The sequence below is a fragment of the Triticum urartu genome, chromosome 7A (genome assembly GCF_056163025.1).
Source record: "Triticum urartu cultivar PI428250 chromosome 7A, HENAU_Tu73, whole genome shotgun sequence".
Taxonomy (NCBI): domain Eukaryota; kingdom Viridiplantae; phylum Streptophyta; class Magnoliopsida; order Poales; family Poaceae; genus Triticum; species Triticum urartu.
The window spans coordinates 186,245,969-186,317,393 of record NC_141879.1 but is presented as its reverse complement, the minus strand read 5'-3'; the positions used below and the strand labels follow the sequence as shown (position 1 = coordinate 186,317,393).

The following is a 71,425-nucleotide window of genomic DNA, read 5'->3' as shown; positions in this document are numbered from 1 at the left end:
ATTTTTAATCCCGAAATTTCGCGTCACATTCAAACTGATTTTAGAAGTAAATGTATATCAATATAAAATCCAACAAATTGTCCATGCATAAAAATCAATGCAATTTAAAATCTCGAAATGAAAAAAAAAATTGAAACTAATTGCCGGTTTAATGTGTTTTAAAAATGTACAACCCATTTCTCATTACTAATAGGCCATTTTCTCGGCCAGGCGAATGAAGCTCTCCTCGTCTTGAAAGATTTGCAGCCAACAGACCTGACAAAGTGACTTACTTGGCAAATCACAAAAAAACTGGGTTGTGGCCGTGGACCCAGCTGCGGCCGTGGACCCAGCTGTCAGCCTCTCCACGTACCGTACTCTTCCGATGGAAGTCAGTCGTTGACCACATTGACCATGCCGTGCCGAGAGCACCAAGGCGGTGGATGACGGCGAGGCCTAGGAAGGGGACAACGCGGAGCCGGGGAAGACGCGGCAGTGGATGCCCACACGGAGAGGAGTACGAGGGTTCACTGGTTCGGCTGCAGTGTGAGTCTGTCGTCACCGCAGAATAATAGGGGGTGTGGGTGAGTGGAGGGATGGCCTGGCCAATGGTGGGAGTAGTATGGGGGCAGTGAGCCTCCGCGGCAACACAACCAACCACGGGAGGCAGGAGCAGGCGGCACAACCGGCGCTGCTTTGGGCGGCTGGAGCAAGAAGACCAGAGGTTGAAGAAGCACTATGGCCGTTGGATGGACATCGTACGATCACTGGAGCTAGAACCGTTCATATTGACTAAGTTGACAAAGCCCTCCATCCCTATCAACTTAGTAGGCCCACAAGTCAGCCACCCACTATGGTGGGTCCTAGCTAGTAGGGGGTATTCATTTTTTTGTGCGTAATAAGGAAGCACTTCCTTGTGTGCGAAGATATAGCTGGTGGGTCCGACCTGTCAGCGGGGGGAATGTTTTTTTCGCAAAATACAGAAGCCCTTCCCGTGGGTCCTAGCTGTCAGGTGGAGGAATCATTATTTTGCGCGTAATAAGGAGGCATTTCCTTGCGTGCGGCCGTGGACCCAGTTGTCAGCCTCTCCATGTACAGTCCACTCCCGATGGATGTCGTTCATTGACCACATTGACCAGGCCGCGCCGAGAGCACCAGGGCGGTGGACGACGGCGAGGCCTAGGAAGGGAACGACACAGAGCCAGGGAAGACTCGGCAGTTGTTTCCCACGCGGAGGAGTACGAGGGTTTACTGGTTCGTCTGCCGTCCCCGGAGAATAATAGCAGGTGTGGGTGAGTAGAGGGATGGCTAGGCCAGCGATGGGAGTACGGTGGGGCGGTGAGGCCTGGGCGGCAGCATAGCCGGCCGCGGGAGGAGAGAGTAGGTAGTCCCGCCGGTGCTTGTTTGAGCGGCTGGAGCAGGAAGAGCAGAGATTGAAGAAGCACGAGAGCCGTTAGATGGACATCCAGCAGTCACTGCTCTCGTGTGCATTATTTCTAATAATGTACATCCCATTTGCTAATTCTTAAGAATTTTTTTAGAGCCCATCTTCTTTTTGTTAGCATTACACCCCATATTATGGCCACGGTTAAAAATTATATGAAATTTTGCATATTTCGGTGCGGTCAACTGTTTTTAATCCCGAAATATTGATTCACATTCAAACTATTTTGAAAAATAATTTATATAAATATAAAATCCAAATAATTGTCCACGCATAAAAATCAATGGAATTTAAAATCTTGTAATGAAAAAAATTGAAACTAATTCCCGGTTTGATGTGTTCTAAAAATGTATATCCCATTTATGGGCAAATCGAAGGAAACTCTCCTCGTCTTGAAAGATTTGCTGCCCAGCAGGGCTGATAAAGCAAGTAGGCCTCGTTTGGGTATTTCTTAAAAAAAATAGAACTGGGCTAGCCATTTTTAGCAAGAAAGAAACACAACTGGGCTCATGATGTGGTAAACATAAATAAAACCCTGGCTAGACGAGCCACAACCCCCGGACAGCCCCGTTGTTACCCTGATCCGTCACTAAAACTAGTATAAATAACAACTGTTTGTTGCTCAAGAAAAAAATAAACCGCGCGACCTGCTGGGTCCCTGGTGTCAGCCGCTCGTAGTGTAATTCTCTCATTTATTGACTACGTTGACAATGGCGTGAGCCCCAGATGGCCAACCATTAGGAGGAACCATATTTTGGGATTTTAATATAGAGGCACTTGCTTGCGTACTGCCATGACGCTGGTGGGTCCCTATTGTCATCCTCTCCAAGTACAGTCATCTCCTTGTTCCTCTCGGTTGTTGATGACGTTGACAATGCAAGAGGGCGGCGCACACGCACAGCGAGCGAACCAAGGCCGCAAGGCGGAGGACGACGGCGAGGCCTCGGACAGAACGAACAGGAGCCGTGGAAGATGCGCTGGTCCAGTCACAGGTGGAGGGGAGTACGAGGGTTGACTGGTTCGGGTGCGGGTGCGTGTTGGGGCTGACGTCGCCGGAGAATAACAAGACGTGTGGGGAAATAGAGGGAGGGACTGGCCAACGTTGTAGGGTACGTACGGTAGGGCGGCGGAGGCGCAGCCAGCCATGGGAGGCGGGAGCAGGCAGAGCCGATGGTGTGGTTTGGTTTGGGTGGCTGGAGAAAGAAGAAGACAAGAGATAGAGGATACACGACAGATGTTGGATGTCAATCCAACGGCTAGTAGGAAGAATCGTTTGTTGACTGGCTAGTAAGTCGACACCACCTTGGATAGGCTATTTCCTCGCGGGTCCCAAATGTCAGAATCCAAATCTATCACGGTCATGCAACCTTTCCTATGAAAATTTATAGCCCATTTGATGTGCTAGTTCGAAATAAGTTTGTGGGTGCTGGTGGGGGCTAATCACTTGGCTTCTGTAATGCACAGTGAGCTCAAGCAGCCGACGAGAGTGATGTTGTTTACCTTGGTTGGGATTTGTTAGTTGTTACAATATTTCACTCTAAATTAAATGACTGGCAAGCCATTTGCCTTGCTTCAAAGAAAATATGACAGTCACAGCCGAGTTGAAAAGGGCAAGAACATCTAACTCCAGCTTACAAATTGTACAAAAGCACGAGGTTTAATTGTTCATCAGGTTTACAAAAAAACACAGGTTGAAAAGGGCAACAACATCTAACTCCAGCACTGTTTTCGGCAGTCACAATCAAATGGATCGGTCAGGTCCATAGAATGAACATCCTGGGTCGTAAAATTTACTAGATTATGACCACAATATGTTGGAAATAGAAGCCCAACACGTTCAGAAGCTCTTTTGCCCACCTGAAACTCCTTTTTTTTGCTCTTCCACATACCCATCCGTCAAAACCATGTCGCTGATAAACTTAAGCCTGATGGACAATAGTAACCTCGCATTCAGCAGGAAGAATGTGACAAATCTAGTGTTTGCATGGTTGGCTACATATCGTTCTAGCGTTATTGTCTTCAATCGAATCTCATGAGAAGTGAGAAAATCCCGATGCTTACGAATCCACCGATTGGTTATAACTTTCTTACCCCGTCCTGTTGCCTAAATAGACATGAAGATTGAAAACAGTTAAGGTCTAAAAAAAGAGTGTCGAAAGAGCAACAGCTGAACGGTTAATTCTAGTACACTATATGCAGGCTTCCAATGTGCGTGAAATTATCACCTTTATATACAACTTCTCCAGACATGGAAAGCATTGCAGCAAGCCAATAATCTTGTTCAGATCAAAACTATTCATTTGGATATATAAGATCTTGACAGAATCCAACACCATTAATAGGCCATCCATGGAGAAACTCTTCATTGAGCATAGAACATAATATTAGTACAAAATGTGTACTCCAAGATGACATATAACTTATGCGCAGAAATTTAAAATGCAGCTTATGGTTACAAGTCTAGATGATAATATAAAGTACCTGAAGAACTATGGAGCCAAACACCATATTGAAATGAGCACAGAGATCATGTATTACACCCAAGGTCTCCAGTTTAGGCGCAGGGAGGACGGTTATTTGCAACGGTGAATAACTAGAATCAAGGATCAACCTTTGAAGTGAAGGGGCATCTTGGATGATGAGCTGCCTTCCGTCAAAAGAAATTCCAATTCTTACAAGGTTAGGCGACTTTATTTGGAGACAACCGATTTTAACTGTGAAAACAAGCGCCAAGCACTCCAGGGCAGGGCAACTGGAGTGGATGATGCTGTGCAATGAGGCCTCCGATATATGAACCCGCATAAGTGAAAGTTTCTTGAGAAATGGGAGTCGAAGGTTTAGTACCAGATTGTTTGCTAGGTTGCATAGCTCAAAGGTGGTGGTGTGGAGAGAGGAGGAAAACCACGAGATGGACATCGGTGCTGAGGGCACAGGTAGATGGCGTTCGGTATCTGGTAGGTGATTTCCAGGGGAATAGTAGAACTCAAGCAGCTGTAGTTCTATGAATTCAGGGGATTTCAGTCAGGCGTCCACCGTGCAGGGCATGGTATGCTTGCTCAGGTAGCATGACGGGATGCAGAGGCTTTGAACGGAGCCCTGGTGGGAGGAGATGATGGCTCTAGGGATTTCAAAATCACTGAAGAGAGATAGCTGACGACAGTCGAGATTAAGGGGCACAACGCGCCACCGAATTGAGAGGACTTGGGTGCGGCAGCAATCCTTGGTGGGGAGAAGCGAGATGATCTCCCCAAGGACGACGTCCGGGAGATCGCTGATGTGGTCCACCCGAGATTTTACGGGTTCCTGGGATCCAGTAGGGGTGGGGTCGCCGCTTCTCCCCGCGCTGCCAGGCGCGGGATCTACAACAGGCGTCGCCGCTGGCAGGAGCCTCGTCTTCTTGGCACTGGGATCAGCCGACTCCATTTTCCTCGAGGGCGTCGTGTTGCGCTCATGGATTTGAGCAGAGTAACGAATGACGAGCCTAGTTGTAGTGAGAGTGAAGAAGAAGGGGAGCTGGATTTTTTTTGTAGTAGTGAGGAAGAAGGGGAGCTAGGGTTTTCTGTAGGAGTGAGGTGAGGAATTTGGGGGTACGAGTGGAGCGAGCTGACGTGAGGTGGGTGGGAGTGAGGAGGAAGAAGAACACCCAGGTTTTTTGGGGGGCGGTGTGCTGGGTGTGGTTAGCGCCTCTAATTCAGTAAATATATGGACTTTTGAATTGATTTTACTATTTACTAAGGTGGATGGGTTGTTTTGTCTTGGGCCCAGAGAAACAATTACTACTAGTATAGTGGAGACACTCTACAGCTACCCAGAAAAACAATTACTCTAGTATAGTGGATACAATACCGCTTCTGGCTCCTCCTAGGTCATCAAAACGTCTCCATCTACTGAATGCCGTTATACTTTTGTTCACCGACATGCGGGCCATGCAGCACGTGGGCCCAAATGCCATCCACCAAATTAGAAGGCAGTATGCAGGCGGAGAGTCACCCCGGTCGTAGCGCGGCAGTAATGAGCCGTCGTATCACAAAACCCCACCTCCCCGTAGTCTAAGTTTGATGGACGAAGCAACCATCATTTCACTCTTCGCTGAATCCCCTTCTCCGTCACCGTCTTCAAGAAAGGCAACACTCGCATCTGCAACTGTTCTTCTCTCCCAACGAAGGGAAGGTAAGCGGATCCGTGATGTTGGTATATTTTCGTTCAGAGAAAAAAAGAAGAACTTTTGCAAAGCAGTAACCGATCCTCACTCTCTTTTTTGTTTCATTGTCATTGTGATTGTGTTTTCCTTTCAGTGGTCTCCTAGTATTCGTCAATTTCATGATGGATCAAGGAGAACCAGGAAAAGATTTGCCGATATTGGAGCAGACGCGGGAGGCTGATCCCCACGAGACAGAGAGCTCCAAGAAGATGGAGGCAGCCACCGAGCTGACCCCAGATACGCTCACGGCCACTATTGAGATGGTCAACACACAGTTTGAGGTTACAGCCCCATGGCACTGCAGGAGCAGTTTTCCCCCTTCGAGGATGTGTCCCCCCCCCCCCCGGCTGAGCTGCCCAAGGTGATTTTCTTCTTTACTGATCTTGATTGTGGTTTTTCATCTAAGTACGTGGTGATGAATAATGCAAAATTTTATTAGCTTCGATGCCATGCTATACAGAGTGGTTTAAATAACTTGTGTTTTTTATACTGGAAAGTAATTCAGAATTTGTTTCTGTTTCAATTAGAGCCCTGATGCAGACAAGGATTGTGTGGTTGTACATGTCACTCGCTATGAGGCGGATGACCTGAATATACACACCGGGAAAACAAAGTTTTTAGGCTGTTGGATCCTGGAAGCCATTTGCGCTTATACCAATAAAGAGTTGTATTCCAGCCTCATTGTTGTCAGGCGTGTTGTCTAGGGTGTACCGAAGCACAAGAAGTTCAAAGCTACTCCTTCATTTGTGAGGCATACTGTTCTTGTCAAGCTTACACAGGAAGATGACGTGGCATGCCTCCACAAACAAGTTTATGAGTGTCAAGGCCACAAGGTTGTCTTCATGAAGGTTCACAGGATTAAGCTGCTACCGGACGTCCTCGATGATGTTCATGGCAAGGTCCGTCTTGTGTCCAGCCCAAATTAGATCGAGGCATGAAATAGTTGCCCCATCTAGTGTTTAATAGTAGTTTGGATTGTGTCTAATTATCCAAACCTTGCATGTTATCGAGCCCTCTGGGGCTAGTACTCTATTTGAATCCATCTATGGGAACTGCTGCTACTTTTCTATGCCCGTGAATCATGTGAGAACCATCGTAATTGTTGCCGAAACAGATGCGTCCTCACTAGTTTTTTAATGAATATGGCATGGTAAGACATAAGTTGTCACGGTTTATCATACGAATAGTGTGTGTTTTGATGAAATAGAGTACTCGTTCGAGAACTGTGTGTCGACGTATACATAAGTAATTGTAAACACTGTTGGTGCTACCCCACTTGTAAGCAGTTGTGCAAAACACGACACATTGGCTCAACTCACTTCAACACTAGGCTATCGACCAGGTAACAATCAACAATCTGTTGTCTGACATATAAGCAACTATGTATCTTGTTACAGTGGTTCATGCAGTTAACTGAGGCCACAATGTAAATTCGAAACGTTCACACGCTAGTCCAACGTTCATGTGGAACACTCACATTAAACTCGGCTTCATAAAAAACTTGAAAAGCATAAGTTAAGCTATTTTATACATCTCAATGATTCATAGAACATAACAAACATATACTAGTTCACAGCAAAAGACAAAGTTGTGAGAAGGTTTACAAATCAGGAAAAAACAAGCAAGGCTTCTCTGAGCAAAGGGCCTCCCAGCAGGCTTAAATTTCCTGGAGTTCACTCTGGTTTTTTCTTGTTGCCACCATCCAGGGTTAGGTTCTCTCATTCCAGAATAACCAATTATAATTGTGTTCTCAGCTGGAATGCTGAACTGAACCATGTAGTGTACTGACCAGCTAAAAGTCTTGTGCATTCCACTAAATTTAAGAACCGCTATTTGCAGAAATAAGCAGACCACAATGCCTCTTGTCCGCGCACCTGTCCAAAAAATAGCCGTGCAGCCGTGCCAGGTAGTCCTCGGTCCATGGATGAACTGGTAGAAAGTGCATTCCGGACTAGGATGCAGTTGTTTTCGCTCGTCCCTACACTGCAATCAGGAAGTAAAACGTATGAATCAACTTCTTTTATATTACGTTGGTCATTCTACCTAGTAACTACCAATGTAGGAATACCTGGAAGAGGGGTGGTTAGACGACGACAACGAGGGATAGCCATATCATTTTGCGCAGTTCTACTAAAACTGAGGTGTGTGCTGTTGATTGCGCGGATAGAAACGATATGGAGACAGACATCCTGAAATGATATGGAGACAGACATCCCTATTTGCGCAAATACGAAATACGATTATTTAAACAGTGACAGATATTTGCAGTGGCGTATGATTAACAGCAGCATCTATTGTGTTATAATTGGCACTAGATTGACAGTATGAAAGTGTCCTTAAGTAAGTAGCATCACATCACATCAACACTGCCACTTGATTAACATGCAGAACAATAACATTAGTATTACTGTCATGAGAGTAGCACATGGTCAGTAAATGTGCAATCAAATTTGTGCAGTTCCACTGGGATGAAGCAATGTTAGCGGTGTGAGATTTAAGTGTAACTGCAAAAACACAATTCACGGGAAATAAAGCAAGATGGAAGCACTTCATAAAATAGTGGTGGCATTGCTTCAATTTGTCGACGGCACTAGACCATTACTTATAGTGACATTAGGTGGCATTGCTTAATGCTTCATGTGATTTTACATTAACGGTAGCGATATGGGCGTAGGGACGGCAGGGGCATAAAGTGGTGAGGCAGATGTGGTTGCCGAGAGCGGTAAACACTCAGGCAGCATGTCTGCATTTGTCCCATTTTTTAACTCCTCGGTGACATTTTCCTATGTGAGCACAGGAAATCTAGACCTGCTCATTCTCATTTGCGTTGTCCTCCAACACCCGTCACTTTCTTTCCTTTTTCAACCAAGAGATAGGTCCACTTCCCCCACCCTTCGCCATCCACCATGCTTTCTTCGTCTTATCAACGAAGAGTCCGGTTGGTTAGCCAGTATCTACTACTTTACCCCATTTCCTCTTAGAACCAAGTCCTAGATTCATGCTACAGCTTTCCCACTTTCTTCCCTGTTTGAACCAACTCTTAGAGTCGACTATATGAACTAGCTTTACCTCTAATAATAGTAAAAGTCTAGGTGGCTTTGGAACAGCGGACGAAAGTAGAAAAAGATCCACATGAAGCCAAGTGGGGAGCTGAGGCGGTAGAGCAAGGCGGGTTTCGAAGGAATATATACCTGAGGGTCGTCGGCATGTGGCAAAGACGACGTCGGGAGGCCACATCTTGGCCACAATACCGCAAGGAGGCAGAAGGGGTCGAAGGCCCTCCCGAGCCGGCGCTCTCTCGGAGAGAACGTCATGGTCGCCAATCGGGACGCGCGGGCAGCCGTTGGTCTCCTCCCTCGCCGCCGATGACAGCGTGAACGATGCACCTACACCCCAGCCCCGGTCGAGGTTGTCCGGGCGGATTTGTGACTAGCCATGAGCTGAGAGAGAGTGTGGCCACCTATGTCTTGCTTAGACCTGGAGAGCATGAGAGAGTGAACGAGAGGAACCCTAGTAAAGCAAGCGCTAAGGCTCCTGCTTATATATATAGTGGAGTGATTTTGTTGTACCAGCTTCAAAAAATGCGCTCCTACGTGTACCCGCGAGTGGGTGTGAGAGAACTAGTGCGTGCATGCACCGCTTCTCTTTGTGAGAGTACAACATATATGCCCAAAGAATGTTCGCCACAAGAGTAATAGTATAAGTGTGTGACGTGTGAGCTAAAATAAAATGTGTGCGACGTCTTTCGTTTTTTAGAAGTTCTGAGGGTAGGGTGTGAAGAGCACATATGTGTGTGACGTCTACCTGCAGATAGACGATGGGTGCGAGAGGACTCGAGAGAGTCGTGACTCGTGAGGGTGCGTGTGCGTGAGAGAGAGGGGGCACGTATCAGTGCAATGCATGTGTTCGTAAATCATTATCCGACAAACGTTCGCCACAAGCCTTTTCCTGACGAACTCCGTAAGAACCGTTAGATCAGCATCCAACAGTGTCAGTTTTGCCATGTCATTTAACAGAACAGCCACTCCCCCTACACACAAATCTTCCACGTGAGTGTTAGCAACTATCGTATGCTCCCTCCATTCCAAAATGCAGTGCATATAGCTTTATTGAAAATTCGAACCTCACAAACTTTTACCGAGTTTTCGTGTACCAAATTGCACATGTAGAATACCCTGTATATATCATTTCATTCATCTTCGAGAGGTAACTATAAATATGGGGGAGGAGTCTACAAAGAAAGACCATCATATCACCTGCATTAATTTCAACCATCCTTTGGTGTGGAGGAATATCATAGGAACTCTATATGATATGATTTTTATATGATTTTTTACTTTAGAGCCAATTGGATCATAGGAATAGATTCATATACTCCACATTTCAAAGGAAATAAACATGATATCATTTCTATAGATTTAGAGCCACTTGGTTCATATGAATGGATTCCTATACTCCCATAATTTCAAAGGAAAATAAGCATCAGCGTATATTCAATAGAAAAGTTCCTATGATATGAACCAAATTACATCTCTTTTCTAATCCCTCCTCATAGGAATTGAGATACATGTCATCTCTAGATTCAATAGAAAAGTTCCTATGATGTGAACCAAATGATATCTCTTTTCCAATCCCTACTCATAGGAATTGAGATACTCCATGTCATCTCTTTCCCTACAACTTCCATGTATACATCTTCCATTCCTAAATAGCTAGTACAACCCACTAGTAGCTTTTTTCCAAGACATGCAACTATGGCACAAGAACTATATAGTGTGCGAATAATTTTGAAAGATGGTCGCTGGATGAAGCTAATCCGACAGTGCAGAGTTGGAAAATCCGAGCACTACTGGCCGTTGGATATCATCAACAATCCACCAGATCTGCCACATGTACAATTTAGAAGGCTCCATGGTTGAACTTAAGCATAATGCACAAACCTCAAAACACAAGCACTTCTCCTTTGTTCTAGAATATTTCGTATCATAATTGATTTTTTATAAATGAATTGCCATTATTTGTTTTTTTACTTTATGCTTTATAATGCACAACCCCATGAATCTTAACATTTTTATAAAACTAATTGATTTTGAATGAGATGAACTATAAGAACTAAACAAACATCTACATCATGCATATATGACTCAAAGCTTGACATGCTATAGTGTGTATTTATTCATAATTTGGTTTCAAAATCTCATGTGTTCAATGCATGTGTACCTTACTAGTTTTGAGTAGAGTAGCAAATTTCACGCGGTCCCGGGTATATCAAAATGCAGGGCCCATGCATCATTGCCTTTCGGTCGAACCTACGTCCACAATTTTTTGTACGTACTATATCTCCACTAGTCCCCAAACCCAAAATGATGCCTCGTTCCCCTAAAACCAAGCGGCCCACACATATTTAAGGCGTCGACTCAAACTCAATCCCTCTCCCATTTACTACGACGTGGCCCCGCACGCCGTGGTAGTGCTCCTACAAACCCTACTGCCGCACACATCATCAGTTTTCTTAAAAAGGACGAGGGAGAAGCCGATTTGTAGTGGAGGCACTTTCAAAAAAATGATTTGTAGTGGAGACCCCTACCCTAGAGTGCCCTAGGTAGCTGCCGCACGCATCATTGGTTTTCTCTTTTCTTTATGCTCTTGCGCCCTAGAGTGAAATGATGGTTGCTTCATCCGTCCAGCTTAATGCGAGAAAGGTGGGGCTTTGTGATTCGACCCCTCATCGCTCATTTTCTACTACTACGGCGCTACGACCGGGGTGCCTCCAATTCCAACCGCTGCTCCGAACAGTAATTTGGTGCATCGCACGTGGAACAAGATGGTGGATGAGCCACATGTCGGCCAAAGGGGTCCTGTTAAGTGTGTCGCCATTTCGTGTGCGGACTAACCCTGCTTGAGTTGCTATGCCAACACGACAGGTGCAGCCTACCACTTGGTTTTGCTCCTTGGTGAATCCCTACTATATTGATCTAAAAAGATACGTACTGAACTACCCTCTCCGTCTTTTTTTTTAGGCGTCTCGGTTTATAGGGCGTGCACGTAGTTCTAGGTCATCCATTTTACTAACTAAATATGAGTTACTATGTCACAAAAAGTATATCATTGGATTATTAAGCGGATGTAGTTTCTAAGCATATACTGTTCATCACATATATAACCAGTTAAATTCTCAATCTAGAACGACGTGCATGCCATGTAAACCGATACGAAGGAAGTATAGTAGTAAAAATGAGGTGCTTTTACCGAGCGATCGGCGGGGGAGCATGGCCTGTCATGCGGTCCCACGTGTCATGATGTACCAAGGCGATGCGCGTGTCCCTTTGGAGGCAGAAGCAATACGACGTGGTTTGAGATGATGGCGATCCGAAGTGTGAAATAATGGTTGCTTCGTCCATCTGGGAAGGTGCGGCATTGTGATTTGATGTCTCATTGCTCATTACTACTACTACTGGGGCGGTATGACTGGGGTGCGTCCCCCTGCTGTTCTGCACTGTTATTTGGTGCTTGACACGTCGACCTGGTTGCTATATGTCCCACATGTCGGCGACAGGAAGTACATAATTCATGAAAGCGGGCGTCGAAGGAGGAGTACAAGACACGGCTTGGGTTTTTGCTGCTTTGCGCGATCCGTTGATACAAACCCGGACTAAAAAAAGGCGAGGGAGGGTCTTTTCCCGTGTGGCAGGCAGGGGAGTTTGGCATAGTTTGTTCGAGGCAAGGAGGTAGGAAGGGAAACAAGCGAATAAAGGTTAAGTGACTTAGTTTTGGGAAAATCTAATTTTACAGAGTACGTACCCACTAGGGTTTGTAGGTATCATCTAAAAAACATTCGTTTTTCCGTTTTATAAGTCTCAATTCTACTACTTGTAGTAGTACCATCACATGTTGGATTTCGAGGTGCGTTAGATCACCCGATGCAAGCAGTGTCAAGAGAAAACTCACCAATGCATGTAGAAGTTCATGGAAATTTAGTGGTCATTCATGCATTCATTCTAGTTAATGCCTCGGTAAACATAAATTCTTGAGAAAAACGAGCATACTAATTACTTGTGCAAACTAGGAGTACGAAAATAATTCGACCACTCACCATCTATCTTGGTTGGAGAGATTTTGAAATTGAGCCATAAACTGGAAAGGAGGGTGTCGGTGTCAAAACCGGTGGATCTCGGGTAGGGGGTCCCGAACTGTGCGTCTAGGCCGGATGGTAACAGGAGACAAGGGACACGAAGTTTTACCCAGGTTCGGGCCCTCTTGATGGAGGTAAAACCCTACGTCCTGCTTGATTAATATTGATGATATGGGTAGTACAAGAGTAGATCTACCACGAGATCGGAGAGGCCTAACCCTAGAAGCTAGCCTATGGTATGATTGTTGTTCTGTATGTTGTCCTACGGACTAAAACCCTCCGGTTTATATAGACACTGGAGAGGGTTAGGGTTACACAAAGTGGGTTACAATGGTAGGAGATCTATATATCCGTATCGCCAAGCTTGCCTTCCATGCCAAGGAAAGTCCCTTCCGGACACGGGACGAAGTCTTCAATCTTGTACCTTCATAATCCAGGAGTCCGGCTGAAGGTATAGTCCGGCCATCCGGACACCCCCTAATCCAGGACTCCCTCAGTAGGCCCTGAACCAGGCTTCAATGACGATGAGTCCGGCGTGCAGTTTGTCTTCGGCATTGCAAGGCGGGTTCTCCTTCAAATTCCGTGTACCTGTCGAATAAAGTCCGGTTTCTTGTAAATGTTGCGCTCCTCGGCTTCTATGCCCAATAATGGCCATCTCCCACGTGTCAAACGAATATGAAAAGTCTGAGTGTTTTTACATCCACACCCCTAGCCGAGTAAATGAGCCGCCCATTTAGGGGACGAGGACTTAGATCCATACCACACCTTCTCCCCTTCGCGAGTGTTCATCAGAGCGCATCCGACAAAGGTCCATTCCACCATGGCCAGCCGTCGCAACTCCTCCCTTCGCCCTTCCAGCCCTAAGCCTGGATATTGGGAGAGATGCTCCATCCCGCACAGCGAGCTAGTGACGCTCTAGACCAAAAGATTTCTCCCCCGGCCTATATGGTCCCAGTTCGAGCCGGTCTTGCCATCTATAATGGCGGAGAGCAAGCGGAGAGTGCCCCTAACCCCTCCAAAGGAGAGCGAGTATGCCTTGTCCCTTATTTAATAAGAGGGCTCGGATTTCCAATCCATCCGTTTCTCCGGGGGCTCCTGGAGTTCTATGGCCTCCAGCTACACAATCTTACGCTAGCCTCTGTATTGCATATCGCGGGCTTCGTAGCCCTCCATGAGCTGTTTTTGGGTGTTGAGCTCATTTCGGGCTGTGGAAAGAGCTATTCTGTCTCGTGCTCCGTTCTAAGAAGGGGTCAATATATCAAGTGGGCGGAGCCGAAGTGTGGCGCATCGCCGGGACCGGATATCTATCCGGAACCCCAAAGAAGGCGTCCGAGGACTGGCCTTCGGAATGGTTTTACATAGAGGACGTCCCGCTGCCGGATCCTGTCCGGATCGGCCTCCCTGAGTTCGACAGTGCCCCACTAAAGAAGCGCCTAAGTTGGCGTCCACGGAGCCCTCAGAGGGAAAGTGACAAGGACATTATTTACCTGATGGTCCGGATAAGATCGTTAGCTCATTCCGGACTGACCATGATCGGGGTCATGGCCGCATGCATCATGCGAGGGGTGCAGCCGCTACAGTATAGAGGCCACCCCATGTGGGACTTCAACGGGGAGGATGACGCCACCCGCTACGGTCGTAAGGGGCCGGATTCGGCTGCGCCTCTAACAAAGACCTTGTCCGCTTTGTACAAGGGAGAAGAGGAGGATTTTCTCCGCGTCGACCCGAAGGGTGGATTTTCTATGTACAATCCTCCAAGCTGGGTAAGTGGTCACGTCTTGCCCATCTGTTTTATATCCCCATCGTTAAATATTCAGTCTAGCGACTTCAACGCAGGAACTACGCCAGGCTGTTAAAGAAATAAACAGCCCTCCTCCACAACCCGAGGACCCAGGATGGTCCCTCGACCTGGCCTCTCAAGAGGATCTGGACGTATCTGTGGAGCTGATTGATGGAGTGTTTCATCAATTGAGCAAGGACAACGCCTTGGTGGCCATTACGGCCGATTACCCAGGGATAATCCCAGCCTCCCAGGTAACTGAGATCGAAGTCCCAGTACCCCGAATAGGGGTCCGCGCTCTCGTGTTTTCAGTTTCCTGATTACAACCGAGCTTTGCAGGGGAGGTTTTTGAGACGGGAGGCCGAACCTGTGGCGACAAGCCAACGAGGGGCCGTAGGGCCCCGTGGGCAGAAAAGAGGTGCAGTCCGGATCGAGACGTCAGCGCAAAGGTATGGTGCGCCCCCTTATCCCAGGTGTTATACCCTCAAGGCATGTTAACATTCATGCTCTCTTCAGGACAAAGAGACCTCGCCGGACTATATCCGGAGAGGCTGCCAATCGCGCCTCCACCAGCCAGGCTCCAAATCCTGGACCGGAGGCGAACACAAGGCGCGCACCGGACGCTCCTCTGACGGAGGACGTGGACAGGTTGTCTGCCACCAACTCTGAGGTGGAGAGTGCCATGAACCACAGGCGTCGCCGGACAATTCTTCGCGACGCTTGTTTCTCCCGAGAGGCATTAGATGCCTTTAATTCAGGAGATGCGTACCTCCGTGCCGCTCAAAATGGTCTAGCCAGAGCCACAGAGCAATATGTAAAAGACATACGGGTAAGAAAATTTTGGTAATTATATATATATACCAGTAGCCCCCGAGACTTGAAACAGTTAGAATAACTGATTTAAGGATCATATGTTATGCAGGTTCTTACAGAAAAGAATTCCCTACTGTCCCAGGAGCTGGAAGAGTGCAAAGCCCAACTTGAGGCTGCACTAGCCGCGGCAGGGGAGCCCAAGGAGACCCCCTCTGGTAATATACACTTCGAAAGATAAGTATTTTGCGAAGCACGGCATGGGTGCGAATCTGACAAATGAAATTGCAGATGGCGCCGGATTGAATCCGGAAAGGCAACACCTCCTACGCCAGCTGAAGGCTGGTGAGAAGGTGCTGACAAAGGTGAGGCGGGAGAAGAACGATCTCCAAGATGCCAACACCAAGCTGGGCGTCGAGCTGAAAGATGTTCGTGCCCAGCTGTCAGACTCCGTTAAGGAGAATCAGCGGCTTCGGCGCGGCATATTTAGTAAGTGCTTGAATGAACCTTTGGAGAAAAAAAAGTTCGGCGGGGAAGTCGACTAACAGAGTAATGTCTGTAGGTGTGCTAACAGGTCGTCCTGCAGAGGAGATGCCCGGTTCTACGGGTGACCTTCTTCCCGAGCTCTCGTAACTGCTCGAGCGAGTTTGGAAGGCGATGCGAGGCGTCGCCCATGCCCTGTGGCCATCCATCTCCGTGCCCGAAGGTCTTGGAGAGCTTGCGGAGAAGCTAAAGGGAGCACGCCGGCGCTTCCGATTGTGGAAGATATCGGCCTGCCGTCAAGGCGCTAGGGAGGCCTGGGCCATGGTGAAGACGCGGTACACAAAGGCTGACCCCAACCACATGGCCGAGGTCGGTCCTGTGGGGCCCGATGGGAAGGAGATCCCTGTAAGCTTAGTATACGGCCAAGTAGAATTGGCCGCAAAGTATTCCCAGCAGGACTGTAAATTAGACAGCCTGTTAGATGGTATTGAAGAGGAATACAATCAGTCAGAATGACTATGTAATTTAATTGACATTTATAATGCCTTCTAGCCGGATTGTAGATCGTTTGTCATGGCCGACCTTTTCGCTTCAGCCTCGGGACCTGACAGTCCGGAGTGTGTCCGAATTCCCGTGCGGTTATATAAGAACCGGGGAATGCATGGAGACCAGGCGTAGGGGTCATTAGTGCGTGAACAGACAAGTGTCCGACTAGTTATGTTATATTACATGGTTAGTAAGAAACATCTTCCAGGGAGAATAGTTCCGTTAGGGGTTCCTTTCCCTGGGAGGCATGCCCTAAAGTGCATGCCCATTCTGCGAAAAAGACGCAGGAAAAAGCATCTGGGGCGCATAAATAAATAAGTAAAAAGATCATCTTTTAGATCACCGACCGAATATTCCCTTAAGAACGCTAGCTTTCGGCTTCACCCAGTCTGAGGTACACATCCGGCTGATCCGGCAGTAACAATCGCAGAGGTGCTCCCTTTACCGCCTAGCCGAATAATCAGGAACGTAGGGGTAAGCACAGGAGCCAGGCAACCCAGCTTGGCCAAAACTTAAGTCATATCGATGCATATAATGGTGAAATAAAAGGTACATGCGGAAGTGTCACACATGTGTTGGGCATGAAGCCCTTATAAATAAGCTTCTGGTAAAAGAAGCCACCAGGTTTAATGAGTGCGAATAGCACGTCATTTGATGAGCCTTTAAAGGCTATAAGAGAAAGGAAGGGGAGAAGGAGAGAAATGTAAGACATACAGTATATAAAAAATGGACAGAGGAAGGAGACGAACACAGAGTCCGGCGCTAGGCATAGAATCTTCGGAGACGGGCTGCGTTCCATGGGTTCGGCTCGAGTCGGTTATTCGATGCATCTCGCAGGCGGTACGCTCCACCAGTCAGGACTTGGTCAATTATGAAGGGACCTTCCCACTTGGGCTTGAGTTTGTCCTTTTTCTTGTCCGGCAGGTGTAGAACTAATTCGCCAACGTTGTAATTTTTGGCCCGTACTTCTCTGCTTTGGTATCTTTGAGCCTGCTGTTGATAGAATGCGGAACGGGCTTTTGCCACGTCACGCTCCTCCTCCAATGCATCCAAACTGTACTGCCGATTGAGCTCGGCTTCTCTTTCTTCATACATGCGCACTCGAGGTGAGTCATGAATTATGTCGCAAGGCAAAACTGCCTCTGCGCCGTACACCATAAAGAATGGTGTGTATCCGGTGGTGCGATTCGGCGTGGTCCACAGCCCCCAGAGTACGGAGTCGAGCTCCTCTACCCAGTGCGTGTTAGATTCCTTGAGGGACCGCACTAATCTGGGTTTGATGCCGCTCATGATAAGACCATTTGCACGTTCGACCTGGCCGTTAGTTTGTGGGTGATAGACGGAAGCATAATCGAGCTTGATGCCCATGTTTTTGCACCAGAGTTTTACCTCGTTGGTCGTAAAGTTCGTGCCGTTATCAGTGACGATGCTGTGGGGGACGCCGTAACGGTGTACAACCCCGGATATAAAGTCTATCACTGGTCCGGATTCGGCCGTCTTAACAGGCTTGGCTTCTATCCATTTGGTGAACTTATCCACCATGACTAGTAAGTATTTTTGCTTGTGGGTTCCGCCTTTAAGGGGTCCAACCATGTCAAGCCCCCAGACCGCGAAGGGCCAAGTGATGGGGATAGTTTGGAGGGCGGTGGGTGGCATATGGCTTTGGTTTGCAAAGAGCTCGCAGCCGACGCATCGCTGGACTAAGTCCTGGGCGTCTGCCCGGGCCGTCGGCCAATAAAAGCCTGTACGGAAGGCCTTGCTTACAAGGGACCGGGCTACAGCGTGATGACCGTCGAGTCCGGCATGAATTTCAGCTAGGAGGTTCCGCCCTTCCTCTTCGGAGATGCACCTTTGAAGGACTCTGGTAGTGCTTTTCTTATAAAGCTCTCCCTCGTGGACTTTGTAGGCTTTGGATCGCCGCACTATGCAGCGTGCCTCATTTTGGTCCTCGGGGAGTTCCTGCCTAGTAAGGTAGGCGAGGAATGGTTCTGTCCACGGGGCGATGACGGCCATTATTACGTGGGCTGAAGGTGTTATTTCATTGGCAGAGCCTCCGATTGTGTCAAAATGTTCGGTGTCGGGCAGTGCGGTTGGGTCCGGGCTGTTATTGTTCGGCTCCCCTTCCCATACTACGGATGGCTTGAACAGCCTTTCCAAGAAGATGTTGGGGGGGACTACATCGCGTTTTGCGCCGATGCATGCCAGGACATCTGCCGCCTGATTATTTTCCCGGGCTATATGGTGAAATTCAAGCCCTTCGAACCGAGCTGACATTTTTAGGACGGCTTTGCGGTAAGCTGCCATTTTTGGATCCTTGGCATCAAAGTCTCCATTTATTTGGGATATTGCGAGGTTCGAGTCCCCGCGCACCTCTAGGCGTTGAATGCCCATGGATACTGCCATCCGGAGACCATGTAAAAGGGCCTCATATTCGGCTGCATTGTTGGAGTCTGTGTACATAATCTAGAGTACGTATTGAACTGTGTCTCCTGTGGGGGACGTCAAAACGACGCCAGCCCCTAGTCCGGCCAACATCTTGGAGCCGTCGAAATGCATGATCCAATTTGAATATGTGTCGTACTCTTTAGGGAGTTCGGCCTCCGTCCATTCTACGATGAAGTCGGCCAAAACTTGCGACTTGATGGCTCGCCGTGGCTTATAAGTTATGTCGAACGGGAGGAGCTCAATGGCCCATTTTGCAATCTGGCCCATTGCGTCACGGTTGTTTATAATATCGTTAAGTGGTACTTCCGGGGCTACTGTTATTGAACACTCTTGAAAGTAGTGTCGTAGCTTCCGGGATGCCATGAATACCGCGTAAGCGATCTTTTGATAATGCGGGTACCGTGATTTGCACGGAGTGAGGATAGTGGACACATAGTAGACCGGTTTTTGAAGGGGGGATTTGTGTCCGTCCGTTTCTCGTTCGAGGACGAGCACTGCGCTTACAACCTGATGTGTTGCTGCAATGTACAATAGCATTGGTTCGCCAATGTTTGGCGCAGCCAGGACTGGGTTTGTTGCCAATATGGCTTTTATTTCGTCGAGTCCGGTCGTGGCTGCATCCGTCCATTCGAAGTGTTCGGTGCGCCGAAGGAGGCGGTAAAGGGGTAGGGCCTTTTCTCCCAAGTGGGAGATAAAAGCGGCTTAGAGCCGCCACACATCCGGTTAACTTTTGTATTTGTTTGAGGTCCTTTGGGATATCCAATTGTGACAGAGCTTGGATCTTGGCTGGATTTGCTTCAATTCCTCTACTGGATACAATGAAGCCCAAGAGCTTTCCGGCTGGGACGCCGAAAACGCATTTTTCCGGGTTGAGCTTGATGTCGTATGTTCGGAGGTTATCAAATGTGAGCCTCAAGTCGTCTACTAGAGATTCGACATGTCTTATTTTGACGACCACATCATCTACATATGCCTCCACTGTTTTGCCGATCTGGTTTGTCAGACATGTCTGAATCATGCGCTGATATGTTGCGCCGGCGTTTTTTAACCCGAAGGGCATTGTGTTGAAGCAGAATGGGCCGTATGGTGTAATAAATGTCGTTGCGGCTTGGTCTAATTCTGCCATCTTGATTTGATGGTTGCCGGAATATGCGTCGAGGAAACACAACGAATCGTGTCCTGTGGTAGCGTCGATAATTTGATCGATGCGGGGGAGGGGGAAGGGATCCTTTGGGCAAGCCTTGTTAAGGTCTTTAAAATCAACGCACAGGCGCCAGGATTTGTCCTTCTTTGGTATCATCACCAGGTTTGCTAGCCAGTCCGGATGTTTTATATCTCTGATGAATCCGGCCTCAAATAGCTTTGCTAGCTCCTCTCCCATAGCCTGTCTCTTAGGTTCGGAAAAACGCCGAAGAGCTTGTTTGACAGGTTTGAATCCTTTTAGGATATTTAGGCTGTGCTCGGCCAGCCTGCATGGGATTCCTGGCATGTCTAAAGGGTGCCAGGCGAAAATGTCCCAGTTCTCTCGTAGGAACTCTCGCACTGCGGCGTCTACATCAGGGTTTAACTGTCCCCCGATGGAAGCTGTTTTATTGGGGTCCATTGGATGGACCTGGAATTTGACTATTTTGTCCGCCGGTTTAAAGGAGGTGGACTTGGATCTTTTGTCGAGTACCACATCGTCCCTATTCACCATGGAGCGCAGCGCAGTCAGTTCCTCAGCCGTTAGGGCTTCGGATAGTGCCTCAAGGGCCAGTGCGGCTGTCTTGTTTTCGACGCGGAGTGCTATGTCCGGATCACCAGCGAGAGTGATGATCCCTTTAGGCCCGGGCATCTTGAGCTTCATGTACCCGTAATGGGGTATTGCTTGGAAGATTGTAAACGCTTCCCGCCCTAACAGAGCGTGATAACCGCTGCTGAACGGAGCCACATGGAACGTGACCTATTCGGACCTGTAATTATCCGGCGTGCCGAACACCACATCTAGTGTGATTTTTCCTGTACAGCGCGCTTCTCGACTGGGGATTATTCCTCTAAGGTTGTGCTGCTTCGCTCAATGCGGTTCCAGTCTATTTCCATTTTTTGAAGGGTTTCCTCATAAATGAGGTTCAATCCGCTGCCGCCGTCCATGAGTACCTTGGTAAGATGAAAGCCGTCCACTATTGGACTGAGGACCAATGCGGCTGGTGCTCGGGCTGTTCGGAATTTAGGTTCATCACTGGCGTTAAAGGTAATAGCCGTGTCACTCCATGGGTTTATTGTTGCTATTTGGTAGACTTCGGCAAGGCTGCGGAGTGTCCTTTTTCGCATATTATTTGATGCAAAAGTCTCTCGAAGACTGTTAATACCGTATTAGTGTCTCTGGGGTGGCTTTCTGTGGCCTCCGGAATTAGGAGATCTTCGCCAATTTTGGCCACCTGCCGGAGTATCCAACATGCTCTAAGGCTGTGAGTTGGTGTGGCGTCCTATGTATTGTGAATTTTACAGGGTCCATTGAGCCATCCTTCCAGTATGGTTCTATGCCCTGTAAAGGGTTTTTGCTTTTTGGTGTTTGACCCGGGTGTCTGGCAATGATGCACCCTTTTATTTCGGACTGGGTTTGTATTCAGGGCCGGATCGTCCCAAAATTTTATTTCGGTTTTCCAGGCGCTTTCCATCGCACAGTACTTTCGTACGATGGACGCCAAGTCAGCGAAGCGTGTAATATCACGGCGACTTATGGCGTTGAGGATTCCCTTGTCCGTGCAATTATTGCAGAAGATTGAGATTGCGTCTTCCTCGCGGCAGTCCCTTATCCTGTTACTAACCAGGAGGAATCTGGCCCAGTAATGATATACTGTTTCTTCGGGCTCTTGCCTGATTTGGGATAGATCGCTTGTGTTTGGGTGGGTGGGTGGAATTAAATCCGAAGCCTCACCCAATCTGAGGCTCAGAGGCCGAGGAGTTTCCGAACTCGAAAATTTGGATTCCTGGATGTTGTCCAATGAATCCAGCCCGTCGCCTGACTCTAAGTTCAGGTCTTGAGTGATATCCTCCCCTCCGCGGGTATCCGGCTTGAAGGGATCAGGAATCCGGACGTAGCTAGTCCTTAAGATAGATGAAGGGTCGCTGCACTGTCCCTCTACCACGACAATGTGATGGGTGACTTGGGGAGAGTTAATCTCTCTCAGATCGGGTTTAGGCCCAATCTGGTCGTAATCCGTAGCGACTCCCAGGGCGGCGATGCGATCCAAGAGCTCATTTATGGAGGAGAGCTCCATTGGATCTAACTGCTCGGCAAGTTCTGAGCTGACATGAAGATTGTTTTCGATGGCTCGAGAGGTCATCGTCGACGTAGAAGCCGAACAGGCGGTCATAAGAAAACCACCTAGCCGGAGGGTTTGGCTGACAGCCAAAGCTCCCTTAGCAATGGTGCCGTCTTTAAGACGGGGCGAGGCATCCTTCCTGATGGCGACGACACAGAGGAACTCTCAATGAAAGCACCAATGTCGGTGTCAAAACCGGCGGATCTCGGGTAGGGGGTCCCGAACTGTGCGTCTAGGCCGGATGGTAACAGGAGGCAAGGGACACGAAGTTTTACCCAGGTTCGGGCCCTCTTGATGGAGGTAAAACCCTACGTCCTGCTTGATTAATATTGATGATATGGGTAGTACAAGAGTAGATCTACCACGAGATCGGAGAGGCCTAACCCTAGAAGCTAGCCTATGGTATGATTGTTGTTCTGTATGTTGTCCTACAGACTAAAACCCTCCGGTTTATATAGACACCGGAGAGGGTTAGGGTTACACAAAGTCGGTTACAATGGTAGGAGATCTATATATCCGTATCGCCAAGCTTGCCTTCCACGCCAAGGAAAGTCCCTTCCGGACACGGGATGAAGTCTTCAATCTTGTACCTTCATAATCCAGGAGTCCAGCTGAAGGTATAGTCCGGCCATCCGGACACCCCCTAATCCAGGACTCCCTCAGAGAGAGTAGTAACTTTTGTATCGATTACTATTTGTGGCCTTGTATAGATGCAAAATGTATTTTTTTACAGTGGCCTTGTATAAGTACATGGAGGGAGTACTAAAGGACATATATATTCCAAACAATATGATAATCTCTCTAACCAAGGTAGTAGGGACCAGGAGTAAACGGAGGAAGTAGTAAAATTTTCTCCTCATCCTGCGAGCCACCGCGCGCGTGGGTGAGGGAGCGGGCGTAAGGCGTACAGTACTACTACTAGTAAGCAAGCTTCACCTCATCCTGCGAGCCACCGCGCCCGTGGGCGGGGGAGACGGCGTACTAAGCAAGCTTCTCCTCGTTCTGTGAGTCGACGGGACACATCAAAAGTACTCCAGTGTATAGAGCCTTGCCTCTAAGGTAGGCCCCACATGGTTTGCCTCTTTTTTAACATAACGCATCAAGTCGCAATTTGTTTGTTCACCCGTGGTAGACGATCCTCCCTCCACCAAGTGGACAACCAGTACACGGTCAAATTACCACGTGGGCTGCCTTTTCATACAGAAATGAGCTTCAGCGTGTACCCGCACGGGTGTGGTTGGGAAAGAGACGGGAGTATGTGCGCCGTGCGTGCACCTCTTCTCTTCGTGCACGTCCCCCACCTACATGGGTGTGTGAGAGATACAAACCTAGACAAATGACTTGTGCGGAATAACTACTCTTCGTAAGCCATTGTAAGAGTGGACAAAATGGTGAAGGAGGAGATAGGGGAGCGGCGGAGGTGTGCGATTTTTGGCCGGCGTTTGGCCTCGTTTAAATAGGAGATTAAATAGACGGCGGACGGGAGGAGCTCGGCCGGCGTTGCGTTTAATGCCGGCTCGGTCATGAACGGACGTGTGTCCAGAGTGGGTTTCTTGGCTTCCACACGGGCGGGTTTCATGAAGGCGTTTGAATGCGGCAAGGAGGCGTGTTCAGCCGGGCGTGTAGCAAGTGGCACCCTCGACTCTGACATAGGACACCGCGTCGTTCTTCCACCGACGTGTGGGCTCTTTGGGTACATGGCCTGCATGTCAGTGATCCAACGCAGGCAGCGCACAGCGGAGGAACCTTTGGTGGGCCAGGGCGGTCAGAAGCGGACATTTCATAAACCGATCATTGTTCACTGAGTTTGACGTCATCCTTTTCATGTAGATAAGCCTACTATGTTGATAGCCCGTTCGATACATTGTGATTCATAAAGACCGCTGCAAACATCAATGTTCTGCTTATCACAGATAAGATTGATTAATACTCGTAACAATCCATATCCTTAACAAAGGGTGCATGCACGTATAGGTTGAGCATGTGCCTTGCGTCGTGTGCTGTGTGCATGCAGGCGTGCGAGTGTTGCGTGCGTGCAAGGGTACGTTTCAGTGTTGCATGCATGTGTGTGTACGTGCATGTGTTCATGAGTGCATGTGTACATGTCAGTGTTGCACGCCTGCATGCGTGCGTGTGTTCGTTATGTGTATGTGTCGGTGTTGCACGCCTGCATGCGTGTGTGTCTTGCGTGCGTGCATGTGTACGTGCGGGGTGAGGCCACGCGTCAATCGACTGACTTTTTCATCTCTGTTCATTAGATTTTCCAGCCGTTGGATACGAAATCAAGGGCCTGCAGTTTATCATCAAACTCCACCCCCTGAGCCGCCAGCCACCACCAGCCGAACCGCCACCCGTGGCCGGCCCGTGCCGCCCGCCCTGAAACCACTCCCCACCGCCGGTCCGCCGCCGCACCGGCCATCCCTCTAGCCCCCCCTCGTGCCGAGATTTTTCTTCGGCGATCCCCACCCCACCGCCCAATTAACGCGCCCCCACCATCGGCGACTGCCAACCAGAGGTCTCACGACTTCGAGTACCCACCGACCACTAATTTATTACCATTTCTGTCATATACGCGCTGATGGGTGGGCCCTATGGTAATGTGCGCTGCTGAATGTGGACCGTTTGACTGGTCAATTGATCGTGTCATCAACAAATTACAGAGCTGTATGGTGAGCCAGTGACCGTATGATCACCCTAAAATGTATTTTATTAACACAGTACAGACTCAAACTACCATTTTTTTCTTTCATATATGGGCTGACAGGTGGGCCCCACGGTTACGCTTCCCGATGGTGCAACACTAGTTGCGCCACGTGGAACGTTTGACTGGTCAATTGATTGTGTCATCAACAAAATACGGAGTTGTACGGGTGAGCCAGTGACTGTATAATCATAACATGTATTTTTTAAAACGGTACAGACGCAAGGGCTCATATATACGCGCAAGCACTCACCGCTATAAGCGCACACACGCAGACCCTACCCCTATGAGCACCTTCGAGAGAGTGAGCTAGCATATGATCTTGAGATACGAAGTCACCATAGGTGCCTCGTAGTCGAGTCGAACGTCTCCTTCCACTGAACGCACATCGCCGGAAAATACTGAAATTAACCCAGGATAAATGCGAGCACCGGGACTTTAACCCTGGTGGGCTCGAGAAACCATTGTCCTCCTAACCATCCAACCACATGTTGGTTAGCACGGCAAAATGTATGTGGTGATCGTGATAAGCTTATTCTGAAGTCCAGTGACCATATCGTGCTTTCGCTTCAAATACAATGACCGTAAGTGTTGTCAACAAAATACGGAGCACACATCAAATGCAAAGTTCGTCAGTGTCATCAAGAAAATACGGAGATGTATCGTGAGCTAGATACCGTATGATCACCACGAGAATGTATACGGTGACCGTAATGAGCATATTCTGAAGTCCAGTGACCGTATAGTGCTTTAGCTTGAAATACAGTGACCGTCACGCGTGAATGTGTCATGGGCATGCATACTTTTAGAGGGCCGAGAGATAGTTTGTGTGCGTACGTGAAAGTGGTGTAGAAAGAGGGGGTGTCCGGTGGAGACAAGGAGAGATATGCCCTTCGTTTCTCTTTCCCGTGACTAATATTTTAGGAGAATATATAAACATTCACAATGTAGAACAAATATTTTTGGATGCACCATGCAATTAACTTTCATGTATAACATTGTACTATTGTATATGCTTATTTTCTTAGTGGCCGATTGTGTGTGTGGTGTGGTGGGCACATCATTTCTAGTTGTGATGGGTCAACATGAGGACTCGTGGGTTGGTTCCATCCTACGCCACATAGGTTGGACCAAGACGCGTTATACGAAGACCCATGTGGAGGACTCGGCGTACAACACGAAGCTAGCTACCAGAGTCGCAGAGGACTCTATCCCCACTGGTGATAAGCCGACTATATATGATTTGTAACCCTAGGCCCCAGTATGTTATAAAAGCTTGGGGGCTAGTTCGTCGACTCACGTGTACTTTGTACACACCCCTATCACTAATATATAGTACCAGGAGTAGGCTTTTTACTCAACTACAAGGGTCCGAACTAAGGTAAAACTTTGCCTCGTATTACCATCCAGCCTAACAGTCATGGATATCCTACCGAATGATATGATGGAATCATATCTGCCAACTACTAAGAGAGAGGTGTGTCGGGGGAGGGGGGGCAATGTACATGTGCGAGAGAGGCCTAAAGATAATGTGCGTGCGGGAGACACGTAGGCACATATATGTGCGTATAGAGGGCTATTAGAGACCGTGCGTGTGTGTATATATGCATGTGAGAGAAATAGTGTTTTCCAACTGAGATTAGTGAAAAAAGTGGTACATGGTAGTCAGAAAGAGAGAGAGAGATACAGAGAGAGCATGTGCGTGAGACTCCCGACACCCCGAAAGAGATTGTGAGCATGTGTGGACGGTGCATATAAAGTGTGTGCGCTTATGCGGTAGATAGAGAGATATATAACGTGTTTGTGAGAACGGGCCGAGGCATAGTGCATCTACGTGTAAAAGGCGGTTCTACGCATTAAATTAAGATATAAATGGCATTATTATTTTTGGATGAGATCATGAATTTTGCAAATTGCGTATGGACGAAAAATCGGTCTATCAGACACCCATACTCTATTGAATTCTAGCATGTGCATGTGTTTATTTCATATTATCGTTATCGATCCATAGAGTGAGAGCGGTTTGAAATACAGGCAATGGATGCTTTTGCAATTCATATATAAACATTAATTAGTGCACTCCAGATTTTTTATCCGATTTTCCTTATAAACTGAATCAGCAAAAGTCTAGGTCAGAATGACCCTTGATTTTTGTCGCTTTTGAGCAATATATTCAGGTGGAAGAACTCCTCCCCCTCCCCCCGGTGATTCCTCAAAAGAAAAATAGCGGGCACCACAATTTTGTCTGCAACTTGTGTCACAGTTTCATATTTTGTGTTTCATATATTTTCTTGATTATTTTGTGCAAAATATATTTTATTAAAATTGTGACGACTTTAGTATATTCTCCGTTGGGTCTTTGGGGGACAACATGTCCCTATTTGACAAAATCACGAAATATGAGGTGAAATGGCGCTCAAGGTTTCTCAACACAAAAATGGCATCAAAGACCTCGTGCAATCAAAACAGAGCACAACGCACATGTTGCAAAGTCTCAATAGGGAACACCTTTTGTCAAATGGAAGAAAATAACTTTTAAACATAGAGAAAAGGCAACTCAAACCCACAATCCGGATTTTGCTTCACCACATAACATACTGCCCAGCCCCATCATAATTAATTTATAAAAGGAAAGAAACGCAATATATCTTTTCTCAGATATTTTTTCCTATCAAGAAATACAAGTCCCGATTTTTTTCCTGAAGTCAAAAGAAAGGCAAATTCATAAAAGGAAAGAAACGCAATATATTTTTTCTCAGATTTTTTTCCTATCAAGAAATACAAGTCCTAATTTTTTTCCTACTATAAAAAAAGACAGAAGTCAAAAGAAAGGCAAAAGTAAAGAAGATAATCGAATTATAAAAGGCAGGAAAAACAATAAAACTAAAACCAATGGCACCCACCGAACTCTTTTTTTTCCTCCTTTCTCCTACCGCGCTTACCTTTTTCTCTACTCTATATCTTCCTCCATTCCCCTCACACGCAAAAGCTTCCCCTCCATGGGCACCTTCGCCTTCCCCTCACCCTCCTCCGCCTCCCCCTACCCCGGACTCCGCTCGCCCTTCGACTCCGCCGCCGACGCCCCCCTCCCGCAGCAGCCATTGGACTGTGGAGCCTCGAGCGATGTTGCCGCCCTCCTGCCCGCTACATGCTCGTTTCCTCGCAGGAGGTGTCATTGTGGAGCTCCAGCACCTACAATACTTTGCTTTGTGGTCTGCGGGTGAAAACCTAAGATCGGGCTTGCCGGATCGAATGACGGTATTGTGTCTCGACAACACTACCTCCTTGGAGGTGTTGTCTTGCAGACCCAAATGATGGCTCCTGTTGCTGCTTGTAGTTGTGGGTGATGCGTTTGGTGGTGGTGTGGCCTGCTTGAGACCGATGGTGGTGTTCTTCATGTGTTTCTCTTCGGCTGTCCTTCGTGTGGTCTTCGCCCTGTTGCTCTGCATGCTCAAGACCCTCCCTTGGTGGTTGTTGTGTTGAGGCGAGCTTCGGGCTCTTGGTGTCATCTTGGTTCATCTTTACTCAATGACGACGCAATGACGCCTCCCCAACTTGCTAATCGTCTCAAACTCCTGTGGCGGAGCTCCTAGTCAAGGTTCGTGTTTAGCTTTGGCACTCGTTGACTGTGGTGGCTCCTCTGTTGTGTCGTTGGGGTTTGATACGCACACCGGTGCGGTGCGTTGGGCTGTTTGTAGAGTCTTGGTATTGTGATCCCTTGATTACACCCCTCTTCTACTTGTTCCGTGCTGATTGTCTTCCTATCTGCTAGCTAGGTCGTGCTTCTCCTAGGCATCCATCTCTTCCTTTTAACTTTGTTTCCTATACGGTTTTCGGCTCGGTTTTCCTCATAAAGGGGTCGACTTGTGAAGGTTTTTGATCCGGTTTTTCTTATAAACTGAATCAGCAAAAGTCTAGGGGATGACCCTTGATTTTTGCCGCTTTTGAGCAATATATTCAAATGGGAGACCCCCCCCGGTGATTCCTCATAAAAAATTAGCGGGTACCACAATTTTGTGTACAACTTGTGACACAGTTTCATATATTTTCTTGATTATTTTGTGCAAAATATATTTTATTAAAATTGTGACGACTTTAGTATATTCTCCATTGGGTCTTTGGGGGACAACATGTCCCTATTTGACAAAATCACGAAATATGAGGTGAAATGGCGCTCAAGGTTTCTCAACACGAAAATGACATCAAAGACCTCGTGCAATCAAAACAGAGCACAACGCACATGTTGCAAAGTCTCAATAGGGAACACCTTTTGTCAAATGGAAGAAAATAACTTTTGAACATAGAGAAAAGGCAACTCAAACCCACAATCCGGATTTTGCTTCACCACATAACATACTGCCCAGCTCCATCATAATTAATTCATAAAAGGAAAGAAACGCAATATATCTTTTCTCAGATTTTTTTTCCTATCAAGAAATACAAGTCCTGATTTTTTTTCCTGCTATAAAAAAGACATAAGTCAAAAGAAAGGGAAATTCATAAAAGAAAAGAAACGCAATATATTTTTTCTCGGATTTTTTTCCTATCAAGAAATACAAGTCCTAATTGTTTTCCTACTATAAAAAAAGACAGAAGTCAAAAGAAAGGCAAAATGAAAGAAGATAATCGAATTATAAAAGGCAGGAAAAACAATAAAACCAAAACCAACGGCACCCACCGAACTCTTTTTTTTTTCCTCCTTTCTCCTACCGCGCTTACCTTTTTCTCTACTCTATATCTTCCTCCATTCCCCTCACACGCAAAAGCTTCCCCTCCATGGGCACCTTCGCCTTCCCCTCACCCTCCTCCGCCTCCCCCTACCCCGGACTCCGCTCGCCCTTCGACTCCGCCGCCGACGCCTCCCTCCCGCAGCAGCCACTGAACCGTGGAGCCTCGAGCGATGCTGCTGCCCTCCTGCCCGCTACATGCTCGAGGAAATGCCTTGGATGTGCAGATCCCAAGAAACGCTAGGATTAGGCGCTCTGCGGGGTCCCTTTTAGCTCCCCTCTAACGGTTTGTGGCTCCTCGTTTTGGCGTGCTTGTTTTCCCGTGATTTGTGGTGTGTAATTTGGTACAGGGTCTACTGAGAAATCAAGAAGTTGCTAGGTTTGGGCCTCCCCGGCAGTTGGTTTTTGTGGTTTTTGCTGCTTTTATGGGAGTTCCCGTCGCGCGGAAGTCCGATTCTTGGGTTACCGACCTTGCGATGACGGACTGCGGCGCCGGCGACCGCTCCGACCTCGGCGTCCGGCCTATTAACGGTGGCCGAGGTGCCGCCATGGAACAGCGCGGTGACGGGTTGGATGGGGCTACCATGTCCCCACCGGAGCGTGTCCCTACACCGTCTTCGTCGAGGTCTGCTGGGTGGCGGCGTTTCTCCTCACCTGGTCCTCTCCGATGCTCAACGCCAGGGTGAGTATTTGACTTCCTTACATTCCTTGGAGGGCATAACTTGATATGTTGACTGAATAAAATTTGTTGGATGTAGGAGTATTGGTTATGAAGACGGTGAGGACTCAGACCGAGACCGGTATTTCTCCCCGGGCAGTGAGTTTTCTCAAGATACTTCTGATACGGATTCCGTGAGCACAAATATTAGTAGGCTGTACACATTCAGGTTGGGAAATTCGAGCCCGTTATATAGTCCTATGAGACGATCGGGACAAGTAGGCACAAGTCCTCCCTCCGGGATAAATGGTCATGCCAGCCAAAATTCTCCTATATACTCGTTGAATTCTGGCCATGGCTATGATGATGGTGACTATTTGATGGATTCACCGAATTGCGATGATGAACATCATGACAATATTATACAGCCAATTGATTTTGAGAGTAATAATGGACTCATATGGCATCCTCCGCCGCCTCAAGATGAGGGTGATGACTCCGAAAACGGTTTCTTTCAATATGATGACGACGATGATGACAGTGCTATTGGTGATGGGAAGACCTTTGAACGTGTTAACCATGAGTGCGGTGGTAGTGAGGATTTACCAGGGACCAAAGGAAAACAGAATATAGCTCATAAAGAGTTCTTAAGGAATGCTTTACATGGGCATTTCAGGGCTCTTGTGTCCCAATTGCTCCAAGGTCATGGAGTTGACCTCGTGGATGGATGGTCGGACATAGTATCCTTATTAGCATGGCAGGCAGCTACCTTTGTGCAGCCAGATACAAGCAAAGGTGGTAGCATGGATCCCACCAACTATGTCAAAGTTAAATGCGTAGCATCAGGGACTCCCAACGATAGGTATGCCCTATAATGATTCAGCTGTGCTGAGTGATTATATGATATTTTTCATGGTATTTTTGGAGCTAAAGGATTATTCATCTGTTTATTTGCAGTACTTTCATTAAAGGTGTTGTTTGTTCTAAGAATGTAAAACATAAACGCATGGTGTCAAAGCACGAGAATCCTAGAATTCTTCTTTTGGGAGGAGCACTGGAACATCAAAAGGTTACAAACAAACTAGCATCGATAAACAGCATTCTTGAACAGGTAATGCCTACATTCTTTGTCAGCTGAAGTGTATTTATCCTAATAGCTCTCAGTATGTCCGTAGTTAACATTGAAAGTGTGATATGTACAGGAAAAGGAATATCTTAAGAATGCTGTTGCAAAGATAGAGGCCCAACGGCCTCATGTCTTGTTGGTTGAAAAGAGTGTGCCGATGTATGCTCAACAGCTTCTTGCAAAAGATATATCTTTAGTACTGAATGTCAAGAGATCACTTCTAGAACGGATATCACGCTGCACAGGTGCTAAAATTGCTTCATCCATTGACAATATCACTTCAGCAAGACTTGGACAATGCCAAGCTTTCTGGATTGAAAGAGTTGCAGAATCTTTAGCTCCGAAGGACTCTAACAGAAAATCTATCAAGACACTGATGTTCTTTGATGGTTGTCCAAGACGCTTGGGCTGCACGGTAATGCACATAGAACTGTTTGCTACCTTTAACGATCTTGCTCCATTTCATAAAAAAAAAATGAAGGGTCAATTCTCATCATATTGTTACTTTGGTCCTAATTTTATACACGTATTCTTCAATACTATTTTTTGGCATTATTTTACTCTCTGCTGAGGATGGCAATCCTGAGCTCCGCTTTGTGCCTATCTATTGTGGCGGTTTAATTGTGCAAGACATATCTAATACAACCAACAATTTTTTTTCGTAGGTCCTCCTAAGGGGCACATCCTATGAAGAGTTAAGGAAGGTCAAACTCGCTCTGCAATTTGCTGTATTTGCAGCATATCAACTATCACTGGAGACTTCATATCTTGCAGATGAGGGTGCAACACTACCAAAGACCCCTTCGGATCTTCCAGTTCGTCCACTTGAGAAGCATATGAATGGTGGAGATATTTCCTCAAGTAATTCTCGGCAGAATTTGAATGATTTTCAAATCATTGGTGACAGAACTTCAGAAAAGGGCTGCATCGTGCCTCTAAATTTCCTTGATAGTTCTTCAAAAGTGTTAACTATTGACCAATCCCTTTTGAAACCTAACCTTGGTCAGGAAGAATACATTCCTGGAACTGATGACACGTTTTCTCATCCCCCAACATTGTTTATCGATAATGATTGTGAATCACCTCTAGTTGGAAAAGGGACACCAACAGATTTGCAATACCCTGACGACGTTCATCGAGATGAGATGGTTGGTGGGATTTATAGAGTTGAAAGTGAGTTGGACAATGGTTGCCATCATACATCAGACGAAGAACATGCAGGAGTAACCGTACCTGATCATAACGAGAACCCCACCGAGTATTTCCCAACATCCGAGAATGCACAGAGCATTTTGGTTTCCTTGTCCGTTGCATGCCCTCAGAAAAGAATTGTATGCAAGCAATCTCAGCTCTTCCGCATAAAGTTCTACGGTAATTTTGATAAGCCACTTGGGAGGTATTTTCGTGAAGATTTATTTTATCAGGTACTGCATTGTCATCCATTTTCCTGTTTGATTGCAAGCAGATACCTAGTAGGCTACTATTGCCTTATTAATGTGTTCCATCGCTGTTGCAGACTTCGTGCTGTGAGTCTTGCAAAGAACCTGCAGAATCTCATGTCCAATGTTATACTCATCAACAAGGCAGTCTTTCAATAGGTGTTAGAGATCTTGAATCTGTAAAGCCGTTACCTGGACGGAACGATGGGAAGATATGGATGTGGCACAGGTGCCTCCGGTGCAAACAAAAAAATGGAAACCCTCCGGCAACACACAGAGTAGTGATGTCTGATGCGGCATGTGGACTTTCTTTTGGGAAGTTTCTTGAACTTAGCTTTTCGAATCACACAACAGCCAATCGAGTTGCCTGCTGTGGACATTCCCTCCAGAGGGACTGTCTTCGTTTTTATGGGTATGTGGTGGATTCTTGTATTCAACCTTCTCAAATTTAAGGTCAATGTAACTGTTGCCATTCTCCTTGAACAGGTTCGGAAGCATGGTTGCTGTCTTCCGTTATTCTCCTGTGGACATCCTATCTGTCAACTTGCCACCCTCAGTATTAGACTTTGCTTATCCAGTAGCACAAGATTGGCTCATCGAGGAGGCTGGTGATGTATGTTCATTTGAATATAAGTTTGTTTATTTACGGCCTGTTTGGCCTAGCTTAAAGTTGAAGCTGAGTAAATCACCCAGCTTTTTAATAAGCTGAAGCTTATAAGTTGTGGTGGAGTTGCTTCTTAGCCTTTCACCCTCCTATCTCCCACCTCTCTCTAGCCGACTTCCGTTATAAGCTAATGCACTCTGAGAAGCTAGTTTTGTGGGCTTCACCATTTGGCCCTAAAGCTAGCTTTGTGGAGCAAAGTTAAGCTGGGTGTTGGAAATGCCCCTTTTGACATATTTCTGTGTAATTTATTGCCCTATTTAAATGGTTAACTTGTCTTGCAGGTAGCCAATAGGAAGGATAACTTTTACAGGGTGATTTCTGACAATCTTGACTGCATTGAAAAGACAGTTTCAGCCCAAGAAGATCTGAGCATGAAGGCGGGCTTGTATAAACATGTTGTTGATCTTAAAGATCTGATTAAAGTTGAGTGGAAGAAATATGACGTAAGTTAAACTGTTACATGGTTTTATTCTGCTGTCAAAGTATGTGGTAGGCTACATACTGTGCTGGTGGGTTGATTTTTTTCCCCGTATTTGCACACCATTTTTCAGGTTTTGTCGGGGTTTGGTAGCATACAGAAGTTACAAACAATTGGAGAACCTGTAGATGTTCTAGAGCTCAACCGCCTGAGGCGAGAGCTTGTACTTGATGCACATGTATGGGATCGCCGTCTGCACATGATGCACTCACTCACCAAGAAAAACTGTACTGCGGCAACTGATGCACAGTGTCCTAAGAAATTTCCTGAAAGCGTGTTAGAAGATTCAAAGGCTGAGATTTCCAGCACACAGGAAAATATGGAGAAGTCACTAGAATATTCTCAGTCAAGTTCTCTTATCACAGATAGTGGGAAGCCATTGCTCAGAAGAGAACATGGTGACACAACCGTGTCACATTCTGGGTTGACCAACATAGATGAAGTATACCACCAGTCTGTTGAAGGCTCTGCTAGTTTTACTGGTCTCCACATTGTCCCGCACCCATGTGAAGTACAGAGCAATGGGGTGGTGGCTGATGAACTTAAGCTTGAGAAGACATTGGAGAAGTCAGAGTCTTCCCCATCAAATCTTTCTGATAGAATTGACTTGGCATGGACTGGCTCTGGCGTGGAGACACTTCTAGTTGCACCTACTGCTCTGATGAATGGCTCCTCATACCAGAATGTTATGGCTCCAATTAGAATTAAATCATTTGATTCTGGAATCAATTTCAGAAATGGGTTATCACCTGTCGACGATTCAAATGTAAGCATAAGAAGAGCTTATTCCCAAAGGCCTCCTAGGGCGCTTGAGAGAACAGGCAGGGGTTTGTCCCCGACCTTCACAAATAAGCTGTCACTTCCTGGTATGGTTGATGGTGAGGGTCGTTTCCTTCTATCACAAAGTGTTTCAGATGTTGTTATTCCAGTGTATGATGATGAGCCGTCCAGTATGATAGCCCATGCCATGACTGTTCCAGAATATCGTAGTTTCATGTTGCCAGTGCTGAATCTGCATAATGAATTGGACAGACCTAGTGTTTTGAACTCTCTGGATCAGAATTCTACTTCTAGAAGCTGGTCAGATGTATCTCAAATGAATTCCAAGGATATTCATTTGACGGTTTCTTTTGAGGATGAAGACTCGTGTTCTGTGGATAAGGCAAAATTTTCTGTCATATGTTATTTTGCAAAGCAGTTTGATTCAATCAGAAAAAAGTGTTGTGCAGATGAACTGGATTACATTCGTTCTTTGAGCCGGTGCAAGAGATGGAGTGCTCAAGGTGGCAAGAGTAATGTATACTTTGCCAAGACACTGGATGACAGATTTGTCATAAAGCAAGTGACACGGACGGAATTAGATTCATTTGAGGACTACGCAACTGAGTACTTCAAATATATAACAGAGTCTGTATCCTCTGGAAGCCCAATTTGCCTTGCTAAAGTTCTTGGTCTTTACCAGGTTTGTACCGCTTTAAGTTTATTCTCATGTGTTTCTAGGGTCCTGTAAGGTTAAATTATTTTTAACTTAACTGCGACCCATCTGTGCACTAGGTCGTTGCCAAGAACATGAAAGATGGAAAGGAACTGAAGATGGAATTAATGGTCATGGAAAACATATTTTTCAAGAGGAAGGTATCAAGAATATATGACCTGAAAGGATCCCTGCGTTCCCGTTACAACCCTGATACATCAGGAAACAACAAGGTTCTCTTAGATCTCAATCTATTAGAGACACTTCATACAAAACCCATTTTTCTTGGAAGCAAAGCAAAAAGAAGGTTGGAACGAGCTGTCTGGAACGATACTTCTTTTCTGGCAGTAAGTGACTTTACTCACTGTGTTGTGTATGTCTGTTGTTTACATGCTTGTAATACATTCTAGGGTGCACCAACCTAGTATGTCTAGAAGGCCTCGGATACCAAGATGACAAGATCTTGAAAGCTGCTCGATTTCAACCAATTTATATGCTGTTCCAGTGAAAGCTAGACGGGTTAAATAGTCATGCACATGTTTCCACTTTTCACACTTAGTACTTTGAAATATTGTTTTCTGAAATAATAATGTTCAAATAGCTATGAATCTTGGAGCCTGTAGCTCAACTTTTGGTGCAGCCACGGGGGCCTAACTAGAGATAAGATATTGGAGATGGGTTTCTTGAGGGTTAACCATTTAAGGGGTTGTAGTTTTATTTCTATGGATTATAAGGAAGCTATAAGAAATATATCAACACAGTCCTGGTCCCCTTTTCTGCCACTGTGCTGCGTCTGCGGTCACAGCATGGTCGTGCTACTCCGCTCCAGATCCCCATCTGATTCTAGTTCATGACATGACTTAATTTTGCATGTTTCTAGGTAGACAGCACACGGGCCCCTTGTTTATTTTACTGAAACAGTAGAAGTTTCCTTAAATCTGTTAAATGTTTCCTACCTTCCTGTTGCTGACATCCAAAGTGGTTATAAAGATAAACTTATAAAACAATACTGGTGAGAAGCTAAAGGATTGGTGTGAAGGTGAACAACCCTTTGATGTGTTTTCTGTTTCCAAAAGTTGAAACATTTTTTGTTGCCAGACTGGTGGATGATTTTGGTTGGCCAACGTGGCAACTATCAGTCGAGTTATTAGTTCATTCGCCTATTCGGATCTGGCTTGGTCAAGTCAACGGCCACCCTGGGCTTGGCTTAGCATCTTTAGTATACTTCCCGTATCTGTTTGACAAAATCGATCTGAATGATTAGTATTGTTGAGTTGTAGCATATGAAGTGAATATTGTATGTCTCCAGCTGCTCTTTGGCATGCATGATCCATTCTCATTCGCGCTGCCTGTTTCCTTGTTCGCAGTCAGTGGGTGTGATGGACTACTCCCTCCTGGTTGGCATCGACGAGGAGAAGAAGGAGCTGGTGATGGGGATCATTGACTATCTCCGGCAGTACACATGGGACAAACAGCTGGAGACCTGGGTGAAGGCGTCGGGGATTCTAGGGGGCTCCAAGGACGGGATGCCCACCATCATTTCTCCAGACCAGTACAAGAAGAGGTTCAGGAAGGCCATGTCAAAGTACTTCCTAACTGTCCCCGACCAATGGTCACCTTGAATCGTCGTCACTTGATGCCTACTGTTATTTGCCTATTCGAGTGCAAGATGGGGTGATGGCGACTGGGAAGCGGTACATTGTTTTCTTTCTATTTTTTTCTTTGGTTTTGTTAGAATAGTCGATCGATCTGCGCCTTTTGTATGTTATTTTTGCTCGCATCAGGCTGGACTGGGATCGCTGGAGAGGGCGTACGGTAAAGGTTGCCCCCATCCAGGCAGAGCCTAGGGATCGATATGTGTATATTATATATAACAATGCTACACTGTAACATGAAATGAAATGCAGAGGAATTAAAATGCGTGAGTTTCCTTACAAATGCAACGATCGACCCTTTCTTGGCTGGTGCTCTTAACAATTAACTTACTAGTTAATTCCCTCGAAAAAGAGAAAGAAAAAGAAGAAGGAACTTGCGTTACTACTGCCTTCATTTCATAATATGGTTTGTATAAACTTTGATCAAGTATATAGAGAAAATTATCTACATGTTGATTCAGATCGTTAGGAAACTGATTTATTCATTGGCTCGCGTGTTGTGAGGTGGGATAATTCCGCCATAGGTCTCGGGGTGCTTCAAGCCCATCCATGTACGGCGCTATGGGTGATAGCTGAGCCCATCCATTGCGCGGAGGTTGCAACGTGGCGGGGATAGGTGTCAGTTGTCCATCTTGCTCGATTTCCGTTCTTCGTAGCTGTAATTTAGGCATCTTTGACCAGCTAAAATCCAGTTTAACAAAAGACCTTGCAAACTAAATGCAGCTCAGACGATTAGCCTTTTATGGTGAAAACATTCTATTAGGATTCAAGTCCTGGACTTTAAACGCTTGCTTGCATTTTTTAGATTTATTTCAGGTTTTTTGATGACGTTTTGTTCAATAAGAGATGATGTTTTCATCGACTACCACAAAGCACATAGGATGACTTCGTTAATATCGTTCATAAGGCTGCTCCTGTATTTCTTGTATCTATTTCGTTTTGTATAGACGAGGCCAAACTCTTTATTTCACATGTCTCTTTTCTTAAAGGTTCAAGGTCATATATTAATTATTACATGTCCTTACAACCACATCCTTACAGAAAAATAAAATTACATTAAATATTTTGGGATGCTCAAGTATTTTTTCCTGGTGTATCCACCGGCTACTTGCGGTGATCGTGACTTGAGTGACTGCGATATGCAAGCAAATCAACGCCCCGAAGAAAAAATAAATGCAGAGAAGGGCTTGTAGAAACTGAAAACAACGAAAACACGGATCCACCGGTAACAACACCAACTAGATCCCGGAAAACCTGACAGTCACAACTTCACACGCCCTCTACCGGAAATAAGCACACCAATGGGACGGGACAAAGGTGGGCAGGACATTATTCCTACACTGGGCAAGTGCCACCGTCTCAACGTCCAAAACCAGACACAAAGGCTTTGTAAAGAAAACCCAAGACAAATCACCCATGCCGCTACACAACAGATCTGAGTTTGATGTCAAGATTGGTGCCGTCAAGGACCATGCACCACGCCATCTTCTCCGGTGGCCTAGTCATGCCGGGCCACCGTTGAAGATCATCGTGCTGGATCATCGGCGCTGCTGTCGAGCATCAGTTGCAGACCACACCTCGGCTACTCATCTCCGTCGCGGACCCACAACACCCACCAACTTCTCCACAACAGCCCCCCATGATCAGCAACCTCCCCGCCATAGTGGCGAGAGGGAGAGAAGGTGGGGTGGCGGCTAGGGTTTCAGCCGACCGCTTGACCCTCACGAAATCGTTTTGGAATTTATTTCACATGTCACAAATTACGACTAAATAACAACTCATTATTAAACATCATATTAAAGGCAAAACTAATCACTCAACCATGAACGGGAGCACGGGTAAGTTGCTGCGATTTACTATTTTTTGCTACTTTATTTCTTCAGGCAACTGTATCAGTGCTTTATTAAGAAACTGGTTCCGGCAATTCGCTGTCACAAGCCTAGCAGGATCGCTAAAATGGGCATGCAACACCTAATGATGGAGTGTTGCTGGCTCCAGTTTTCATTGTATCGCTACATTCAGGCTTTGCCTGCGGATCCGAAGAGGCGCATCTTCTCTGCTACAACAGCTTTCATTGCTTCCTTGGCAGACTCCATGACCTGAACCAGGTCCTTTTCTGGCTTCTTGAGTGACTGCAGGTAGCTGTTGCGGACCTCCGTGTTCACGTTGAATTTCCTCACCCCCAAATCTATGCACTCCTGCTCCACAAGTTGGTCACAGGTTATTATCACTTGCGCAACAGCATTTCAAATATGACATTGGTTAATAATAAGACCAATTTCATCAACTGATAAGCTCTAGTATAATTATTTCACAAACGGAAGCGTTATACTGATTGTTCGCAAAACTATGAAGCTGATATAGACACAGAAACTCTAGCCCATCAGCATTTTTAACCTTGTCGTTGAATTATTTTATGCACTGCAACCATGATTGATGATTTTCTTATGGAGGGCAACGATTGCCCCCCAATTCTCCTATAACTTGAACCTTTCAGGATATAAGTTGATGCGGGAAACTCAACAAGAACTACTGCAAGGTACAGATTCACTGATCTTAATACAGAAGGAAACAGTTTATCAAACCTTTACAAGTTCATGAGGGAGGCCAGATGCTCCATGAAGTACCAAGCTAACTCCTTTCTTCATAGTTAATGCGCGAAGTTCCTGTCATCGTTTCAATGAAAAAAAATACCGAGTCCATTACTCAAAAGAAGTTGCTTGCAAAAAGCACAAATTTGCTTGGTAATTCTTTACAGAATACTTCACAAGCCGTCGGAAAAAAAAAACACTTTACAACCCTGAACCATTGTAGAAGTTCATTTTTCAATCTTAAACTCAAAAACCAGAAAACCAGTTGTCTTAAACCTTGAACTGTTGAATATGTTTACTGGTTTACCCCCTTGGTTCTATTCCAAGCGGTTCAAGCTGACTCAAACAACACATGGAAGACAAGTAGCATCACATATACGCAGCACCTTGTCATGTTACCAGATTAAGTAAAACACACACAAAATCAGAGTAGGATCATACTTTTTTGGAAAAATCTTAACAATTTTAGAAAAAACGGAAAATCAGAAAACAGGGTAAAAGATCTGGTAACACACACATAATCTGAAAGATCAAGCAAAGATTTTCATAGCTGTTCTGTCAAACCTTTAGCAAGTCAAGTCTCAGGTTCGGTCCACTGGGAGGATATTTTCCGTGAACATTCCCAATGCATACTGCTAATGCATCAATACCAGTTTCATCAATAAACTGCTCAGCCTGAAAATACGTAACATATAAGTTAAGCATTATTACAGGATTGTAATGATAGAATGCCATAGAGTTGAAATTTGTTGGGAAGATAAAATAACCTGAGCAATATCAGTAAATCTCGCTTCATATTCTTCAACTGTCAGGCCATCTTCAGTGCCTGATAGTCTCCCAAGTTCAGCTTCCACAAGCATGCCTTTAGCATGAGCCAGGGAAGATATGTTCTTTGTGTATAAGATGTTCTTTTCTAAAGTTAGATGGGAACCATCCACCATGACTGAATCAAATCCCTGAAAAATAAAAGGTCATAGTAGATGGTCCAGAGAATTAAGATTCAGATGTAGTCATTTATCATTCATGATTAGGAAAACATTTTGGTACCGCAAATTTGAGAAAACAGTGCATTTTTTCACTTACCATTTCAAGAGCTCCAAGCAAATCATGCTTGTCAGCCCCGTGATCATAATGGACAGTGATAGGTACCTGAGTGACAATCACAGAATGATCACCTTTAAAGAACATAAAACAAGGATGGCTATCTGTTTCAAAAAACAAGGATGGCTAGTAGGTAATATGTGGGAACCCAAGTTATATAAAAATTTATGAACTATTTTTATCCAGATCACTGGGTGTCCACATTTACTGTTTAAGCATGCTAAGTTCTGTTTGTCTTACGCTGGCTCGTTCTGCTGCAGCAATGCAGCATGCTACCAACGGAACTCCACCTTGCTTCAGGGAACTGGGATGAACCTAAATAACAACCACAATAAGCGTGGTTAGAAATCAAGACGATACATATCATCTACAAAAAATATGGATAATGAGTTCAGGGAGCATGGGTGCAGAAAAGCTCATGAGTTGAGAGTGAGAAAAGCTCATGTGTTGAGAGTGAGAAAGGCTCATGAGTTGAGAGAACGAGTACTCTGAGAGAACCAATGCAACTCTCTCTACGGAAAAAACACGGGTACAAATCCATTTCAGGATCTGTGTGGTATTGCTTCTATCCCTCTGGAGCTAGTTGTTGCGACCTACTTACTAGTCCTATCATAACATACTCCAGTAAAGAGTGGTATCAGAGGACACCCAACATGGTAAATTACATACTCCCTCTGTCCCATAATATAAGAGCGTTTTTGACACTAGTGTAGTGTAAAAAACGCTCTTATATTATGGGACGGAGGGAGTAATTTTCACCATAAACTGCCAAAGAAAACATCCTATACTAACAAAGAATTCCTAACCTGCAGGATAGCAGGACTTTCTTCAGCCTCGGCAGCTGCAATTACAGCTTCAATTCCCTCAAGATTATATACATTGAAAGCACCAACTGCATAGCCACTCTTCTCCGCGTTCTTCACAATACGAAAAAAATAGCTGATTAAGTATTTAAAGCAATACACAACGATGTATAACCTTGATGAGAAGTAGACGGTGGATAAGAACTTACAAGGAGAAGTTCTTTTGTTGAACTTCTAGAAGGGCAAGCCCAATTCTGGACCACTTCTGCAAGAGCACTGTTATCACCAACATTACCTGTCATTTGGGGAGTGGCAAGATAGTTTCTTGAGTAAAAAGGTAACGTTATTTATCTGTTGGTACAGAAATGAGATATGTTTATTACCAGGAAAAACAATGTAGGGGACACCAGGATGTCTACTCTCAGGGCCAAGCTGCCACAAAGGCACACCAGCTAAAGCTTGTCCCATTACTTTGGCACGCCGAGCTTCCAAAGCTTTTGTAGCAAGATCAGATGAAGTGATTCCTCCCTGTATAAAGAATATAGTAAGGAGTACCTCCAGAAGTATTCCATGCACAACTTGTGGAATCAATCATTTTGTTTGGTATGGACAGTTGAATTTGCAGGCACTGTTTTTTTTTGTAGATGCTATTCTTTCTTCTTCTTCTTTTTTGTTCTGATGAATGAAACATGTAACCATGTAGGTGTAATGCTATCTCGATATTTCATTAAGTATTTAATGGCATAGGTCCAATAAAACAGAACAAATATTTTGACCTAACAGTAACAGATCCAGAGATTGGCAAATTTCCAGGAACCAAGTAAAAACTAAATTTCAATTTGTTCAGAAGGAAGAAATCGGCTGTGTAATTTTACCTTTGCAAGGATGTAACGGGGTCGACTATCAATTCTTCGCACAATCTCTACTAGTGCTGAGCTCACTTTGTAATTAATTTCTAAGCTTTCTTCAGGAGCTGCAACATGAAAGGTACAATCTTGTTAGGTGGTCAAACTACTTCAGTACAGATATCCAAGAAAGAAATTATCTTCTTTCGTCTGGCACACAAAAGGTAGCAAACTATACTAATAGGTCAGTTGTCTTGTACTGCTAATGCTTACATGAAGATAACAGCGGCTATTCTTGAACATACTCTTTTGAAAAGCTGAGTTAGGTATCTGACTCTAGCACACAATTTCAGGAACGTATACTGAAGTTAGTTTGGTTTTGGTCACTAGAAAAGATTATGATGCAAACTGGAGATGTTCTATTCAAACGATTGGGACAATGCACTCACATTGTGATTGTGGTTGTGGTTAAATGTAGAGATTCATTCAATGGCTCTACTGGTGGCTAATGCGTTTTTGGGCATGATTTTGACAACAATAAGCAACTTTATTTTATCAATTCCCCCCTTTTAAAAAGTTTTGACAGTTTGACCTGTCTTCCAATACAGTTAGCCCCAGACTCCCGGTTCATGCCTAGAATATGATAAAAGAAAACAAACTATCTCCCCAGAAGTGATCTGAGTTGAGCTCAGGGAATAGAATTAGGCTGAGAGCCTCTGATACGGTGTGGAGTTTGGAGGCAATTGTGTGCTAGCCCTGAGGATCTCCACATCATTTGTTAGTAAACAGTTTTTACCAGCACAACTTGCTCAACACTTCGGCAGGTAGGATGTGGCTGAGGAATTGTTGGCATTAAGAAACTAGAAATCAAAATTGACTCAGCATTTGATCACTGTATTTGCTAATGGAACAAACAACACATTTAGCCATATGATAATCAGAAAGATGCTAACTTTTTCCGGTAATGAGTTGGCGGCTGGTGACGACTAGCGTGTCTCTCCCAGACTGTATATAAGCATTTCCCAATTCAACAATTCTGCTGATTTCTTGGTCTCTCTCCTCAGTTGATTTCAGTGAGATCATCTCAACAGATACCTACAGTGAGTAAAAAGAGAACACAATACTAACACCACAAATTGATCTCAAGCAAAACCATCCGACTTAAGACAGTACTATCCACAAACTCTATCCAAGTAGATGTATACGATGGTTGATCGTTCATGTTTAGGCATGACAGCCAAGATATAAATTACCTCTATCACTCTGAGGGATTGTGCGCATTGTGAACGAAGCTCGTCGACCTAACAAATGCAAAAGAACATGCAAATGAGATAAATATGATTGACAAAATCTTAAAGCAACACAAGGCTAACCTGCTTCGTAGTTTTTGGCACATAAGAACCAACAACTATGAGGCCTCCCGCTAAATTTCTTTTTAATCCAAGGTCATTTGGGCGGATAGGTGGCTTTGGCTTGATTCCAATTCTAGCACTCACAAAACTTGCAGCTGTGCGACACAGAAACCGCTTTCCTTGCAATTCAGCCTGTTGAGTTAACGGAAAAAGAAAAAGAAGAATAGGAGATCAAAACAGAGCATCAATACTAGAATAAGACATATTATCATATCAACTCGAAAGGAATAGGTACCGAGTGTTTAAGTGTATATGTGGATTGCCTAGCCCTTTCCATCAGTTCGGACTTTTGGTTGCGTTGACTAGTGCAGTCAACACATGGTATCAGAGCCTAAGGTCTTGAGTTTAAGTCCTGGCTTTCACAATTAATCTAAAATTGTTGTTCCCCCCTTTGTGTCCACATATAGGCCTCTTGAGCCATATCTCTCAGTCTATCCATGTGTTGACTTTCCGCATCACACGTGATAAGGGGTGTTGAAGTGTATATGTGGATTGCTAGCCCTTACCATCAGTTTGGACTTTTGGTTGCGTTGGCTAGTGCATGAAGCTTAACACTAAGAACAAATGCTTCTCGTAGAAATGGAGTGGCATATCATACCTGGATCATTCCAGCAGCAAAGACATTCATGTCCCTTTCACTGGCAGCGTTGACAATACACGCAGAGCCCTAGAAAGAGTCAAAATGCCTGTCAGGAAATTCTCAAGGTAAATCAAGTAGAGAGGGAATCATAACAGGATTTATGATACTATATGGTTGAATCAGCCAGTACAGTTCTAGAGTCCCTAAAACACCTGCAACATTTATTAGCCATTTCAAGTAAATAGCTGCCATGAGTGCATACAGAAACGAGAATATGAAATATCTACAAAACTAATAATTTATAATTATATCCTTAAAAAGTTTAAACTGACTCAAAACAACTGTTCATATGCACTGGAGGGGCGTAGTGGTGACTAAGGTGCGCCTTGGCCTGCCCTTAATCTTGTAACTACTTTGTTTAAATAGGTGAAGCTTCTTTGCTAATTAAACAACAAAAATACATCTTAATTCATGTAACAATCATAGTTGGCCTCTCCTTCATTTTGTTCCAAGCTCCGCCAATCATATTTTCCATGCTTACTATCATATACCTTCTCCAAGCTGCAGAGAAGCTGACAGACTGCATCTGGTCCTTCTTTACGTAAAAGACTTATGGAAATTGTTGAAACTTGGTTCTCCAAAATCCTTCCTTTAGTCTTTTCTTCAACCCACTGTAAATTCAAGGACAAAGCAAGTTACTAAGGTCTTGTTCTTCGCTCTTCGCTTTACCAATCAAACAATTCCAAGTACCTGTTTGAGATTGGAAGATGTATAGCCAAAAGCTGCATCCTTGGCAAACTCAGTCTCACCAGCAGGAATCAATCTGTTAGAGAATGTTGGACATCAATATTGTTATGTGTTATTTTTGTATTTAAATACATTGCATAGTGATCATGCACAGACTACCTTTCAGAGTCTGCAACATAATGAATATCATCAATAGTGTACCGCCCACCTTGAAGGAAGAATGGGCATATTATCCAAGCATCCATGTCGCCTAATACTGAAACAACTGCATCAGCTTCCTGGAAAGTAGAAGAGTATGATATGATCAGAGAAATGAAATGGAAAAGAAAAACAGAGAGAATTTCAGATATTAACCTCTGGGAAATGGCCACGTAGAGTGGAATCACCTCGCAAGACCACTGTATAACTAATACCAGGGACAGTCTTTGCTGCAGCTTCAAGATTTCTGCAGATATCTTTTACTAACAGTGCGGCCTATGAAAGTGAGAACGCTTTAAATATATATTTAAATACCCTAAAGATAAACTGTTTAAGACCGCACTTTCCTACCTTATCAGCAATCATTGAACGGGAGTTTGTCAAAATAAAAAAGCAGGTTGGTAGTTTCAGAAACTGCTCTGTGAGGGCTTCAACTGGCCTGCAGTTCAGCATTACAAGCAAAGCTTATGGAACTATGTACGGAACATGGGCAAAACGAAAATGCTAGCAGAAAACATATGTAATCTAAAAGACAATATGCTTTCGTTTACCATTCAGTTAAGACCTCTATATCATGAACTGTTTGAGTTCCAGTTGGATCATCATCTAAAACTACAAGAACCTTTTTGCTATCATGAGATGCAGAGGAAACAAGATCATCCATTGGAACTTCTGGCCACTCAACAGGAAGAGAACGCAGGACATCTTCTTTATTAAGCATGGGTGGTCTTCCTTCTACTTTTACTCCAGATAATGTCTCATATACCTGTGCCAGGAGCAATCAGCGGGCACGTTTAGGAAAAGAAATTAAATTAAGGCTATCAGTATATCATATTTTGGCATAAGTTCTGTCTACTGAGAGCTGTGAGCTGCTCACCTTTACAACAGCACTATCATCATATCGACCCCATCCAGAAGCAGAGCCTGTTGGAATACATCAAATGAATAAAACAATAGCCATCCTATTTAAAAATTAAGACTGTTATCCAAACAATAACTGTAAGCTGATTTGTTTTCTTCTAAAACTAACTGTAATATACTACTAGTATAGAAAACAGAGGGGACGGCCATGCAACGTTCTGTTAATTTGGGTAACTACTTCCATTGAAGATAAGAAATATAGCATGACTTGATGAACATTGGAACCAAAACATAGAATGGAAAATGATCTTTGATTTATCACAGACAATTACCTGAAACAAACAGCTGATGAGCAACACTAGAGACATGCAATGGGATCCTCAAGTTGGAGCTTTCACGAGATACTATACCCTGAAATAGACGAGATAAGTGCATTATTACCTTTTGCTAGTACTCCCTCTGTTCCCAAATGTAAGAGGTTTTTGCAGTTCAAGACGAGATAAATGCATTATTATCTTTTGTTAGTGTTAGAGTACGTAATGGGCCTAATGGCCTGGGCTGGCGTTATAGCCCGTTAGTCTTAGGGTTAATTAGAGATAAGGGTCGCTTGCTTGGGAGTCAAGTAAACCTCTCTATATAAAAAGAGGAGGTGTATCAATCTAATGAAGCAAGAATTAAGAAGGAAATCCCTTCCATCTTGCCCGGCCGTGGGCAAAAGGCCCCCGGCCGGCCCTCTCGCGCCCTCCTTCTAGCAGCTCTGATACCAATTTGGTATCAGCTAGCTTCGGTTCGATCATGTCTTCACCGCCGCCCAACTCGTCTCTTCCGCTGCCGGTCACCTCGTCGCCTCCGGCGGCCACCACGACCGTCGCCCCGCTCCTGCCCGCGCCGGGATCCTCCGTCGCGCCCGCCTCCGCCGTCCTCACCCCGGAGAAGGTGTCCGGGGCGCTGCGGGACCTAACCCAGGCGGTCCAGGAGATCCGCCTGTTCTTGGCCGGGTCCTACGGGCCGCACCCGGCTGCACCGCCCATCGCCGCCACCGCGCCGCCGTGGCTGCCGTGGCAGCCGCTGCACCAGGCGGCCTCCGCCGCGCTCGCCTGGCCGTTGCAGCAGCCGCTGCAGCTGCCATCCACTGCCCCGCCCTGGCTGCAGTGGCAGCCGCCGCGCCCGGCGCTCCTCCGCAGCAGCCGCTGCCGCTGCCCCAGGGCGTCCCCGCCGCGCTCGCAGGGCTGCTGCAGCAGCCGCTGCAGCTGCCATCCATTGCCACCACCGCCCCGCCCTGGCTACAGTGGCAGCCGCCGCTCCTGGCGGCTTCCGCCGCGCCCGGCGCTCCGCTGCAGCAGCCACTGCCGGTCAGCTCCGGCCCCGCATCGACCGTGCCGGCGGGAGTCCCGATCCACCAGATCAAGTTCCCGCCGTCGCCATTACCACTTCCCCAGGGCGTCCCCATCCAGCAAATCAAGTTCCTGCCGTCGCCGTCACCGTTTCCGGCTTGGATCACTACCCGCCACGTGTCGGCGGTGGTGAGGCTACAGGCTGCTGCCCGCGGCCTCCTAGCGCGTCGGCGTGTGCGGGAGATGCGTGGTTTGCAGCTACCGCTCCTCCCAGCTGCGCTTCGCTGCGCAAAGGACCTCGATCTCGTCCGCTGCGTCGGGGATCTTGGGCATGCCGTTTTCCCTGCGGGCAGCGACCTCAAAGTCTGCGACATCGGCCGTTGGGGGGGCGCACCCCTCCTCGTCATTCTCCATCGCAAGCCCTCCACTCTTCCTTGTGCGATGCAGACCAACAGCCGTCCGGCGGGGAGAAGGCAGGGTGTCACCGACAGGAGCGCACCGCGTAGCACCACTGCATTCCGCCGGCCGCCGCGAGGGCGCCTCTGCTGGTCGCTCTTGCGACCACTTCCAGGTGGCCATACACATGCACTCCTTTTGTCCAGACGGTGTACATGGGATCCAGGTGGCTGTACACGTGCACGTCCGACAAGCGGATGGTGTCCACTTTTTGTTAAGGGGTCCAAAATAAATCGTCCCAGTCCATTTCAGGTTGAGAGTAATAAAACAAGCCGAGATGTAAAAGGCTTGTTTTTAGGTGTTAGGTTTGTGTTGCGTCGAATCATGGTTATAAGTTGGTTAGGCTGCAGCTCAAGGACAAGCTGCATGTCCAGGTGGGGTGTAGTGTTAGAGTACGTAATGGGCCTAATGGCCTAGGCTGGCGTTATAGCCCGTTAGTCTTAGGGTTAATTAGAGATAAGGGTCGCTTGCTTGGGAGTCAAGTAAACCTCTCTATATAAAAAGAGGAGGTGTATCAATCTAATGAAGCAAGAATTAAGAAGGAAATCCCTTCCATCTTGCCCGGCCGTGGGCAAAAGGCCCCCGGCCGGCCCTCTCGCGCCCTCCTTCTAGCAGCGCCATAACAAGTACTCCCTCTGTTCCTAAATGTAAGACGTTTTTGCAGTTCAAATTGAACTGCAGAAACGTCTTACATTTACGAACACAGATAATAGTTCATAAAATGAATAAGTTAATAGCTCGGTTATCCATACAAGATCCTTGACGAATATGTCCACCGCAGATAAAGGTGTATAATCATTATCAAGCATGTGTGGCACACGGTTTCCAAACATCCTGCAATATGAAGATTGAGTGTATCAATCATCAGATAGTCACCTTCACTCATGCTAGAACACACCACTAGATATCTGAAAGACTAACCTACAGGGAGCTGATAGCAAAAACAAGTAGAAATAATTGTTTTGTTTCTTTCTCATAATCATTTTATCACTCGGCCAATATTAGCAAGTCTAAACAGTGAAGAGTAAAAAAGGAAGATTCATTAGAGTGGATTAAACAATGACACATACCACGAGTAACCTCTTGCATGTTGAATAATTTCGAAAACTCTTCTTGTTCGCAAATTTAATCGAGCACCAAATGCCATTGCTTCAGCTGCTGAGGCTATATGGACCCCAGCAAGAAGTTGGTTCACCATTTTAACAGAACTGGGAAAAGTAGCAGAAGAGAGATGTTGATTCACAAGCGTCAGCACTAATGAAAAGGAGCCATTATGCAGAAATAAGACCCTGTAAGGAAGGTATATGACTACAAAATATGTGTATCACCTCGCAGCTCCGCATCCTCCTTTGATGAGATATAGTTTCTCACTTAGTGCTGTTACGCAAAAATAAGATAATAGTTATCGACCAGTTTCCGTACTTTGCATACAGCATATGATGGTGTTCAGATAACCTTTTTCATACCTGACAAAACTCTACCCGTACAATGCAGAGCTTCATCTGTTCCCGAAACAATTACCTGTCAAAAGAAGTGCAAATATTTATATCCATAAAGGTTACATCGTCACTTCTACTAGATTAATGTTTCGCTAATCATACAGTTAGTGTCCCGTCCGCTGCTCTCTTGACACCACCAGATACCGGAGCATCAACCAACTTTATCTCTCGGCATTCAGCTGTATAGAAGTAGTTAAAGATTCCAAAAGATTCATCAGTGAAAGCAGTAAACAACATTGCCGACATATTTAAAATGTAGAGAATGGTTCTAGTACTACAAGGCCTTGGTGTATTACGGGAAACAATATAAAAAGTGACAAAAAAATAAGTGCTCTTGACACAATTTACATGACATAAATCAACGAGATACGGATTTAACCTACACATGGAGAAAACAAAATTCAGATTCCTTTCGACAATAGCTGAAAATGATTGAAGCTTCTATCACAGCTTTCTTGATCATAGGTCAAATATGGATCTGATTTGTTTAGTAATAGATTCATCTTCTGTTAGCGTTGTACTACTTTTTGGATGTTTCTGTGACTTTTGGAACCTGGGTAACACCCCAAAGGCCTTCTGCCGGAACATTTCCCTTAAAATGCAACTTCAACTTCATAACAACATCCCAACACAAAATACAGGCTAGCTGTCACAGCAGTCATTGCAACTTCTTCTGCAAATGATTATAAATCTGGTGTTTTATAATGAGAAAAGGTAAACGAACATTACTTGTGAGACACTGAAGCTACAGGACTCAACTCTCACCCGGAATCACAAACAGAAGATTTTAGATTTTCATGAGTTGGATTTATGAGTTACACAATGTGGCTTTTGTTGACCAGTAATGTTTGTGGTAATTCTTTCTTATTTTTAATGCAAACATGCCCAGGAGAGATAAAAAAGAGCGGCTACCTTCCAATCTTCCTTTGAGTTGAGTCACAAAGGCAGGAGAAACTGTAGATGACAGAATGATGGATGTTCCCGCTGGCAAAACTGAAAGTGAAAGACAAAGGATATTCACAAACATGTAAGTACAGCTCAAAAAATAGTTAACCTACCCCTGGGAGATGCTAATCAGCAGAACCAGCAGGGCGGGGGGGGGGGGGGGGGGGGGCTCTATATGTTACCTGAGACAGCACCAGCATTTCCATATAGGACACTTTCAGCTTGAACTTCATTTGCAACCATGATGATAAGGATTTCCACATCTGAAACCAATTTATGGTTAATACTTCAGACAGGGTATCACGGTTGATACATCATAAACGGTGTTTCCATTCCATGCTATTGCTGTTAAGTAGTGATGAGGTGGGGCTGGGCCCACATGTCATTTACCTTTTGACTCGATGAATGGCACAAAAATAAAGAATAAGATAAATACAAGAGAATAATGAGGTCTGAACTAATTTCATTCAGTCAGAAAATCATATAGTACTGATTATACTTTATAGGTAACAAATGTAAACTTAAGAAGCGAGAATTATACTTTATACTAGAACGTTGCAACGTACCTCTTGATACTTCCTCAGGAGAATCTTTGGTCAATCCACCTAAAGCAGCAAATCTGGCCAGTGTTGGCTTGTAGACCTAATGGGTAAAGGGTATAAAATTATTCACGTGTGGATTGGAAGAACTTTTTTTTTACAAAAGAACATGCATAACACTATAGGTCTATAACATCGTTTACAAACAAAAGATATGTAAGTTGAAAAGGGTGAACAGTATCCTATTTCCTCAACTGTATATTTGTGTAAATTCAGAGCGCCCAATGGACTACTGAAAAGAGAAGAGTTTGTGATTTATTCGTTTATTATTCGAATTACTGCTGCCCTTTCTGATACCTTAAGATTAATCTAAGCCATCCACTGTTCCATCTAGGAAAATTACAGGCTTAAAACCACAGAGTGTCAAATCTATGATCCATAAGATTGTTCAGGGTACTTGAAATGCAACATATGTACAGAAGCACTAATGCAGAAGAAACCAAGTGAAGACCCTTTCATTCTTTGTATTTTGAATTGAAGCAATCAAACGGTCAATTATGCAGTTGGGAAGAACAAGAGCAGAAGAGTTCCTACATCATAAGCAGTTACGGAGAACCCTGATTTTAGCAAATGAGATGCCATTCCAAAGCCCATAGCTCCAAGACCAATAAAGCCGATCCTCTTTGCTGCTTTCGAGGCCATAACAAGCTGGTCAGCTAATTTGCTTGCGTCATAGATTTGTTGACTGGCAGCATCTACGATGTTTACTCCAAATAGTTGTTCCCAAACCTGCAAAATGATGATTTAAATTAAGATAATTTTGATAAATTGAAGCATCTTGAGAAAGCTGACAGTTATTCCACACCTTCAACGGCGAAGCGGATTCATTGCCAATTACTGCTGAAGAACCTGAAGATAAGTACAAAAATGTGCATGAATAAGAAGGTACTAGCATGTTCGGGCTATCAGGAGACTTTCAAGATGTATTGGAAGTAAAGAAGCTTTAACATCATACCATGTATTAATTGTTGATAGGCAACAGCTAGAAGTGGCAGAGGGAACGTTGCTGCTTTAGCCGTATCCATCACGTAGCTCTATATTGTTTAAGAGCGAAAACTTTGTTTCAATAAACAGAAGCATTTAGGCAATCAGCCATGCAGTAGCAATATTCCTTTACAGTTTGTAAGATCAGAGTGGCACATTACTAATTAACCATTTAATCCTCTCTCAAAAATGGGGTTGACTTACAAGATTAAGAGCATGGAACTGGACACAAAACTTAAATACAAACTATAGTTAAAAGAAAGTGTGCAAAAAAATCACTGAAATATCTCAAATATGCTGCTAAATGAGTAAGTCCACGGGATTAGCTAGCTTTCTTAAGTAACTTGATTGCTATCTATCAAGGTGCAATGTGATACCCCTACTATTTATCACTTCTCACCATTTCCCAGGGACGAAGCTGCCTTGTAGGCATAGGGTCAATTGACCCCAATGAAATTAGGAAATCCTTCATTAATTTAGTACTAAACAATATCTATTTATTGAAGATGACCCCACTGCCATAGACATGACCCCAACAAACTTTTTTCCTAGCTTCGTCCCTGCCAGTTCCCCTCCCCTGGTTTTTCAGCACCCTGCCACCTTTGCCGCGGCAACATTCTCATGTATATCTAATCTCCTGTCCAGTACCTACCCTATTTTTGGGAAGAGGATTGAATACCTTGATCAAACAAGAAATCTCCTCTCTTCCAATTGCTAGTGCCGGACCCTCCATTTTCAATATCACATCCTGCGAAAGGGACATCTATAAGATGGCCAAGATCCGAGAGAGGAAGACGAGGGATATTGGCCAAGTCAAATGCATCAAGGACGGAGCAGGCCAACTCTTGGTGAAGGACGAGGAGATTAAGCATAGATGGCGGGAGTACTTCGACAAACTGTTCAATGGGGAGAATGAGAGTTCTACCATCGAACTGGACGACTCCTTTGATGAGACCAGCATGCGTTTTGTGCGGCGAATCCAGGAGTCTGAGGTCAAGGAGGCTTTAAAAAGGATGAAAGGACGCAAGGCGATGGGCCCTGATTGTATCCCCATTGAGGTGTGGAAAGGTCTCGGGGACATAGCGATAGTATGGCTAACCAAGCTTTTCAACCTCATTTTTCGGGCAAACAAGATGGCAGAAGAATGGAGACGGAGTATATTAGTACCAATCTTCAAGAACAAGGGGGATGTTCAGAGTTGTACTAATTACCGTGGAATTAAGCTGATGAGCCATACAATGAAGCTATGGGAGAGAGTCATTGAGCACCGCTTAAGAAGAATGACAAGCATGACCAAAAATCAATTTGGTTTCATGCCTGGGAGGTCGACCATGGAAGCCATTTTCTTGGTACGACAACTTATGGAGAGATATAGGGAGCAAAAGAAGGACTTGCATATGGTGTTCATTGACTTGGAGAAGGCCTATGATAAGATACCGCGGAATGTCATGTGGTGGGCCTTGGAGAAACACAAAGTCCCAGCAAATTACATTACCCTCATCAAGGACATGAACGATAATGATGTCGACACGGATGACTTCCCGATTAAGATAGGACAGCATCAGGGGTGAGCTTTGAGCCCTTATCTGTTTGCATTGGTGATGGATGAGGTCACAAGGGATATACAAGGAGATATCCCATGGTGTATGCTCTTTGCGGATGATGTGATGCTAGTTGGCGATAGTCGGACGGGGGTAAATAGGAAGTTAGAGTTATGGAGACAAACCTTGCAATCGAAAGGGTTTAGGCTTAGTAGAACTAAAACCGAGTACATGATGTGCGGTTTCAGTACTACTAGGTGTGAGGAGGAGGAGGTTAGCCTTGATGGCCAGGTGGTACCACAGAAGGACACCTTTCGGTATTTGGGGTCAATGCTGCAGGAGAATGGGGGTATTGACGAAGATGTGAACCATCGAATCAAAGCCGGATGGATGAAGTGGCGCCAAGCTTCTGGCATTCTCTGTGACAAGAGAGTGCCACAAAAGCTAAAAGGCAAGTTCTATAGGACGGCGGTTCGACCCACAATGTTGTATGCCGCTGAGTGTTGGCCGACTAAAAGGCGACATGTTCAATAGTTAGGTGTGGCGGAGATGCGTATCTTGAGATGGATGTGTGGCCACACAAGGAAGGATCGAGTCCGAAATGATGATATACGAGATAAGAGTTGGGGTAGCACCAATTGAAGAGAAGCTTGTCCAACATCGTCTGAGATGGTTTGGGCATATTCAGCGCAGACCTCCAGAAGCTCCAGTGCATAGCGGACGGCTAAAGCGTGCGGAGAATGTCAAGAGAGGGCGGGGTAGGCCGAATTTGACATGGGAGGAGTCCGTTAAGAGAGACCTGAAGGATTGGAGTATCACCAAAGAGCTAGCTATGGACAGGGGTGCGTGGAAGCTTGCTATCCATGTGCCAGAGCCATGAGTTGGTTGCGAGATCTTATGGGTTTCACCTCTAGCCTATCCCAACTTGTTTGGGACTAAAGGCTTTGTTGTTGTTGTTGTTGTTGTTGTTGTTGTTATCCCAGCTACCCTGCTCTTACCACCGGTCATGGCTCCAATACGCATAGGATGCCTTCATTCATTGTCCATACAAACTCCGTAGCAATAAATGTGCACGTCACCTACATATTTATATATTTTACTTAAAATAACATTCTAGTTTGTGCAATCCCCTCTTTCATAAAAGGGAGAAAAAGGACATACTTAATTATCTGCACTGTTCATATATTGCGTAAAGTATCCTAAGAATCCCATACCATGCCCCAAAGGAGAAGCAAAGGAACTTACTGCATGTTTCTTTAGTGACTTCAGAAAATCAATAAGCAATGGATCTTCACTCAAAATTTTTGGAACCACCTCCACAAAAATCCTGTCAATAAATTGTATGATCATAAGTTGAAATATAAACCTACAAGTATCACGAGTTCAGACAGAACACAAAGAATTCAATAATCCTTGTAACCTTGAGCTTCCTGCAGCATTTGATATTATGTCGTAGATAATTGATGGATGAATCCCAGCTCGAACACCAATAAACATTGCTTCAGTAGAAGCAACAAAATGAATGCTCTCCAGCAAGTCATTAACCAACCTAATTTTGCTGTAAAAATAAATGGCATACGGTTCAAATTGTGACAATAATAGTTATACTAGTTAGTACGGTAAATATATGGAAGGGGTGAAAATTGATATCTCGACTAGCTTATATTTGCTATTTTCAGGAAAGAAAGCAACCTGCTGCAGCCAAATTCACCTTCGACAAAGTAATTGGTTTTGTCAAGATCTGGAATGTCAGATAGCTTAAAATTTCAGCATCATAAGATTAGGACCAGGAAGAAAATATTAGTAAGGTACACAAATTTGGAACTACCGGAGAAGAATTGCCCAGCTCTTTCTGCTACATCCTTTCTCCCAGATGCAACAACCTGACATTCAAAAGCTAAATTGTGATAACAGAATAACGTAAGCACACAAGCACACACTTCAGATTCTCAGCTGTGTATCACTTACGACAATATTTTGCTTCAGTTCATCAGATAAACCACTAAAAATGTAAGCATCAAGAAGGAAGATACCCTTCTTCTCATCTGCAAAAACCAACATCCTGTGAACCAAAAAATCCTGTAGGAAACTATAGTAGTACATGAAATTCCAATCATATGTTTATTCCTATTCCTATGTTCTTTAATTCCAGTCATCCAAGGAGGGCCTTACAATTGTTAAATGTGCACTTTCTAATTCTTAAAAGTGCACATAAAATTGTAAGCAGAGCAGCTACTGTTCCCAGCTAAGACAATATATGCACAAATTAGCATTATACCTGCAAGCTTCTGCCCCAACTTCTCAAGATGGCTAGGCACCAACGTCGACCGAATTAATACAACGGCCTCTTTGCACAATCCTATGAAATGCTCGAGCAAACATCATATCAAATGTCAAGTGTATATATAACTTGTACAGAAACAGGTGCATGAGATTGACAGACTGGCAGGCAACACACTAACACTAGCACACAGATGGTACATACCTTGCACTATACCCTGAGCTCCAAAGAACAACTCATCTACACCATCGGCGTCACTGAGCACAACGACTAGCGCAGAATCTGCAGGCGCCAGGAGTTTTTGATAGGTCAGATAGAAACAACACACACACACACGGCACGAAGCATTCTTCAGCACGTAGGAGCATGGTCTCTTCGGCATTCCAACAAACGGCTCGTACGCACGCATGCCATTCACGCGCGCCGCGAGAAGGCCATATCTGGAACCGGTCCAGTGCAGGAGACCGTTATATACGCTCACCTCGCGTGGCTTCAGCGGGGCTCACGCATCGGACGCCGCCGCCCTGCTCCGCGAGCGCCGTCGCCGCCGATCCATCCGCCTGCACGGACACGCACCGTCAGGACAGAGCGTCCCGCGAAAACACCTCCGAGAGGAAGCAAAACCAAAACGGGGGTGGAAGGAACGGGGAAACGAGGGAAGGGCGATCGAGCAAAGGCGACCTTGCGGTCGATGTAGAAGCGGACGATCGCGCCGGAGCGGGCGAAAGAAGCGGCGAGCGCGGCACTCAGCCCGTCGGCGCCGACGAAGGCGACGGTCTTCGCCGCCGAGGACGAAGGCGACATCCCGCGAGTGGCGTGTGATCCCGCTCGCCGACGGCGACGACCAGCCCGAAGCAGAGGCGAGCAGAGCGGAAGCGGACGGGGGAGTGAGCAAGTCAGGAGGAGTGACACACGAGGACTCCACTGCTCTAGGCTTTTTACCCAGCCGCTCCGTGTCCCTGGATCGCGGGCCCGGCGCGCGGTGCTAGTCCTACGTGGCTCATGTGGGCTAGGACGGAACCACGTCTGGATTTCGGACGAGGACGCCACGCGGGCTCCATTTTTTTTAGCGCGACGGGACAGAATGCTCACGGGTTCTGAGCGTGTGGGCCCTGTGAGCGGAAAGATATGATGCGATTCTCTACTTTTTTTTTTGAGGGGGATGCGATTCTCTACTAGCACAGCGTGCCGATCGTGGAACTGGACTTTGCACAGGAGTGTATGTCCCATGAGATTTTAAAATTTGAAGTGCAGGTGACAAATGGGACACAGCGCAATCTAAGGATCTTGGTTTTGGCTTTGCTAAAGATAATCATTTTTATAGCATATATAAAGATCAACTTGCTTAGTAGGTCGCCGGTTGATCTCGATATGGAACGGTTCATAAACAGTGCATCTCCAGATGTAAGGATTTCTGATTCACGAAAAAAAAGTGTAAGGATTTCCATTGCACGAAAGTTAAACCAGAAGTCAAAGGAGTACATGGGTGAAACCATTATCTAAGTTGGAAAGCCTTTCTAGCACATTTTAGAGGATGGATAAGTTGTTATTTGATGTCGGCTTTCGTACACAACAACCGGTGAGTGATTTGAGATCTTGAGTCAAAAGTTGCAGTTTTGTCTCGTTTCGAGAGGTTGAGAGAGCCAACCAATTCGATGTTTTGGAATGTGCCAATTCAAATATCTAGGAGAATCCTGCCCGAAAGTATCATACTCATCCAACGAGCAATCACTCGTGTATTTGGTTTCTAGTTTCTACTATATCCTTCAAGGATGAGGGTTCGGCTTTCTTTTGGCAAAAGCTAGAGCCGGAGAAGTAAGTTTGTTCGAGATCGAAAAAGTGCCCTCGAGAGACTATTTCGATAATAAAATGCTGACACCCATGCTCTCAGGACATCGTGAAGTCACTGTTCATACTATGCAGTTTAGTTCGGAAGAACTGTTACCAAAAAAGTGTAAATACGTCTCACAGAAATCCAGAGGTTCTCGCTATGAATAGGAAGAGCCTCGGTTTTACCATGGGAAAATGGGCCTTCACGTCAAGCAAAGGAAAGGCTTTATATATGTGGTGGATCTCTTCTACTAGTGATTCAATTGGGGCCAATCCTATCACATCCACTTCCTTCTAGCCGTGTTTCAAAAAATATGAAGTTAGATGAAAGAGATAAGCTTTTGATCAAGCCCTGGAAGGGACTTCCATACCGGAGTGTGATAGAGGCTAAGGTGTCCCGATGTTTCGATGAGATGGTGGCTATCGTTTTCTGTGGGAGTCGACCTTGACGATCCGACTACGAACGTGCGAGACGTCGCGCCTTAGCAATCGCTAAACCAACTTTCGAGGGTTATTGACCACGCCGGAGCACGATCAACCTGACCACGAGGGTCTGTTTCCTGCGAACAGACGAAGAACAAGCAAGAAACTGAGATTGCAATCGGGATATTGCGAATATACGATGAAAGCTTTATTGATCAAGGTGGGGTTCTGTGACGTCTTGGTCTGGTCGTTGGACACAAACGAAGTACGCGAAGTTGCAGCTATGGCGAACTTTTAATCTAAACAAAACCCAAAGTCTAAACGATGCCCTAAGGGCTGTATATATGGAGGAAGAGGGGGAATTTCGTGGCCCTTGAGGGTGGGGTCCGAAACCAACCCTAACTCTTGTTTCCCCACACATACGGACTCTAAAAATAACCTATACTTAAGTATTTCAAAATTACATGGGCCTGGCCCATTAATAAGGTGACGCAGCACCTAGAATAGCCTATGGACGAATATTATGAAGTGGCATCTTGTATATTTCGTCCAAGGCTTCATGCACTCCTTATGGCGGCTTCAAAGTCCTGAAATCATCACTTGTAACTTCGTTCTTGATCCCCTTGCACATGCCATCAACTCCATGCGTGTTCTTGCTTCAATGTTCATCCTTCTCCAAGCTAGACCCTTCATTTGTAAGCAAAACAAATGTATCCAATTTAGGCAGCATCATAATCTCATGAACATTAGAATCATTACCAAGAAACGAAAGTACCTGGTAATTTAATTGGCGTGCGCGAGCTCTAGTAATTGGTCCAGTATATGTAACAGTAGGGGCTGTGGGTGTAACAATGGTATTGATGTCCTCATCATCCTCCCCTTCTTGAAATGAAGTCGTCCTCGACGGAAGCGCATCTTCCTCACCCAAATAAGGCTTTAAATCTGCAATGTTAAAAGTGGAACTAACCCCAAAATCTACAGGTAGCTCAAGTTTATATGCATTATCATTTATTTTCTGTAACACCTTGAAAGGACCATCAGCACGTGGCATTAGCTTTGATTTGCGCAGATTAGGAAATCTATCTTTACGCAAATGTAACCAAACAAGATCTCCAGGCGCAAACACAACATGTTTTTTACCCTTATCTCCAGCAAGTTTATATTTAGCATTCATACGCTCAATGTTTTCCTTAGTTAACTCATGCATTTTTAAAATCAATTCAGAACGTTCTTTAGCATCAAAATTAACCTTCTCTGAAGATGGAAGAGGCAACAAATCAATAGGTGCACGAGGTAGGAAACCATACACAATTTCAAAAGGGCACATCTTAGTAGTAGAATGCAATGAACGATTATAAGCAAATTCAATATGAGGCAAGCATTCTTCCCATATTTTCTTGTTATTCTTCAAAACAGCCCTAAGCATAGTAGACAAAGTTCTATTGACTACTTCAGTTTGTCCATCAGTTTGGGGGTGACAAGTAGTACTAAAAAGCAGCTTAGTCCCCAACTTAGCCCATAAACATCTCCAAAAGTGGCTAAGAAATTTAGTATCACGATCTAAAACAATAGTATTTGGCACACCATGTAAGCGAATAATTTCACGAAAGAACAAATCAGCAACATTAACAGCATCATCGCTTTTATGACATGGTATAAAGTGTGCCATTTTCGAGAACCTATCTACGACAACAAATATGATATCCCTCCCCTTCTTTGTTCGAGGTAAACCTAAAACAAAGTCCATAGATATATCCTCCCAAGGAACACTAGGTACAGGCAAAGGCATATATAAACCATGAGGATTGAGTCGTGACTTAGCTCTTTGACATGTAGTGCAGCGAGCAACAAAACGCTCAACATCCCGTCTCATCTTTGGCCAAAAGAAATATGTAGCAAGTATATCCTCCGTCTTCTTGACGCCAAAGTGTCCCATTAACCCTCCTCCATGCGCCTCCTGCAACAACAAAAGACGAACGGAGCTAGCTGGAATGCATAGCTTGTTAGCACGAAACACAAATCCATCGTTAAGAACGAACTTGTTCCAAGTTCTCCCTTCCTTATAATTCTGCAATACATCTTTAAATTCAGCATCATGAACATATCGATCTTTGATGGTCTCCAAACCAAATATTTTAAAGTCAAGTTGTGAAAGCATAGTATAACGACGAGACAAGGCATCAGCAATAACATTTTCTTTACCCTTCTTGTGTTTAATGACATAAGGGAAAGTCTCAATGAATTCAACCCATTTAGCATGTCTACGGTTCAGTTTTGCTTGACTTTTAATGTGTTTCAAAGATTCATGATCAGAATGTATAACAAATTCCTTGGGCCATAAATAATGTTGCCATGTTTCTAAGGTCCGAACAAGAGCATATAATTCTTTATCATAAGTAGAATAGTTCAGACTAGGCCCACTCAATTTTTCAGAAAAGTATGCAACAGGTTTTCCATCTTGTAATAACACACCTCCTAATCCAATTCCACTAGCATCACATTCAAGCTCAAAAGTCTTATTGAAATTAGGAAGTTGGAGTAAAGGAGCATGTGTCAACTTATCTTTCAATACCGTGAAGGCTTCTTCTTGTGCGGTACCCCAAACAAAAGGCACATCCTTCTTTGTAAGCTCGTTGAGAGGTGCAGCAATGGTGCTGAAATCTCTCACAAAACGCCTATAGAAACCAGCGAGGCCAAGGAAACTCCTCACTTGTGTGACCGTTTTGGGCTGCGGCCAACTCTCAATAGCTTCAATCTTGGCTTTATCAACTTCAATTTCCTGTGGAGTAACAACATAGCCAAGAAAAGATACTCGGTCGGTGCAAAAGGTGCACTTTCCAAGGTTTCCAAACAAACGTGCATCACGTAGAGCAATAAAAACAGCACGTAAATGTTCCAAATGTTCCTCCAAAGATTTGCTATAAATCAATATGTCATCAAAGTAAAGTACCACAAATCGTCCAATGAAAGCGCGTAAAACTTCGTTCATTAACCTCATGAAAGTACTAGGTGCATTAGTTAACCCAAAAGGCATGACTAACCACTCATATATTCCAAACTTAGTTTTAAATGTTGTTTTCCATTCATCTCCCAATTTCATACGAATTTGATGGTATCCACTACGCAAATCAACTTTGAAGAATATTGTAGAGCCACTCAATTCATCAAGCATATCATCTAACCTAGGAATAGGATGACGATAACGAATAGTAATATTATTAATGCCTCTACAATCAACGCACATACGCGACGTACCATCCTTTTTCGGCACGAAAATGATAGGAACAGCACAAGGACTAAGGGATTCGCGTATATAACCTTTGTCGAGCAGTTCTTGTACTTGACGCATAATCTCCTTCGTCTCCTCTGGATTGGTACGGTATGGTGCACGGTTGGATAGCGAAGCACCGGGAATTAAGTCAATCTGATGCTCAATCCCTCGAATAGGTGGTAATCCCGGTGGCACGTCTTGTGGAAAGACGTCAGCGAACTCCTGCAAAATGTTAGCGACAGCAGGGGGCAAAGAGGAAGGCACGTCCTCGAATGAAAATAATGCCTCTTTGCACACAAAAGCATAGCAAACAGATTTGCTAAAATCTAGCTCATCAATATCAGATTTGGTGGCAAGTAAACATGCACTTTTCAATTTAATTTCAGAAACAACAGTAGATGGTTTATTATTAGGCTTCATTTGGTGCTCAAATTCTTTTGCCACAATCTGATTTTCACTCTTATTTGTCTCCTGTTTTGCTTTATTAGCTCTATTAATATCATCTTTCAAAATGGAATCAGGAGTCATAGGAAGCAAAGTAATATTTTTATCGTTATGAACAAGAGTATACTGATTGTTTCTACCTTGTACAGAATTTTTATCAAATTGCCATGGTCTACCAAGTAATAAGGAACATGCTTGCATAGGTACCACATCACAATCAACATAATCAGCATATGTAGAGATACTAAAATGCACACGAACAGTATGTGTTACCTTAATCTTGCCGCTGTTGTTGAACCATTGGATGTAGTAAGGATGTGGATGTGGTCTTGTGGTGAGAGATAGCTTCTCCACCATCTCCATGCTAGCCAAGTTATTGCAGCTCCCTCCATCTATGATCACGCGAACAGAACGTTCCTTCACAACTCCCTTTGTATGGAACAAATTATGCCTCTGATTTTGCTCAGCTTGTGTAACCTGCACACTCAAAACACGTTGAGCAACTAAACATTCATACCTGTCAGCATCTTTAGGAGCCATGTATTGCGTCTCATGATCAGAATCGTCTCCACCGTGTTCGTCACGTGTAATAAGAGTCAAAGTCTCCTCATCATAGTCACTAGCGGACTCATACCCACCATCCTCAGTAACAATCATCACACGCTTAGATGAGCATTCTCTCGCATAATGACCTCCACCCTTGCAACGTCGACAAATAATATCATGTGTTTGCCCTGTTGATGCCATGGATGAAGAAGAGCTCTTTGCAGGCCCAGAAGGTGTGCTCTTGGCAGATAGTGGTGATTGTGCCTGCTTTATTGTATCACGGTTGGAGGTGGCAGCCGACGGAGGCGCCGGTGTAGCAGAACGTGTGGAAGTAGATGATGCACGTGGTGTCCATGATGAAGGTCGACCTGCAGAAAAGTTAGTCCGCGCCAATGCCTGTCGATCCTGCACTTCACGTTCAGCTTTACAAGCAAGATGAAATAAACGAGTGATATTAGTATACTCCTTATACTCTAGAATCGTCTGAATCTCTCTATTTAATTCACCCATAAAACGTGCAAGCATAGCTTCATTCTCCTCAACAATACCACATCTAATCATGCCAGTTTGTAATTCCTGATAATATTCTTCTAAAGAATTTTTTCCCTGTCTTAAGCACTGCAATTTTTGAAGTAATTCACGTTGATAATATGGTGGAACCCAACGAGTACGCATAGCAGTTTTCAAAGCAGCCCAAGTAGCCGGAATAGGATATAATCTACAATGCTCAGACCACCAAACACATGCAAAACTAGTGAAAGCACAAACAACAGCAGGAACACGTCTCTCCTCGGGATATTGTAAACATGTAAATCATTGTTCAGTTTCTAACTCCCAAGTAAGATATATATCAGAAACATATCTACCCTCAAATGGTGGAATATTCAATTTTAGTTTAGGGAGATGGTCATGATCTCGTACCTGAGGGTGAGCCCTACCATTGCCATTATTTGCATGTGGACGGCCTGGTGGTTGCTGTGTTGGTGGTGGCACGTAGTTCTGATTTTGATCAACCTCATCCTCATAATCTCCCACATAATCATCCTCCTCCACATCAGCAGTAGGAGCCACAGAAGTATCAACAGCAGCACCAGCAGTTTGGCCCGACTGAAGAGGGACATGGCTCGCTCGGCGGAGGGCTGTTTCCCGACGTGGAGGTAGTCAGTGTTGTTGCTGTTGTTGCAGAGGTGCGGCAGGAGCAGCCGGTGGTGGTGGTGGAAAACGCGAAAGCAATTCAGCAAACTTGTTATCGAGCTTTGTTTCAAACGTCTTCTCCATGCCATCTATCTTCTCCATGGCCTCTTCAAATCTGTTTATCACATCTTGCACCTGTCCAATCATCATTTGTTGAAACGTATCATGAAGCTCCTTGTTCGTCAAGTTCTCCCAGTCAGTCTCGTCAGCTTGTGATCCTGGCATGGTTAGCAGCAATAAAAACACATAAGAATATGATCCTACAGACTACTAACAAGTGGTGGTGGTGGCGGGTGTCACAAATCCGTCAAGCAAATCTCAAATTCTTACCAGTTCTTACCTAGCAGCAGGCGGTGATCGGCAACCGTTGTAGTCAAAACTCTCAAAAGCTTGGATAGAGCGATTGCCAGGGAGAGTCAAACGCACGACGTAGATGTATGTGGAGCTGGGAAGGCTTATAGTATGGTAGCAAAAAGGGTCAGCAATAATCAATTCAGAGATGCAAAGTTGAATAAACGCTCAACGACGGTACTGTGCTGGTTCTAGGCTAGACCGTGCTAGAGACGCGAGCCTAGAACACTAACAAAATCACGGCGCTGCACGTAAATAAGGGAAAAGCACACTCTGGAACTCTCTTTTTTTCGCTCTTTTTTTTGCGCTCCTTTTTTTGCGAAAAATCACTATAATGGCGAGTGTCTCAAAACTCTTCCCTCGTCAAACTGATAGGATGGGCATGAAATTTTTTTTCACTTTTTTTTCGGAAATCAGGGCAGCGACGACGAAAAAGTGCGACAAAAAATCACTATGATGGCACGTGGCTCAAAAGACTCAGAAAAGCCTAAAAATAGGATAGGGAAAAAAATTTTGCCCGTGAAAATTTTGGCCTAAAAACTGCCCGGGGGTCTCCAGACTCTTTTTTTTTCGAGACCTACGCAGGCAAGGAAACATGAATCGGAATTTAGATTGATCTCAAGAACAAACCTAATATGAGAAGAACTCGGATTGGTGGTGGATATATGGTTGTGGTATATGGCAGCGGTGGTGGTATATGGATACAGATTGGTGGTGGTATATGGATACGGATTGGTGGTGGTATATGGATATGGATTCAGAGCGGTGGCAGATAAGCAAAAGTGGTAGATGGGCGATGATGATGGTGCGGCGGCGGCGTGACAACTTATGACCAGAACTCGAAACTCTAAAAGACTAGACTCTAAGACCAGCAACTTGACACGACGATGCAACCGCAAATTCAACAAAGCAAAAACCCTAAAAAGATTATGCAAAGGCTCAGATTGGTTCGGATATGATGAACTAACCCTAATTTTTTTGTGTGGCTTTTTCGTGGACTGTAGGTATGAAGAACAGACTCGATCTAATCTACGAAAAACTGTAAAATCTCACCGAGCAACCTGGAAATCTGATACCACTTGATAGAGGCTAAGGTGTCCCGATGTTTCGATGAGATGGTGGCTATCGTTTTCTGTGGGATCGACTTGACGATCCGACTACGAACGTGCGAGACGTCGCGCCTTAGCAATCGCTAAACCAACTTCCGAGGGTTATTGACCACACCGGAGCACGATCAACCTGACCACGAGGGTCTGTTTCCTGCGAACAAACGAAGAACAAGCAAGAAACTGAGATTGCAATCGGGATATTGCGAATATATGATGAAAGCTTTATTGATCAAGGTCAAGAAACTGAGATTGCAATCGGGATATTGCGAATATATGATGAAAGCTTTATTGATCAAGGTGGGGTTCTGTGACGTCTTGGTCTGGTCGTTGGACACAAACGAAGTACGCGAAGTTGCAGCTATGGCGAACTTTTAATCTAAACAAAACCCAAAGTCTAAACGATGCCCTAAGGGCTGTATATATGGAGGAAGAGGGGGAATTTCGTGGCCCTTGAGGGTGGGGTCCGAAACCAACCCTAACTCTTGTTTCCCCACACATACGGACTCTAAAAATAACCTATACTTAAGTATTTCAAAATTACATGGGCCTGGCCCATTAATAAGGTGACGCAGCACCTAGAATAGCCTATGGACGAATATTATGAAGTGGCATCTTGTATATTTCGTCCAAGGCTTCATGCACTCCTTATGGCGGCTTCAAAGTCCTGAAATCATCACTTGTAACTCCGTTCTTGATCCCCTTGTGCATGCCATCAACTCCATGCGTGTTCTTGCTCCAATGTTCATCCTTCTCCAAGCTAGGCCCTTCATTTGTAAGCAAAACAAATGTATCCAATTTAGGCAGCATCATAATCTCATGAACATTAGAATCATTACCAAGAAACGAAAGTACCTGGTAATTTAATTGGCGTGCGCGAGCTCTAGTAATTGGTCCAGTATATGTAACAGTAGGGGCTGTGGGTGTAACAATGGTATTGATGTCCTCATCAGAGTGTGAAAAACATTCATTTTCTCCGGGTATCTCGAATGCCAGTTTGAGGGTGTGCTTGCTAATCCGATCCAGAAAAAAGAACATTCTCCCTCGTGATTTGGGCCCCTGGGGTAGTGATGAGTCCAAATTTTGTGTTACTCTTTACCCCTTTTTTGTTTCTTGGTGCTAGGATTCTTCATATTTTACCGCGCCCGCCTACCTCTTTTATCTGTTTTCGTCAGGTTGTCATCTTCAGAAACATCTAGGAGCTAAAGGAAAGATCATCAAGATATGCTGATAAAATCACATTAATTACTATGCAATATTATTATCATAAAAGAGTAAAGAAAACGGGAGAAGAGACATAACTCTCGAAGGAGTCCAGAGCGCTCAAGGACGCATGGTATGAGCGCACCCACTCGTACCATGTGTCGTCGATGCCACCTGGTCAACTACTTCACCTTCACACGATCGAAGTTGGGATCAGATACACACACAACCACCAGAAACTCATCCATGGCGAAGAACCCTGACCTTCGAATGGATTCCGGGGGGGTGATATATAGAAGGACTCTGTAGTTGTGTCGTTCCATCAAAGAGGCATCATCATCACCCGTCTACTGCGGTGACCCAGCATACCACTACATGGTGTAATATGTTAGTCATTGATATAACACACATAAGACGCCGTCTCATGAACCTTACATCCCTCAAAGTGTACAACAGAAACATAGTTGGTCCAAACCACCATATATATTACAAAAATATTCAAACCAAATACAAAAGTGCCAAACTTTCAAACTACTGGTGCCAAAATACAAGGTACCACTATTGATCATGTGATCACTTATTGGGTTCAGGTCACGATCCACATGATCGGTCTTGCTGCTATCACTACTACTGGTTGCTAGCCGGGCCGAGCTTGGTCCTGCCCGCTCATCGTGGAGACTTCCCGGCGCCCGCGCTCTGGCGGGTTTGTTCACCGTGCCGCCGTCTGGGATCGTTGGAACTCCGGTGATCTCTCCATGATCGCCCTTCTGGCCCTTCATCCCGTTCTTCGGCTCTTCCAGACTCTGGTTGCTCCCCTCGCCGGCCGACGGCCACGCCGTCACCGCCAGCGGCTGTTGGGGAAACTCTAGCTGGGTGCGTGGCTCCCCCACTGGGTTGCCCCCCACAAATCCTGGTCTGGGCCGGCTGCTGGGCCTTCCTCCTGCGCCTCTATCCATTGCAGGCCCCTCTAGGCCTTCTGTGACTGATGGGTCGGGGCGGACCGCGGCGAGCGGCAGCCCAGTTGAGGCCCAGCGGCCTCGCCCGGCAGCGGGTAGAAGGATATGGCTACTTCGAGGGTTTCCCCTCCAGCCGCCATCCCTCCCCGCTCCCCTGTCTGCTCCTTGCGATCCCGCTCCCCTACTCTCGACTCCTTACGCCACGGCTTCCCCTCCCCCCTCGTCGTCCCCCCGCCATCGTCTCCCATGCCACGCGACTGGGGCGACGGCGCCGGCTGCCCCAAACGCGTGTTGGACGACCGCCGGGCCCCTGCCCGCACTTCCCTGGAGGGTCAGCGCCGAGAGGCTGACTTGCGTCGCCAACTGTCCTCCCGAGACGCTCGCCGCTCTCTGTTGGGGAACGTAGCATGCAATTTCAAAAAAAATTCCTATGATCACACAAGATCTATCTAGGAGATGCATAGCAACAAGAGGGGGAGAGTGTGTCCACGTACCCTCGTAGACCGAAAGCGGAAGCGTTAGTTTAACGCGGTTGATGTAGTCGAATGTCTTCGTGATCCAACCGATCAAGTGTCGAACGTACGGCACCTCCGAGTTCTGCACATGTTCAGCTCAATCATGTCCCTCGAACTCTTGATCCAGCAAAGTGTCGAGGCAGAGTTTCGTCAGCACGATGGCGTGCTGACAGTGATGGGGAAGTGATCCACGCAGGGCTTCGCCTAAGCACTACGACAATATGACCGGAGGAGTAAACGGTGGAGGGGGGCACCTCACATGGCTAAGAAACAATTGATGTGCCTAGAGGTGTCCCCGCCCCGTATATAAAGGAGGGAGAGGGGAGGAGGCTGGCCTAGGGCGCGCCAAGTGGGAGGAGTCCCACTTGGACCCCTGGTCCAATCCCCCCCCCCCGCCTTTCCTTTTACCGGAAGGGGGAAAGGGGGGAGGAAAGGGGGGCTGCGTGTAACACCCCGGATATGATTTACCTAATATGTTCTCCAACTCTTGCCATTTCCGGCGTTAAGTTATTTTATTTTCTCGGGTTCGGGTTTTTGTCTCCGTGTGTTGTTGTCGTTGTCATGCATATCATATCATGTCATCATGTTCATTGCATTTGCATACGTGTTTGTGTCATGCATCCGAGCATTTTCCCCGTTGTCCATTTTGCATTCCGGTGCTCCGTTCTCCTCCGGTGGTCATTTCTACCTTTCTTTCGTGTGTGGGGATTAAAGATTTCCGGATTGGACCGAGACTTGTCATGCGGCCTTGGTTTACTACCGGTAGACCGCCTGTCAAGTTTCGTACCATTTGGACTTCGTTTGATGCTTCAACGGTTAACCGAGGGACCGAAAAGGCCCCGTGTGTGTTGCAGCCCAACACCCTTCCAATTTGGCCCAAAACCCACCAAAACCCTCTCCATCATCTAGAGCGTTCGATCACGATCGCGTGGCCGAAAACCGCACCTCATTTGGACACTCCTAGCTCCCTCTATGCCTATAAATACACCACCCTCCCGAAATTCGCGGTTCCCCTCGTCCGAAACCCTAGATCCACCTCTCTCCGCGCGGCCGGACACGTCCGTCGCCGCCCGCGACGAACCGCAGGCCGCCACGTGGCGCCCCGCGCGCCCCACATTGCCGCTCCCGCCACCGGCCCGCTCGGCCCGGGGAGGGCCCCCGAGGCCCGCGCGCCGCCGCCGCCCACCCGGCTCGCCCCGCCGCCTATCTCCTTCGACGCCGGCGCCCGGAGCCCGCGCCGTCCACCGCCACCTTGCCGGCGACCCCGCCGCGCCTCACCGCTCCGGCGGTCAACCGCCTCGCTCCGGCGCCGCCCACCGCCGCCGTCCGCCGCCCCCTCGTCGTCCGCGCCGCCGCCCAAGTCCGACGACGACCCCCTCGCTCCGACCCCCTCTCTCCGGCGAGCTTCGTCCACTCCGGCGAACAGGAACCCCGTCGAACCTCGGATTGCGTGCAAATCTCAGATCTGAAAATATCTCGGTTGACTTTCCTCCCGAAACCCTAACTATTTTGCGTTTTTCATCACGTTGTATCTCCGCATCCGTAGCTCCGTTTTGGGCATATAGCATATCAAAATGTTCTTCTCAGAGAGTACATCATTTCATCTCATTGCATCATTTTCGTTTGAGTTCATCTTGATGCCCGAAATGCTGTTGGAAGAGTTCTATTTGAGATAATTGTCAGATCTGCTACTCCAAATAGCTATTTGTCATTTTTGCCATGATTAATGTGTGCATGATGTGCCCCTGAGCTCTTCATGAGTTTTGTTATATGCTTTGACATCTTTCCAGAGGTGCAACCCATGTATTTTTGTGATGTGTGTGGTGACTAGCACAAGCTTGCAAAGTGGAGCATTCGTTAATGCTGATTTCAGGGACTTAGTAATTTCACTAAGCCTTGACCTGTTTATATCAATATGCCATATGTTCATGTTGTTTCCTAGTGATCCGTGCCTCTTTTGAGGATGATCAGTAAGGATGTTTTGTTATTCTTGTAGTTCTCTATCCATCCATGTCTTTGTTTGCAATTATGGAGCACCCTAGCTTGAGTCAATCGAGCTCTACTTTTGCTATTTTGTGAATCTGGGCAGATTGTCTACTTGTTAGCGATTTTGCCGAGGATGTTGTAGTTGATCCGTGCATGCTATGTTATTGTTCTTGCCATGTCTAGCTTGTATATTCTTGATGGGTGTATGCTTATATTGTCATGACTTGCTCTGTAGTGAGTGCATCGAGCTCGTAAACATGCCTACTTGATATCTGATTTTTGCATGCTCCAGTTTTCACTAAGTCTGTGAACTGATTATGTTTTTGCCATGTTCACATACTTGCAATTGTATTTTCTGATCCCTTTTGGCTCAAGGTCACTAAGGGACTTTTGTTAAGCTCTTTGAGTAGCTCCATGCCATGCTTTACTTTGCCATGTTCAGTACCTGTAGCATATAGTTTTCATACTCCAAAGTGTGCTACCTGATATGAAATTCCAGACAAGTGTTAATTTCACTAAGTCTGAAATCTGTTTACCAAATGCATTTTTGCCATGCTTGTTTGAACCTAAGCACTACGACAATATGACCAGAGGAGTAAATGGTGGAGGGGGGGGCACCGCACATGGCTAAGAAACAATTGATGTGCCTAGAGGTGCCCCCCGCCCCCGTATATAAAGGAGGGAGAGGGGAGGAGGCTGGCCTAGGGCGCGCCAAGTGGGAGGAGTCCCACTTGGACCCCTAGTCCAATCCCCCCGCCTTTCCTTTTACCGGAAGGGGGAAAGGGGGGCTGCGCCCCCTCCCCTTGTCCAATTCGGACTCCCCATGGCCCCCCTTGTGGGCTGCCTTACCTCCCCTCTATGGCCCATATCTTTCCCTCGGGGGTTCCGGTAACCCCCCTAGGGTACTCCGATATGTACCCGATACATTCCGAAAGACTTTCGGTGTTCGAATACTATCGTCCAATATATCAATCTTTACCTCTCGACCATTTCGAGACTCCTCATCATGTCCGTGATCTCATCCGGGACTCCGAACAATCTTCGGTCACCTAAAACACATAACTCATAATACAAATCGTCATCGAACTTTAAGCATGCGGACCCTACGGGTTCGAGAACTATGTAGACATGACCGAGACACATCTCCTATCAATAACCAACATCGGAACTTGGATGCTCATATTGGTTCCTACATATTCTACGAAGATCTTTATCGGTCAAACTGCAATGACAACATACGTCATTCCCTTTGTCATAGGTATGTTACTTGCCCGAGATTCGATCGTCGGTATCGTCATACCTAGTTCAATCTCGTTATCGGCAAGTCTCTTTACTCGTTCCGTAATGCATCATCCCGCAACTAACTCATTAGTCACATTGCTTGTAAGGCTTAGTATGATGTGCATTACCGAGAGGTCCCAAAGATACCTCTCTGATACTCGGAGTGACAAATCCTAATCTCCATCTATGCCTACCCAACAAACACCTTCGGAGACACCTGTAGAGCATCTTTATAATCACCCAGTTACATTGTGACGTTTGATAGCACACAAGGTGTTCCTCCGGTATTCAGGAGTTGCATAATCTCATAGTCAGAGGAATATGTATAAGTCATGACGAAAGCAATAGGAATAAAACTTAACGATCATTATGCTAAGCTAACGGATGGGTCTTGTCCATCACATCATTCTCTAATGATGTGATCCCGTTCATCAAATGAAAACACATGTCTATGGTCAGGAAACTTAACCATCTTTGATTAACGAGCTAGTCAAG

General features: G+C 45.5%; 2 protein-coding genes across 3 annotated transcripts; one reads left to right on the top strand and one right to left on the bottom strand.

Annotated features, from left to right (window-relative positions):
• Positions 1-29,570: 29,570 nt before the first annotated feature.
• LOC125525374 (putative 1-phosphatidylinositol-3-phosphate 5-kinase FAB1C) lies at positions 29,571-37,335 on the top strand. Its single transcript, XM_048690373.2, has 11 exons — positions 29,571-30,235; positions 30,312-31,073; positions 31,169-31,322; positions 31,414-31,752; positions 32,003-32,761; positions 32,854-33,188; positions 33,263-33,389; positions 33,722-33,883; positions 33,992-35,380; positions 35,473-35,739; positions 36,760-37,335. Exons 1-11 carry the CDS (start codon positions 29,979-29,981, stop codon positions 37,012-37,014), a joined length of 4,806 nt encoding a protein of 1,601 aa, XP_048546330.2. The 5' UTR covers positions 29,571-29,978; the 3' UTR covers positions 37,015-37,335.
• A 1,564-nt stretch (positions 37,336-38,899) lies between these two features.
• On the bottom strand, positions 38,900-56,745 carry LOC125525375 (ketose-bisphosphate aldolase class-II family protein). 2 transcript variants are annotated; one of them, XM_048690374.2, is made up of 42 exons: positions 56,506-56,745; positions 56,306-56,384; positions 56,029-56,106; positions 55,822-55,902; positions 55,512-55,588; positions 55,372-55,426; positions 55,236-55,284; positions 54,964-55,101; positions 54,789-54,870; positions 51,974-52,052; positions 51,824-51,867; positions 51,553-51,747; positions 50,986-51,061; positions 50,602-50,682; positions 50,387-50,467; positions 49,577-49,653; positions 49,442-49,496; positions 49,304-49,352; positions 49,046-49,183; positions 48,728-48,809; positions 46,518-46,596; positions 46,202-46,248; positions 45,876-46,090; positions 45,676-45,763; positions 45,481-45,600; positions 45,286-45,404; positions 45,130-45,202; positions 44,931-45,050; positions 44,398-44,466; positions 43,761-43,931; positions 43,641-43,688; positions 43,341-43,482; positions 42,418-42,515; positions 41,926-42,070; positions 41,752-41,837; positions 41,546-41,656; positions 40,980-41,054; positions 40,722-40,787; positions 40,406-40,594; positions 40,203-40,313; positions 39,633-39,713; positions 38,900-39,245 (listed from the first exon to the last, which is right to left on the bottom strand). In XM_048690374.2, the coding sequence occupies exons 1-42, from the start codon at positions 56,626-56,628 to the stop codon at positions 39,066-39,068; spliced, it is 4,152 nt and encodes a 1,383-aa protein (XP_048546331.2). In that variant the 5' UTR covers positions 56,629-56,745; the 3' UTR covers positions 38,900-39,065. The 2 variants fall into 2 exon arrangements, with proteins under 2 accessions (XP_048546331.2, XP_048546333.2); XM_048690376.2 differs by lacking the exons at positions 54,789-54,870; positions 54,964-55,101; positions 55,236-55,284; ... (4 more) ...; positions 56,306-56,384; positions 56,506-56,745 and adding an exon at positions 52,682-52,750.
• Between the last annotated feature and the right edge of the window lie 14,680 nt (positions 56,746-71,425).

Bases quoted from the DNA above. Each gene is read 5' to 3' on its own strand.
- LOC125525374 (XM_048690373.2), top strand. From the start codon at position 29,979: ATGGGAGTTCCCGTCGCGCGGAAGTCCGATTCTTGGGTTACCGACCTT. The intron at 32,762-32,853 runs GTACTGCATTGT...TCGCTGTTGCAG, and splicing joins GTGAAGATTTATTTTATCAG to ACTTCGTGCTGTGAGTCTTG. The intron at 33,189-33,262 runs GTATGTGGTGGA...CTCCTTGAACAG, and splicing joins GACTGTCTTCGTTTTTATGG to GTTCGGAAGCATGGTTGCTG.
- LOC125525375 (XM_048690374.2), bottom strand. From the start codon at position 56,628: ATGTCGCCTTCGTCCTCGGCGGCGAAGACCGTCGCCTTCGTCGGCGCC. The intron at 55,589-55,821 runs GTATAATGCTAA...TGGTTTTTGCAG, and splicing joins GTTGGGGCAGAAGCTTGCAG to ATGAGAAGAAGGGTATCTTC. The intron at 49,353-49,441 runs GTATGAAAAAGG...TTTGCGTAACAG, and splicing joins TACGGGTAGAGTTTTGTCAG to CACTAAGTGAGAAACTATAT.